Source organism: Lagenorhynchus albirostris, chromosome 6 (genome assembly GCF_949774975.1).
Source record: "Lagenorhynchus albirostris chromosome 6, mLagAlb1.1, whole genome shotgun sequence".
NCBI lineage: Eukaryota > Metazoa > Chordata > Mammalia > Artiodactyla > Delphinidae > Lagenorhynchus > Lagenorhynchus albirostris.
Window position 1 is genome coordinate 57,599,058 of NC_083100.1, and position 69,002 is coordinate 57,668,059.

The window sequence follows — 69,002 nt, forward strand, 5'->3', positions numbered from 1 at the left end:
CATTTTCTGTATACATGTGTCAACACATTCTCTGTCCTCCCACCCCTGACCTCAAAATTGTCAGGGCCAATAAGTTATCTTAGGATGATGTCTTAGACACATCCAGTTTTACCCAGTGTTGTGCTGGTCCATTTTTCTCTTAGAAACGACACATTGAACAGTCTGATCACCCTCCTTCACATGTGCTCCTAAACAGTAGAACAGGAACAACAGCACCTCAGCTCTACTTTAACATTAGCTGTAATATTATAGTTTTTCATTCATTGCTTCCCTCCAAACTATTTGATAATATGATAATATAATAGATGATAAATCATAATTAATGTAAATTAACCTCATATAATTAATGCAGATTTGCTGTCACAGTTAAATGCATAATTAGAATTTCTCTACTGAAAGCAAATCGCTTTGTAAGAGCTTTTGAAATATATTTTGAAATCTACTTTGACAGAAGGGTAGATTTTTTAACTTTACAAATATTAGTGCAGGACTTCCCTGGTGGAACAGTGGTTAAGAATCCACCTGCCAATGCAGGGGAAACGGGTTCGAGCCCTGGTCCTAGAGGATCCCACATGCCTCGGAACAACTAAGCCCATGTGCCACAACTACTGAGCCCACATGCCACAACTACTGAAGCCCGAGCAACTAGAGCCCATGCTCCGCAACAAGAGAAGACACCGCAATGAGAAGCCGGTGCACCGCAACAAAGAATAGCCCCCGCTCGCCACAACTAGAGAAAGCCTGCGCGCAGCAACGAAGACCCAATGCAGCCAAGAATAAATAAATAAATTTTAAATTTACAAATATTAGTGGATCCTTTAATTATGGGAAATTACCAAAGATTTTATATATTGAGTATATAATTAATAGATACACTTAAGATATTCTATTTTTTTCAAGTTTAATGCCTTAAGGGGAAAGGAGATAAATGATTGAGCTGTGAGTTAGTAGGGAAACAAAAAAAGAATGAAGTCTCCTGATTCATCTTTCTCCCTCTACTCTAATAGAACTGCTAGCCATGGAGTGCTGGGCTGGGAGAGTCTGGTTTGATTTTAAGTCCCTCATTTACAACATGTAAGCCTGAGCAAGGCACACACCTACCCCAAGTTTCATCATCAGTAAAGCAGCCTACTTCATAGCTTTCCTGTAAGGATCAAAGAAATATCTGTAGGCCAGAATTATAAGAAGGTATTATCATCATAATTACTGTATGCAACATATCCCCCCAATTTCTTAGCTACTGGACAGTCTCTCAAGATACAGAAACTTAAATCTAGAAAACGATAGCCACCATTTATTAAATATTATGCATGATGTATTGTGCTAAGTGCTTCACGTGTGCCATTTTATTTATTCCTTACAAGAACACTACTATTATCCGCATTTTACAGTTGAGGAAACCAAGATTCAGAAAGGATAGTGACTCATCCACAGTCACACAGCTGATAATCGGTGGGGCTGGGACTGCACTGGTATCTATCTCTCTGGCTCCAGAGTTGATGCTGTAAACCACCGAGGGAGACTCCCTCCTACTAACATTGGTAAAATGTTACCAGCCCCACTCATCACATGCAAACTCTCTATTCATTATTAGGAACAAAATACCCAGGGAATTCTAAACCTAGAGATAATACAATCTATTCAGGGCATAGTCAATCCCCTTGCTGTGCTGTCACCCCCAGCAATAAGCATGGTGGGCTGGAAGGAGTTACTATCCCACCAGCTAGACTCTAAGCTTCAGGAGGGTGGGACCTCACACTCTTGTTCACCACAGAATCCCCCAGCAGATGGCAATGCTTATTTGGTAAATATTTCATGTCTTTGCTGAATTCCTGAAAAACATGTGCCATTGAAGAAAAATGCTTGCCTGGCTAGTCTTCACGTCACTAATAGAGGAAGTAAAATTTGGAAGATGAGACAGAACAGCATTTGCCGGGTCGCCTGCTGCCCCAGGTGCCTTAGAATGCAGGCATTCCCGCAGCTCCTTCGTCCTGGCAGCCTGCGTTTTACATGTGAAGACACTGTGGGAGAGAAATCAATGAAGGGCCTCTTTCTCTGGGAGGCGAGGATCTGAGCAAGAGAGGTAGGAATCAGAGAAACCATTTCTCTTCCTGGTCCTAAGCGACCAGCACAGTAACAGACCCCGGGCCATGGGGCGCACTGGGGGAAAATGTTCATTGCAGAACCCAGATACCAAAGTGAGGAAGAAGTAGAGCACGACCAGCGGCCGCGTCTGGCTTTTTGGCAGGTTTTCCACATTGTGGAACTGGTTCTTTCTACATCATTTGACTAGTTACCTGTGAACCAAGTTTTACCGACTTTGTGCACTGCTTGGAACTTGGATAAATGTACCACTGTTCTGTCTCTTTTCCAGCTGGTGTGACCCTTTTCAGAGAAATCAATATTAAAAAACTTTCAGCTCTAAGGGTTAAAAAAAAAGAAAACAGAAATTCTCTCTTCTGGACCACAGGCAGCTAAGTACCCTGATCACGTACACATGTAATGATATTGAAACTGGAGCGAGAACTTAGCCTTCTCCTAGAGTAAGAACTCTCCTCCTGCAAATGAGTACAAGGTTCACAGGGTGAATCCAGTGGCTGGACAGTTTGGTAGGCCCTTCGGAAATTTAATCTACAAGGAGGCTCCCTTAAAACGCTCACCTTTAGCAGAGCTTTTTTGCATATCAGAAAAGTGAGATACATTTCATGCCTTTTCCTCCACGCATTTTTACGCTACACCATTCAGCAAAAGCTTTTACAATGATATTAAACATTAACTCTGTATGGGTTAATCCCAAGACACAGCAGCAACCTTAAGGTTAATAGTCCTTTTAATTAAAGGATAAGTCAGTTATTGAACACAGAAGCTAATCACAAAAGGATTACCATCGAAAATGAACATAGTCTGTGCAATTAGCCTGATAATTAAGACTTAAGTACTGGACAGAGATCAAAGTGCTTGTAATATGCAATAAAGTTAGTCAAGTTGTAAGGATTTTCAAAATGTTAGCTTGTGCTTTATTGCACCTTCCATTTATCGTGTACCCATGATAGCAGCAAACACATTTCCCCAATGGATGTCGGCATGGATAACTGCAACAGCTGTTACTACATAAGCCTGGTGTTTCTCACAATATGATTACTCTGTCAACGACGGCTGTAAAAGGTGGCATCTGCATTCATCAAACAGAGTTATCAATAAATGTAAAACCATACAACAATTAGAGATCTCAAAGGAAGGACAAATCCAACTAGAGAAAAAAATGTCAACCACTTTCTTTAATTACTAAGATTGTTAATCAATAAAATGCCTTCATAACTTTTAATTAAAATTTTATTTGAACTGGATGTTTGGAGAATCTGATTCTTTGTTTTCATTACATGTAACAGTTGCACTACAAAAAATCCTGGTGGCATCTGTGAGCAGCCATCCCCTGAGGGACAGTTTATATCTGTAATTGCATACTGTCACCTACAGAGGGTGTTAAGAATCCTTGTTAAAAATAAAGGAAATAGTTACGAGACAGCTCACAGTAGCCATTATTATGGAGCAAATTACTAGGTAGAGCAATCCAGAAGCTGTCAAGAAATGTTAGCAAAAAGGAGTGTGAGGAAATCAACCACTCAGCAATTCATCATGGACCAAAACTAGATCTAAAATAAAACTGAGGCAAAACAAGGATTGGTTTTATGAAGTCAAAGCATTGCCTTTGTTTATAGAAATGAATAAAGGTAAAGAGGCTACTGATGGAGGATAAAAAGATGAACTGATAAAAGGAAAAACAATTGCTCTAATCACACTGATGCTCTGGCAAGATGTAATCAGGGCAGCAAGTTAAAAATTCCAAAGCTCTGTGCTCTATACATTATCTTTCCTTTATCTTTAATTTACATTCATAACGGTCTACGTAATTTATGTATCACCAGCCCCCAGAAGTTGACTGGTGAATTCCCATACCGTCATCTCAGTCTCCTCAAGCTAAATACAGGCATCACTGTTACATTTTTAAAGGGTCTCTTTTTGATTTATAGAAAAAGAAATTTGATCTTGAATTTTTTTCTCATCCGAGTTTCCACTAGGATTTCATTTGACTCAGTTCCAGCCTGCATAAATAAATGAGGTTGACTCTTATTTGATTGCTGAAATAATGAGCAACCTCTCCTTTCACAGTTTTCAGTACTACTGATAGGATGTAGAATTCAGTGCTCAGAGGTTCACTCTTAGGGCTTTCCTTGCCTTAACCTCATCTTGGTTTCCTGGATATCCCAAATAAATAAGAGTGATTATGAACTACAGCCAACCAATCTGCCCAGTGTCCTAGTGAGGGCCGCCATCTCTCCAACTCATGACTCATAGCAGATAGAATGTATCCTCCATGTTTTCCTTCGCTTAAGAAAAGTTCAAGTGCAATCATGGGAGCATTGCTTGGAAGATTGGCCAAGGAAGACTGTTTCTCACCAACAGGTCCCAGCCCAACTTTGGTTCTAGTCACTGAGAACCAAAGATTACACTCATGGGACTTCCCTGGTGGCACAGTGGTTAAGAATCCGCCTGCCAATGCAGGGGACAGGAAGATCCCAGATGCCGCGGAGCAACTAAGCCCATGTGCCACAACTACTGAAGCTTGCTTGCCTAGAGCCCGTGCTCTGCAACAAGAGAAGCCACCGCAATGAGAAGCCCGCGCACCACAACGAAGAGTAGCCTCACTCACCACAACTAGAGAAAGCCCGTGTGCAGCAACAAAGACTCAATGCAGCCAAAAAAAAAAAAAAAAAAAATTACACTCATGAGATCAGGGTATACCTTGGAGAAAGGAGGGAAAAATAATACCTCTTACTTAAATAATGCTTACCAGATACCAGGCACAATTCCAGATATTAGCGCATTTAATCCTCACCAAAAACCCTAGGAAGTAAATTACTATTACCATACCAAGAGATTAGATGACTTGCCCAGGTTACACAGCATTAAGTGGTAAAACTGGCACTATGAACCCTGGCTGGCTGGCTTCAGAGTTTATGCTTTTAATCTCTATCCTATACTGCTTCTAAGAAAATAGAACTTACTGGGCACCTACTTTGTGTCAAGCCTGTGCTAAATGTTTTATTTCTGTTTGCATAGCTCTACAAAGTGGGGTTTACAAATGGGGAAACTTGAGGCTCAAAAAGGAGAAATGAACCTCCCCAAAGTCACACAGTAAGTAGTAATGACCAGAGTCAAACCTAGTCCTATCACACCCGAAAAACCCTTATTACTTCAGAGTAAGAAATGACCATTGGATTTTAGTTCTGCTAGTATTCAATGATGTATGAGAAAGGACAAAAATGAAAAAGGCAAGAGAGGAAGAGACTACAGTTCTGTGCTACATTTGTTCTCTGCCAGCAGGGTGAGGAGTAAATTGGCTCTAAGACAGAGAAGATCAGGCAAAGTTTGGGAATTTTCCAAAACAGTAAGAGTGGTTATTAAATAGGATTCAAGTGTGGTAGAGGGTGGGTTTTCTAAGTGGGGGAAAATATACCTAAGAATGAGAACTTTTGTTTCTAAAGAAATCTGAGATCTAGGAGGGCAGAAGGCAGATAAATGACATAAAATTTTACATTGAGATGTTCCCAAGAGCCTGAAGGATTGCCTTCAACTGAGACAGAAGGTTGTGTTTTCACCCTTTTCCCCAAGGATAGATATTAGAGTTGTGACGTTCGTGGGGAAATTTTACCAGATTAGTAACACAAGTTAAAATAAACACCAAGGAAGAAACATGGATTTTCAGATAAACAGTTAAGCAGTCCAGGATGGGGGTGGGTAGAGGGGGCTGATAAATGGGAAAAATCAGGGTCTAGTTCATCTCTGTGAAACCAGAATCCCTTGCATAATAGGAAGCTCTGATAAACGTGTCTGCACTGAATGACGGACCTCTTCCCTCTCTACTTAGCTACTACCTGGATTAGGAAACAGTGACTCCAACCTCTCCTGAAACACAGGCTCCATAGTTACTGTCAACGGTAACAATGACAGCACTTGCCCATCTTTTTTACCTTTAGCATTTAGTTTTTTCCATTTTTCATTCCTGTTATTCTTACAAGTCGTCAGGTTTTTTCCCCTCATATAGTCAGCAGCTCAGGACAGGCAACAGTTCCATCTAAGTTCATCAAAATGTAAATTTCAAATATACAGTAGAACCCTGTTTTCTTCCCCAGTGCTCAGTATGGCCCAGCATGTCACAGACAGCAGCCCAAAACATCAACAGAAATGGTGCACGTTGGTGAAAAATGCTTTGGCATACTTAGTATTTTGTTCATACCTATAAACAAAGCAGGGAGATACCCAACACAAGTAATTTTAACCACATAATCTCATCCATTGCATATAAATAGAGGTCATTTTTGAACATTAAAGACTAGTTTCAAATCTTAAATGATATGTAAAAAGCATTGCAGGCCCCCGAGTGTTATTTAATTTCTACATTTTCAGGTGATGGAAAATGAACATGATTGAAATATGAAAGTCTTATTTTTTAAAACTTTCATTTTTCAAAGGTTAATTGACAAGCAGTTTGAGCAGAGGGAATGAGCTGCAAGTAAGTTTCCAATTACCAGAACTGGGACATGGGAGAATGTATGAAATATATAAGTCTTGAAATGCTAACAGAACTTCCGTTTACTAGGTTGAGGAATGAGCAACATAGATTTGAAGACATTATGGCTCCCTTTATATAGCTATAACTATCTATATAAAGATAAAATAAAATAAATATCTTGATTTTGATCTCAAGGAAAAATTACTTAAAATTTTTCCACAGGAAGCATCAATGACTAATAAAAATGAGACTTTTTTTCTGTTAATGAAAACACGTGGGTACTGTTGTATGACTGTGTGAATCTCTGTATATTCATATATAGACACAGATATGTAAATTCACTGCCAAATAGATTAGCAAAATGCTAGTAGTATGGCAATCTTGGGGAGAGTCTATCTTGTTGCAATTTTTAAATTTCTCAATCCATCAGTTAAATGTAGATTCAGGGCACAGACTCATATTTCCTTGTCAAATAAATTATGTCTTACATCAAAGACCACACAGATTCCTACTTAACAAAACAGGAGAATGTCTGAATAGACCATAAATGTGAAATATGAAAGAGAACAAAATGAGACAGCCAATAAAATAAAAGATTTGTTAGTCAGCTAAAAACTATCTACAAAATGGTCCTACTGACAATCAGAACTGGCGATTAAAGAAATGTTCCTTTAAACAGATGCTAATTTTTTTCCATGAGAAATGAGCTCTAGTGATAATGCAAAATAGTAAAATTGCTATGCATAAAAAGTTTTTAATTAGACAACAAAGACTGAGATGGTGCATGTATCTATTCTGCTTAACTATCAAAATGTTACATACATAGAATAGAATGAAAGAAAAGAACAAGAAGTGTTTTCAGTCTTTAAGAAATAAACCAGGTACTAAATTATGATATAGTTGTAAATCCATGGGTCAATAATATTTGTTTTATTAACTTGATATTCTTCCCTTTCCAAGTAATTTATAGCAATTAGTTCTTGTTTATAGATACGTTTTCTTCTCTGGTTTTTCCCAAAGATAGTATTAAAAGCGCCGTCCCCATCTAGAAGCCACTACCAGAGACGTTATTTGGTTTAATGATTTTGGTAAATTAAATTGTTTGAAGTCCTTAGATTGGAACTGTCTTGAAATGTAATAGAATATAACAAATTATAAGATAAAGAAATTACTTACAACTTTTCTTTAAAACAGCTTCACTATAATATTGAGTTTCTTAGAGAAGTCTGACCTCCAGAGGATTTCAGAGGATTTAGCTTAACAGTTAAATGAGATGATACAGGTAAAGTGCTTGGCACAGTATCTAGCACATGGTAAGCACTCTTAGGAGCTCTATATAATTAGATGGACTCAATTAATACTCCAGAGAATTAAGAGCCTTTTGTTTTGCAGGACTCCATCATGTAGTATTAGTTTGCTAGGGCTGCCATAACAAAATACCACAGACTAGGCGACTTAAAGAAGAGGAATTCATTCTCTCACAGTTCTGGAGGCTTGGAAGTCAAAGACTAAGATGTCATCAGAGCTGGTTTCTCCTGAGGCCTCTTTCCTTGGCTTGAAGATGGCCACCTTCCCCCTGTGTCCTCACGTGGTCTTTCCTCTGTGCACTAGCATCCCTGGTGTCTCTTTGTGCGTCCAAACTTTCTCTTCTTACAAGGACACCAGCCAGATTGGATTAGGACTCATCCTAAAGACCTCATTTAAACTTCATCACCACTTTAAAGGTCCTATCTCCAAATACAGTCACATTCTGAGGCACTGGGGGTTAAGGCTTCAGCATATGAATTTGGAGAGGAAGTAATTCAGCCCATAACAATGTAATAAGATCATAAGGTAGCCACCTCCCAATCCTGGGCGAGGACGTTGGGAACCAAAGTGCACAGAAAAGTGGGATTTAGGGCAAGCGTAGAGGAGAAGGGCTGATGTGGTAGAGTTCCAGCAACCTCTCTTATGCTTTTTTCGTCTCCTGGACATGCTCACCTTCTCTTCTGCTGCAGCATCTTTGCATTTCTTCTATATCAGCATCAAAGCATCTTCACCCCAAGTCAGGTACTGATTTGCTTAAATAAATACTATATGAAAGTGAACAAAAAGCTTAGCACTCTGAAGAGGTGCTCTGTATCCCCACAGAGGACCTGTTGATACCGAAAGAAGCTCCAGTTAATTGACTGGGGGAGGGAGAGGAGTGAGTAGGGAAGACTCCCTGCCTTCCTTAAACTGCCTGCTCAGGATGCTTTCATCCTGCTTCCTGACTTTTTTTTTTTTTTTTTTTTGCAAGTGGCTCTGTGCTTCTATGGAGTGAAGGAAAACCAAGTCGTGGGGTGGGGAGGGAAGGGATTATTCCAAATAAGGAGGGGGCCAGTGGAGTTGGGGTGGGGAAGTGAAATAGGGAAGGGGAGGGCAGGGAGTACCGTATATTTAAAGGGACCTGAAGAAACTTGAACAACAGATACTTGTCTCAGTGTAAGCAAAGTGTTATTTTACCCTTGTCGTTTCATCCGTGTGATAACTGCAATTTATGAAACTATATTAATGTGCTAATCAGGAAAAAGTCCTCTTTCCTTAACAGAATGTCGTTGATAAGAAAGAACGTCCTGTCATGAAATCATTTCACTAGAATATGGAACTAGCTACGGTATGAACTTTAAGGGGAGGGAGGAGATAAATATCTCTTCCCTCTTTCCCTTCCCTCCAAGTTACAGGAAGGAGGGGGTGTGAATCTGAGAGTGTCTGCAGTTTAAGCCCTGGCATAATGTCTAGTACAGTGCTCTACTCTGTGTTCAATAAACAGATGTTGTCAATTGACAACCCCATTGTAGAGTAACATTTGTTTCTTCAGCCAAATTCACTGTATCTGCATAGTTCCATTGTTCTTTGGGGCTCTCTCCTCCTTAAAATGATCGATTGCCAAGTAATAAAAATGCTTTCACCTTTATCTCCACCTATCTCACCAACTTTACCTCTTCTTTTATTGCCAGGCTCCGTGTCACGTGATCCATCCCCCCATCTCTCATTGGCTTCCTGGTCTCAGCAGCTCAGAGCCCTTCTGGTTTTAAAATATCAGCAAACCTTGCATTATAATCATTGAGGCTTGCTGATTAGAGGAGATGTGGATTGTGTTTAATTGTTCAGAAATAATAGCATCCTGACTGGCATGAGTCAGGAAAGTCTCCCCTGAGCAAAGGTGACCCAGCTGGGAAAAATTAAGAGGCAAATTTAGCAATAAAATCAGGAGGACTAGCAGGGGGGTTATCAGCTTCTTTGCCTAACCCTGAGATTAATCTCCAAAAACAGAGTCCTAAGATTGAAAGGGGTCATTTATTCTTTAAAAATACCTAGAAAATTAATGGTTTTGGCAAATAACATTTTTATCAAAAAAGGAGGAGATGCATGGTTTCTCTTGTCTCTCCATGTACCATCTATTATCATGGTGCTTTCTGTGACCCACGTTTCCCTCTATCTGCAAATCAGAACCTGAAAACACGCAGCACCTGGAGGAAAAGGCACTCAAAGAATAACAAGTAATGTTTGTCTTCTCTGCATAATTGCAAAGTAGTATGGATGTTCCCCATGATAGAACCAGAAAGATATTATACATAAAATTCATTGAAGAACTTTGCAGCTCAGGATCACGTTTAATCAACGAGATGTGACCTGTACGAATTCCATTTCCAAATGGGTGCCCAGGAAGTTTAGGACTGTTAAATTAGAAATCTGAGTCCATGATTTTGTAATTTTCCCCTGCATTTTATAACCGTTACAATTTATGTATCATTTATGTTTAAGGTTAGTTAATATTAACTTTGTTCTTCTGACTTTTTGGCTAAATTATAACTCAGTAGAGTTACTAGCAGACATTGTGAGTCATAGCACAGTTACCATCACTATCGTTTTTGAACCATAAAGTTTTAAATCGAGTCCACTTGGACCTGTCCCCGCACCCCCAAAAATAGTCACAAGTCCCTACAAGGTGGTGGAGTAGAAAGAGCCCTAGAAGAAAACCCAAGAGATCAGGATTCTAGAGCCTGACTGCTCTTTGGATATTGTTACTTCACGAGTATGAGCGCAGGGACACCATGGGTTATAGATGATCTCCTTGTAGAATGCAGCAGCACATGAATAAAACAAAGTAAACAAGTTACGGAAATTTCTTTAGCAATGTGCCGCTTAATTTACTTCAACAAAATAAGGTTTGAACTTTTTCCTTTTTACAAATATTTTACTAAGAAATATGAAATGTGAGGCTTTTATTTCCAGCAATTTATCTGAGGACTTTCCAGCATTACTTACAAAGAAAACTCACAAATACCCATTCTGTATGGCATTAGTTTCAACTTTGCATATCTTGCCTTTTTTTTTCAATGGAACGAAATCATATGATGGAATCCTTCATTTTGCAAAGCCCAAATCAATTCTTTATTTATAACAAGCCAACTCAAAAACATACTCAAGGCTTTTATTCCACCATGAAAGAAGCAGCCAACTGGCTAACATTACACTGTCATTGCAATTTTTTCCAACGAAGTGTTTAAGTGAGCTAAGCTACTATACATGTGACTTTATTTTGAGAGCTTCAGTGAACACATAGTTTTCACCTTGAAGTGAACTACATTTGAAGGGACCAGTCGTTTTGGAGTCCTGGGTTTCAGAGCTGGGACTGCTGAAGGAGGCGTGGCTCCTTCCTCCTCCATCAGCTCGGTGCTCGCCCCTCTGTCAAAGCACACAGCGCGCTGAAGCCCAGCCGTCTTTGTTCTACGATTAGGGGAGCTCCTTGAGGAGAGGAATATCTTATTTCTTTTGTTATCCTGATATCTAACTTGTCTTTTCAAACGTGATCAATAAATTGTAAGTGAATAAATAACTCCTGACCCAATCCCCTCTTGTCACAGACGATAAAAAAGAAACCAATAAAAGAACAATGATATGTGTTAGGTCGCACAGTTGATTTGAATTGGGACGGGACAAAAACTCAGATCTTTTGATTTTCATGCTGTGGAAATCTCAGCCGGCAAGTCGAACGCAGGTACCAAAGTATAGAAAATGGACTGAATGTAGTTTGCGGCTTGTGATGACTGACTTCTATACCTTTTTATGAAGATGTTGCCCTAAGTCTTATGAAAGTAATGATTATTATTGTCCTAGTCCATAGAGATGTCTAGCATGAAAGTCCAGTGCTTCAGAGCACAGTAGATTCAAATTCCAGGTCAGACACGAGCTATGTGAACTTGCTAAATTCCTTAGCCTAATCCTCGGATCCTCCTTTGTGATGTGGACAGAATAGTAGCTCTCTCTTAGAAGTTATAAGGACCAGACAAAATAATACATGTAGAGCACAGAGCCCAGGGCCTGCTGCATCGTTATCAACATGGCAACAATTCACTTTGTAGGGATTTGTTAAGCCATCACTTGAATGGATGAGAAAAACAGATCCCACCAAAATATATATTTAAAATATGTACATGTATAAATGTATACCTTTAAACATATCATTTAATATGCACATACTTTTATATTTTAAATACTTACATATGTACAGTATATATATATATATATATATATATATATACACACACACACATACACAGAGGGGAAAATTCTGGAAAATGTACAAAATATTAAGATGATTGTGTCTGAGTATTGGAATATTTTTTATCTGTATTTGCATACACTTACTACAATAAGCACGAGTAATAAGTGTGTAAAATAAATTTAATATATTTTTAAACAGAAATATTGGCTTTTATCAATCTGGTTTAAAATCTCATTTACTGGGGATAAATTCTAAAATCACTTTCCAATGTGAGCAACAGCTAAAGCCAAAGTTATTGGAATTTTCCCAAAAAATATTGCTGGGGTTTTTAATTTTTGATTAATTTTTGCAGTTATTTATTTTACTTAACATATACCATGTGCCAGGTCCTGTTCCAAGTGCTTTATAAATATCAACTCAATTAAGAAAGAGCAATAACATCTTACCTGAGGAGAGAAATAGCTAAGTGTAGAGGTAAAAAAAATAGCTGGAATACAAATTTTTTTAAAAGATGGTCTAACTTCTGTCTTTTAAGATCAGAGTAATGAAAAATACAGGAAAAATACAAAATTCCTATAACTTGCTTTACTCATATATACATAATAGCCACCAAAATGATCTAGCTTAAGTATATTCTGCTAAGAAATTAGTAATTATTTTCTAAATAATTTGGACATGGTTTTATAAGACATAATTTTACAAGGAAATCATCAAAAACTACATAAACCATGTAACAGCTCCCTAATGTATATTATTTTCTCTCTAACCAAATCTACCAATTGCTGTTCTCTAAGTAAAATTCAAGTACGAAATTACAAACGTGATAATAAGATGAAGAACTAGTTCTCATTATCTCCCCATCATCCTTTTCTCTGCGCACACAAGGTCCCCAGGAAGCCAGCAGGCAGGACTCAGTAACTGTGGAGGTCACAGAGGGGGCACAGCAGTGGGTAAGACTCGAGCTGGTAGTCAATATGATATACCTCTAGAATCAGTATAATCACCCTGAATAACGCGGGAACATCATGGTAATATATGGTGGGCTATCATTTATCCTTGCTGTTCCTTATGTAGCTCTGATGACCATAACTCAACAACAGATTTGTCACAGAAGCATCAAAAGGGGCAGGGGGCCCGGGGCCCGGGGCGGGAATCAGCTTGCATACGTCTGTTCTGGGAACATGAGATTTTTTCTAATATAAATCCAAATATATTCATAACCATATTTGTTTCCCGTGTTGAAATGGCTACTCTTAAATAGCGGTGCTCCAAAGGCACCAAACTTGCCGACTCTGGACATCTGAATGCGGAGCAATAGAAAGGAGGCTGAAGCCCCCTAGGAACAGGAAGAATCATCATTCGTCTTCCTTAGCTGGGTGCCACCGAAAAGCCACAGCGAAAGTCAGCGGCCAAAGCCCAACCTGGAGAGGGTAATTGTTTCCCAACCTGCCCTAATGTTCATTTAGCGCCAGAAGATGTGCCTGTGTTCAAAGCTTTAAGCTATAAGTATTTTGATTAATGAAACGGCAGAGCCAGCCTTAGTCTTCCCAATGCTCACTTTCTCTGTGTGCGTGTGTGTGTGTGTGTGTGTGTGTGTAGGAGCGAATGGCTGCACTGGTGATTATTTTCACATTGAGAAAGAAGAGAGCAGAGAATTATCAAGCCATCTCTTTCTAGGGGTAAGACAAAGGAGCTTTTGCAACTCCATAGAAAAAAGCAGAAATTCTTAGAAAGTTTTTCTTAAATTTCTTTGAAAATCTGTATACATGCCAGAAAATATGCCATAGTTCAAAGACCCCTGAGTCTGCAGAGGGGTAAGGGCTCTGAAAACAGAATAATAATGGAATAGAAAATAGGAGCTCGTGTTTAGAATTCACCACACCAAACCCCCAACCTTCTAACCCATTACTGACAAGGAAACAAAGATCCAGAAAACGATCCCAAGTCTGACAGTGAGTTTCAGGCACAGCCAGGATTAGAAACCTACTGCATTTCCATGGTAGTCCGTGCTGTTCCAGGACCCAGCCTGCAGACTCTCAGCCCAGTGTTCCTTCTGCTACAAAGGGCTGTGTCATAGTAGGGAATGGGGAGCCACTGAAGGTTTTTGAGCAAAGGAATGACATGATTGTCTCTGTTCGGGGGAAGATTGATCTGGCAGTCCCTTATGTAAACTGGGTTAAAAGATCAGTATTAGCACAACATAGCATTAATGCAGGGCCATTGGAACAGGAGCTAAGGGAGTAGAATGGAAGGGGCAAGAAGCAAGAGATATTCCAGACCTGCTTGTCTGCTGCACAAGAGCAGGGCCAGTTGTATCCCCAGTTCCTAATACAGCCCTGGTGCATGAAAGGGACATAGCAGCTACTGTTAAATGAAGAGATGAATTAAAAAAGTAGAAGCAGTCAAAAATTACCTCGAGTTTGTGGGCTACATGACTGAGAGAATGTTGCAGAAATTGGAACAGAAATTGGTGGCTGAGCAGTGGGGAGAAAGTGGAATGTTGGGGATCATCCAGGGTGGACCTAGAAAGGGCTTTCTAGAACCACTGACACAGAAGTTATCGATGAAGCCCTAGAATTAACGAGAATGTCATCGAATTACAAAAATGGAAGGAGGGCTGGAGACATTCTTGCGGTTAATCTGTGAAGCTATAGTGTGCGCCTGAGTCTGGTGTTTTAGACTCATGGTTCTCCACAGATGGCTGACCGATAGAACCATTGAGACGGTGTTTCGCAGAAACAAGAAGCAGCGCTTCAGACCCAAACTCAGTGTCAGTGTGAGATTTTCGAACAGGAAGACTCAAGCATATGCTTGCAATAGGAGTGAGAAAATTTCAACTTGAACTTGGAACTTGTCCAGAATTTTACAATGAGGAAAGCTTAATAAAAAAAAAAGAACACAGTTTTCATTTTAGAATGTGTAAATTTTGAGTTTCATGTAGAGGAGGTATTTTAATTTTGAAATACGTACAAAGATGGGGGTGGGGCAGGGATCATAATCTTTGCAGTGATTGAGCCAGATGGCAGACAAGCCCTGACATCCCCCTACCCACCCCACACACCTCCAGAAGTGGCAGTGCGTATATATGCATCCTTTCTGTAGGAGCCCTGGGGGGCAGTCACCTACATACCTGCTGTTGGCCACAGCAACCTCCTCAGTGTAGCTTTTCTGCTCCTTCCATCCACCTGGCCCATCAAATATAGGCCAGACCTTTGAAATGGGCCTTTCATGTTCTGTGGTTACTACTTCTTAAGGTTATATACTCCTAGAACCATAAAAATCAAAATTCATCCACTCTTAGATCTGAGCATGACCTTGGAGGTGAACTAGTTAAATCTCCTTGAGGGAACTGGGAACCAAGTCTGACCTCCCCTCCAAAGATAGAATGGCCAGCTTGTTGGCCAAAGCTGGCCTTCCAGGATCTGAGGCTGAAAGTGGGACTGAGTGTGGATCCTGCTGTAGAGCGTTCAATCAGGAGGACAGCGTAGGGCAAGGAGCTCGAGAACCAGTTCCTCACAGTTGTCAGACACAAGTACAAACAGGTTTCAAGTAGGAAGTGAGACCTGGAGAAGCATGATAAGGTGACTGGACAATCTCTGGCGTGTGTGTGTGTGGGAGGGTGCTTACAGACCCTTGAGGGTGAAGTCTCCCCCCCCCCCGCCGCAGTAACCTGGTTCTGCTGTGAGCTAGGGGCACCCACTTCCCCTGGAGAGAGATTTCTCCAGCACTCTTAGGATACTAGAGTTAACTCCCATCACTAGTGGACATAAGGGTTTTGGAATAAAGGGGAAAAATACAAAAAGATCACAAGTATTAGCTAAACATGATGGAACTATGCGCTTATTATAAAGAATTGTAATATTAATTTGCCGAAAAGGAAAATTGAATCCATCAACTTGTGTTGGATATGTATAAAGGTATCTAGCTAGCTTTCAATTATTTTTTCTATTTGCTTACTGACTTCTCTACCCACGTGCATTTCAAAAAATTCTGTATTCCTTTGTTCATTGTTTACTCAGCAAATTGGCATTGTTTGCCTAATATGTGTTAGACCCTGGATATACAATAGTTCAGTTTTCAAAAAATGATTTTAGTCTACTACTAATATGAATCCAGCTCATTTCATCATTTATTCTTTCTTTTCCTAAGAACAACTCTACTTTCATAGGAGAAGAGTCATTTCACTTAAGCTGAAGTATCTCTTTCTGGGAAGAGTATCACTGACATTTCATGTACATTCATCCTCAGAGTAAGCAGGAATTTATAATCTGTCCCTTAGGAATCATCAAAAATAATTTGAAAATCACCCTAGCTTATCTTCGCTTCTGACAGGAGTTTGTTTGTAATATCTTTATTTTCCCTGTTCAGTTTGCCTTGGGTTTCAACATTATTCAGTCCTTACGCTCGACGTCTTCCCAGCCTCCGTTCCATACCACCTTCTTTCAACACTTAACCGAACCGTGGATGGTGATGTTACGTTGACTTATTCTCAATGTGATCTTCAATAGGGTCAGCAGGCAGTATTTTCTGCAAAAGGCATTTTCTCCTAACTGAAAGGAGAAGAAAGCTAACTCTAGTTTCCTGTGGGCCAAGTCCCTTGTGAATTCCGAGAGGGAGAAAAAGGTTAATTGTTAACAGGTCTGTGCATGTGTCGCTTACAACTCACCACTGGATCCCTTCAGTCTCACACCCTTTCAGCAGTAGCGTTTAGCACAATGAGACCAGACTGAGTTTTTTATTGCTTTCTTCAGTAAGATACAGGGTGAGCTTAAAGAAGGCGATCTTTAAGATTTATCTCTGGGTTCTGGCGTAAGAGTTCAATAATTCCTTTAATCTGTGTTGTCATCTCCCTTGGCCTTTTGCTTTACTTTAGTCTTTTAACATCTCACCTTACTTTAATAGCAATTATCAGAATCCATATACTAATTCAACCTAACAAGAACTCTAGTAGTATGAACCTAGTCTAAGAAAGGCACTGAACCTGGCATGCACATTAGACTTCATAATGATACCATATTTCACAGGCAAATGATCTGTCTTCAATAACTACAATTTAGCTGTAATTTATCTTTAGAAGATCTCTGACAATAAATCAAAAGAGTTAATTGGATTAATTTTCCTTAAGAGAGAATTAGAGTCTTATAACATCCCTTAGTACTAGTTGAAGCAGTGGGCATAAACTTGCAAATGTACCGTAGAAATAATTTAAATTTAGTGAACAGGATCAGCAGAAGTAAAAGCCAGGCTTTAAATGGAATTCATGTATTCTAAATTTCTTCTAGAATCTTTAAAACTATATATTCATCTAGCCATCAGTCTATCTCTTATCTATCTCTATATATCTGCAGATATATTTTTAAATACACTTAGTTCTTAGAATTGTCATTGATTTTCTATTTCAAGAGGCACTACACACAGACTGTATTTCTAGGATGTTTTGGGTTAGAGCAACAGCATAGCATTTCTTGAAATTTCACAAAATCTCTACCTAGCATAACTCTAGATAAACAGCAAAAGAGATGTGAACATTTCAATACTGGTATCTTCACCATCCTGGAAATAAATCAACAGAATCATTTGTCTTCATTTCATAGGTTTATCCTGTGAAATGGGATAGGACCTCCATACATCATGTGGTTCGTCCTATATCTGAAATCATAACCATCTTTAGAATCATATACTTGGTATAATTTTCAATTCAAAAGTTTGTTAGAAATCCATTCGTCCATTTTTTCTGAACCATCTTCCAAAGAATATTCACATACTTCAACATACTAATAGGTGTTTGGGGAAAAAGCTTCTGTGTGGAAATAGATGGAAATGTCCCCTCCGAAGGCTCACAGTGGACATTAGCATATTAAAAGCTCAGCAGACCTGCAGTAAAAAAAATAAAAACAAAAAACTGCAGGTTGGGGAGGGTGGGGACTTTTATATTTTATTCTCTAAATATATTTTTACTTTTTCCTATTTTATACAAAAATATATGGTGTGCTATCTGAGAAAGAAAGGAAGAAATAGATGGCAAAGAAAGTGGAGAAAAAGAAGAGAGATAGGGAGAGATTTGATCAGTCCCAGTGAGGAATGGAACTTTAAGGATTAAGAGACGTGTCTGAAGAGCATTTTTGTAAAATTTTGTAACGTGTGGTACTGTATATCTCTAATGTGACAAGAGTCACATTACTTGTCAGGGCAAGAGAAGGAAGAAAGGGAAAAAGGAGGGAAGAAAGGAAAGAGGGCAGGAGAAAAAGAAGGGAAAGAGGGGCACAGAGAGGAGGAAGGAGAGAGAGATGGAGAAACCTTGTGTTTACAAAACCTATTTGACTGTAGAACACTTGATTCAAAGAGTTATCTACAAAGGCTAGCGGAGTGCTGGTAAATGTTTAACAACCAGCTCTTGGGAAAAGGTGGGGCCCTGATTTGGACATTTACCAACTGCCATGGTGTGAACACTTCCTCCACGGCCAATGTCAAACACAACGTGCACTGCCTCACAAGCTTCTGGCTCCAGCACACCCCTGCCAGTGAGCCTCGAAACAGGGTTTTGGAAGCACTGAGCTGGCAAAACTTCTCCTTCCTCCATTCTCCCTCCTGGACATAAACATTTTCAAGAGGAGCAAACTAGGCCTAGAGAGGTTATTTGACTGTCGAAATTATACGGCTACTCATCTTTAGTGGTATCTAAGCTCTAATTTCTAAATTCGATGATGATTTCATACTATCTAATGTAAAAATCTAGCTATGTGAAAGGAAGTATAGTATCATAGAGCCCAGTGATAAGGAAGACCCTTCCCTTAGAAATACGAATAATATCTTTTAGCCGCTCATCTCCTCTGCCTGCAGATGGCATAATTTGGATACTACGTGTCTATTACCCATACCTTTTAAGAGTAATAATAAATGTGGGTTCATTCATTCATAAATACTTTTAAATCCTTAGTCAAAAGCAGCTGTATGACAATTTAAAATGTTCTGAAGTCATTCAAGTCTCATTCAAATTGTGAAATCTCTCAGATCTTGGTCTTGAACTGAGGTCAGAGGAAGGACGCTATTTTAGAAACAAAGGAAAGTTAACTGTAACCTTTCAGTGCTTTTGTTGTTCAGCTTTTCCTCTCAAACCATAATTCATCTTATATTTTTTACTTGCCTCATCATATTTTCAAAAGACAAAGGTTTGTTGAGATACAGGCTTTTAAAACATAGAATTGTTTTGATACATATTTACACACATATATATAAATAAACTTGATTTTGTCTGTGCTTCCTTTGGGTTCAAAGATGAGAATATACATTTGCTTGTACTGAGAGTCATTATCCTTTGTGGCAGAGACATCCCTGTGAGCCCTTCTATAAAAGGATTTGTTATGTAAATCCCAGATTCTTCCCTGACTGGCCTCCACTGATCTTAGACAAGTCCCTTAATCTCTTATAACTTTGATTTCCTTATTCATGAAAAGAATGGGATAATAGTAATCTATACTTTATGGGGTAGTTGGTTTCAACTGCACAGATTTTAAGAACTGGTTATTAAGTTTGTGAATTTCACTCTAACTTTTGGCCATTTTACAACATTCTGACTCTTTTCGACAAAAGCTTGGTGAGAAAAAGAAAACTAGAGCTAAAATTTGTTTTCTTTAAATTGTCTGCAGATTGAAATCAGGCTCTGGCTGAACCACATTTTACACCTCAAGGAATGATATGTTTAACATTTTTCTGTGGTCCCTTTTCCATAATGATGCATTTCTGATTTTTCAGAGACTCTAATGAAATTCTGCAAACTTTCAGAGGTTTTTAACTTGAATTTTCCTTTCGCTCCAAGTTTCTCCATAGTTGCAAAGTGATTGGTCCTTTGACAATGCATCATTCAGGAAGACAATTTCCTGAGAGTTACCTAGCTTTGCTGGAAAATTCTGAACAAAATAGGTAACTGTAGGTACAATGAGCCCTCCTAGGATTGATATTCTGTGATCATAGTCATTGCTCCATTCATGTGTACTCAAGTAAGTTTATTAAGCAGCTTGTGAGTGCATATATTTTAGAAGAGAGAATTTTGGTGAAAATTCTGTAAATGATGTTACATTAAGAAGAAGAAAAACTGTAATTAGTATTTAAATAGGAGTTTATGGTTTACCCAGTATTTCCCCATGTTGTCTCATTAAATCCTCACAACAACCTCCCTAAGGTATATCATCCCCATTTTATGGATAAGGAAGTTGAGGTTTCAAGAAGTTGCCTTATTCAGGTCAGTGGAAGCCTATCAGGGAAGTTTGGGACTCAAATGCTGTGAGGACTAAATGGGGTTAAATACAAAAAGCAGTTAGTACATAGGAAGCACTCAGTAAATTCTAGCTTTAAAAAAATAGATTTGTGTGGCTATATGGTCCCCTTTGTTGACTAAAGGAATTAATCAGACTTAAAACTCTGCTCATGCAGCAGAGGTAACAAATTAAACATATATGAAAATTCCACAGTCACTACCATCTCTGACACCAAAAACACTATTGTCAAACAGTGTTAGAGTATTGGAAAGTATATGTATTAATATGTATAAAATTCATGATAGTTGAATTTAAACATTAATCCCTAAGACTCCAGTCCAAAAATTCTATGACTCTATAATAATTTGGTACTAGATATTTGATAGAATGAGTTTACCAAAGACAATTACTCAGATTAGTTATCTCGGTTTTTTTCCTTTTAATCTCAACATAAACCTAGTCTAAAATTAAAATTTCTACGTTAACTCCAGGCACACACAGAATGTCCACATAAGGCCCATCTCTTGGGGCTTAACCGTTCACTCCTGTCTGCAGAAACCTAAAGGCCACCCCAGGCCACCAACTTAATTATAACCAGGATGCGCACCAGAGGTGAAAAACCTCCTAGAGCAGTTTTTCAATCATCATCTCTCCAACTGACCTGGACTAGTGACACGAAAACCAGCAATTAAAAGCCTCAAGTTTAGAAATACATTCAGTTTCCCAAGTCCCCAAATGGCAAAGGTTAAGTGAATTATGTGGAGATAATTCGCCAACATCCCAAGGGAGGGTCCTGCTGACTTCAGATTGCTGGCTGTTTCAGTCTCATTTTTCCTTCCCAACTGATATGCTTCTTGCAGTAGTGCTGCCAATGTAAATATCAGAAAAATGAGAAAAGTTGCAGACAGGGAAAATAAAAACCCTACAATATGTTTTCTAGGAGGGGCCATGTGATTAGCACACTGTGTTTCAGTTAACACTGAAGGCTTTTTCCTCTAGCTGTTTTCAAGAATAATAGTGAGTAAATTTACACTCGCCTCCATTAAAAATATTTAAGATCTTTATGGTGTTGCTTTGCTACTTAAATTGGAGAGCGTCGCCAGGCATCTTACTGTGTGAGACCATAACGGGAGCCGCAACTCTCCTTCAGGCTGAATTAGAAGCACCCATTACACCTCGAGTTGTGTGGTAACACCTCCACAGTGTTTCCAATTAACTTTGTAAGTTTTTAATCAGTGACAAATGCATCTTTGTAAATTCAATTTACCTTTTATTGCAGCGCTATAAACCGTCTTGCTGCATTCCGGTACTTTGTGAACATTTTACTTGCTACTGACATAAGACAGCTGTTGGACCTACAACAAAGGCTAAGCTTTATGAGTTACCTGAATTAGGATGTAGGTAAAGTAATTAAACCCCAAAGAGAAAGAAGGAGGAAACAGATAGCCCTCCACAATCCACACACACCAATACGAAGGCAGGAACTCCTGAAGCAACTGTGAAGCTGAAACATTCAAGATTAAATTGCCAGAAACTCCCTTCTTTGATTGTGAGTTGAAACTCACGTTATGTTGAAAGAGGTAGATAAGTGAAAAGGTCAGGCACATTTTATTAATAAATCCATACTGATATTTGTTTTTCTTTTTAATCAGATTCAAATGCATCCTGTTAAAGGGCCACGGGTGATTAGGTCATAAATCTGAACAACCTTGAAGATGATGAAGGAAATGCTTCTCTGTAAAGCGATCATCATGCTGCCTGTTTCATCATTTACACATTTTTACAGGTGCAGGGAAAATGTTTAATTTCAAATTGCTTGCAAGACTCAGAATAAAATATTACTTTATAGGATCTTCAGATAATAAAGTAAATGAGCTAATAGCACACCTGAAAATACAGGTTTTTTTGTTTGTTTCCATCTTTGCTCCTAAAATAATAAAACGGCAAAAAATTAGGGGAAGGATTAGTGTGTTTGACCTCAGCTATACTGACTTAAGGATTCTAGCTTAGGTTTTCTTTTGTGTGAATATTACTAATGACACATTCACTCACTGCCCCTTGATGAAATTATGTCATAGTGAGTAATATGGTCATGAGACATATCTTTTGTTTCATATTTAATCAAAAGTCTGCATTTTTATAAAGGCAGGAAATTTATGGATGACATTTACCATTTTTTTCCTTAAATACTGAAGAATTCTTTTGTCTTATTTTTAGATTCATCACTCAACCATGAGACATTTACATCTGTGGCTTTCTATTATCCCATTGAAAATATTGTAAATGTTGTAATTTGTCAGGAGTTTTTGGACCCTGGCATTATTCTAATTTATTTATTCATTCATTCATTCATCAATTCACTTATTCATCAAGTATGTAAGCTCTGCCTAGGATAAGCAGTGACTGAAGATGTGGCCCCTCTCCTGAAGATCAAGGATTATAAATGAGCCTTTTGGCTTCCGCTTCTGGCCCATGTGAGATACAGGCTGGTGAGATGAGCTCGAGTCGGGCTGCGGAGAGCAGCCTTCTGGCTTTAAACCAACGGGAAGAACTAGAGGATTTGCCAAGAGAGTACCCCTTGAGCACCAGTGAAGATGAGGGGGACAGTGATGGAGAAAGAAAGCATCAAAAGCTTCTGGAAGCAATCAGTTCACTTGATGGAAAGAATAGGCGGAAATTGGCTGAGAGATCTGAGGCTAGTCCGAAGGTGTCAGAGTTCAGTGTCAGTTCTGAAGGATCAGGAGAAAAGTTGGTCCTTTCAGATCTGCTTGAGCCTGTTAAAACTTCATCCTCATTGGCTGCTGTGAAAAAGCAGCTGAATAGAGTCAAATCGAAGAAGACTGTGGAGTTACCCCTTCACAGAGAAGAGATTGAGCGGATCCACAGAGAAGTGGCATTCGATAAAACCCACAAGTCCTTTCCAAATGGGATCCCGTCGTGCAGAAGAACTGGCAAGCAGAGCAGCTGGTTTTTCCCCTGAGCAAGCAGCAGTCCATCTTTCCTCCCATCGAACATGTGGTCAGTGGCTGGAAGGCAAGAACTCCCCTGGAGCAGGAGATTTTTAATCTCCTCCATAAGAACAAGCAGCCAGTGACAGACCCTTTACTGACTCCCATGGAAAAGGCCTCTCTCAAAGCCATGAGCCTGAAAGAGGTGAAGATGCGCCGAGCAGAGCTTCAAAGGGCCCGGGCCCTGCAGTCCTACTATGAGGCCAGGGCTCAAAGAGAGAAGAAAATCAAAAGCAAAAAGTATCACAAACTTCTGAAGAAAGGAAAGGCCAAGCAAGCCCTAAAAGAGTTCGAGAAGCTGCAGAAGGTCAATCCTGCTGCAGCACTGGAAGAACTGGAAAAACTCGAAAAGGCCAGAATGATGGAGCGAATGAGCCTTAAGCACCAGAACAGTGGGAAATGGGCAAAGTCAAAGGCAGTTATGGCCAAATATGACCTGGAGGCTTGCCAGGCTATGCAGGAACAATTGGCCAGGAACAAAGAGCTGATGCAGAAGATCCAGGTGGCCTCCGAGAGTGCGGAAGAGGAGGGAGGTGCGGAGGAAGAGGGTGAACCCTTTGTCCCTGACGTGGTGAATGAGGTGCAGGTGAAGGCAGACAGACCGAACCCCTGGATGTTCAGGAATCACTCAGGTGACACAAAAGAGGCTGAGGTCCAGGGGGACCCTGAAGAACTTGCAGAGCCTGCAGCTCAGGAGGCTCCTGAAAGTGAGGAAGAAGGACCAGTGGTAGCGGAAGAAATTCCGTTGAAAGAATTTGAGGAAAGGTGATCACTTAGACAAAAGTCTGGGCTCAACCAGATCGCCAAGCCGGTGGGCAGTCAAGAAGCAAAAGATCTTAGCAGCCAGGAGGTGCTGTCTGAATTGAGGGCACTGACTCAGAAACTCAACAGGGAGAGCCATCAGTCCAGGAAGCAAGAACTGAGTTCAACGAGGACAGTTCTGGCGGTCCAGAGAGAGGAACCTGCCGGGGAGGAAGAGGAGCCTCTGTTGCTGCAGAGGCCAGAGAGAGCACGAACTCTGGAGGAACTGGGCAAAGAAGGATGTTTTCAAAACAAGGAGCTTCCCAGAGCTGTGGAAGAAGGGCAGCAGTTGGAGAGGAACCCAAGTAATCATCTTGGTGTCCCCAAGGAGAAGAAAAGGAAGGAGCAAATGATTGATCTCCAGAACCTCCTGACCACAAAATCTCCTTCCATGAAGTCCTTGGCAGTTCCCACGACAGTAGAGGAGTTGGAAGATGAAGAGAGAGATCAAAAGCAGATGATAAAGGAAGCTTTTGCTGGGAATGATGTCATCAGAGACTTCTTGAAAGAGAAGAGGGAAGCTGTGGAGGCGAGTAAGCCGAAGGATGTGGACCTGACTCTGCCTGGCTGGGGCGAGTGGGGTGGTGTGGGCCTGAAGCCCAGTGCAAAGAAGAGACGCCGGTTTCTCATTAAAGCCCCTGAGGGTCCTCCAAGGAAAGACAAGAATTTGCCAAATGTGATTCTCAATGAGAAGCGGAACATCCATGCAGTGGCTCATCAGGTGCGGATGCTTCCATATCCATTCACACACCATCAGCAATTTGAAAGGACCATTCAGACCCCTATAGGATCTACATGGAACCCCCAGAGGTCCTTCCAAAAGCTGACTATGCCCAAGGTTGTCACCAAGCCAGGCCATATCATTAAGCCTATAAAAGCAGAGGATGTGGGCTACTGGTCTTCCTCAAGGTCGGACCTCTCTGTCGTACAGAGAAATCCAAAATGACTTCTCCATACGTCACAAAAAACAGCTGAAGAAAAACTCTAGATTGAGTTGCTGGAGCAGTGACACCTTGGTGCCCATAACTGGGCGCCCTGACTGCTCCTCCATTGGCCCGGTTTTACTCCGAGCTGCAGGATCAGTTCCAAAACTGGCTTAGCACACCGCGGGTGTAGTTAAGCCACATGTTAGAAATAAAGGCGTTTTTTTAATCTAAAAAAAAAAAAAAAGGATTATAAATGAAAGAAAATTTTCAGACCTATATATATTTATGTGTTGTTTATTTCAGATGTTGATTTAGACTTTATATGTTTTTAAAAATCAGCCACAACCTAAAACTTTTCATTGAATCCATACATTATTACCATTTCTAAACTGTAGGCTCGTCTTTCTTTGACCTTTTCTGAAGGGCATACTCTTTGAATACTGTGTTTATTCTTCTGTATGTATCATAGACACTTTTGATAGCATATGACTTCTTTCTAATACATCTACAAACTAGGCAGAACACAGTTTTGATTTCATTACCCTATTTTTCCCCATTCTTTATTACAGGTATTAAAGAAAGAATAAAATTCTTGACAGGTTACTGTATAGCTACTTTAGAATGTAGGAACTAGACATGAAAAGGGCCCTTTCAACTTGCTATCAACTGATCATTAGTTTCTCACCATTTCTTCTGGGTGCTCAGAAAAATATGGCCAGGTGTAGGAGAGGAGTTTTAGCAGACAGTATTGAGTTTATGTTCTATATCCCACAATATGATTTTCACCCAGTTGCAGGAGCACTCCAGTGATAGTCCCGGGACATGGAGGACAAGAAGATTTATGCCCTAGCACAGCACAGTCCTTAGATAGGGAGACCATCAAGGGGGTTACTAAGCGTGGTTCCCCACCCTCAGTTCTCAGCCCAACCCTAACAAAACCAACCCAGGGATGTTCCCAAAGAGGTGGAGAGACAGGTGGCCTCCCAGAACTCAGGCTTTCATGATCATCTCCCAGGATGTCATCTGACACCCCAACGCGACACCAGAACATGCCTTAAAGTTGGGACAAATCAAAGATGAGATTCAAAGGCTTTGCAGAGGTGCCCTGGTGCAGTGAGCAAACTAAAAAGCTGCTGCTTACTGATAGCTTGAAATACACAAGCAGGCATGGCGCTGTCACAACAGCCCTACATGGTTGATAAGGAAGCAGAGGCGCAGTGATTTACCTGGAGGTAACAAAATTCTGGAGCTGGAATTCATACCCGTGTTGGCCATGAATTCCACAGTTATGGACAGTATTGCAGACAGTATAACAGCCCATACTCTTAACCACTATACTAACCTGCCCATCAGATGCCAAAATGTCACACTATCTCTGAAGCCTAAATCCTTATTCTTTAAAATAACATTTTAAATCTATGATATCTCTTGAGTAACAAAGTTTACACCCCAGAAACCCATCCTTATGTGAAAACTAAATAATTGTTGCTATAGTTCAATGCCATTTCTTTTTACTTTATGCTGCCAAGCTGTGTTCGATAGACACTATTACCGCTGTAGTAAGTATGCATTAGAATTAAAGACACTCTGTAAAACAGCAACGAGTCTGCCCTGTTTCGTTGCAAAACATGCCTCTATTTTAGAAAAGTAGATTAATTTTCCCCCCACTGGATTGTTTCCGTTTAAACCATCTTACAACCAAAGCTACCTTACCGTAATTTATGTTTAGCTTTTTTAATAAAAGCCTTCTAATAATGTCTCTTGCATATGAAGGACTTTATAGTATTGTATGTGATATGCAAATTGTTTCCACCAAAACAAAACTAAAAGCAGGTTTGTACATATTCTGTATTATTTAATGATGTAAAACTCTAGCTCTTGAAGTAATTAATTAGGGATCATTAGGAATTATCGTTTTGGATCATGGTCAGGGAACATTTTAAAAATCAATGAACATTGAAGGCTTCACTCTCTCCACACCCCAAAAAACAAAAATGATTAAGAACAAATTCCTCGGGTATTGTCAGCACCCTCGGAACACTCACGTCTGGTATCTTCTGCAACAGCTCAATCAATAGGGAAGAGTAATGTAATAATTGCTGCAACATTTTCTGTAATTCCTCATTGTGATAGCAACAGCGTTTCAGTGATATTCAGAGAGACTATTTATGGTGCTTAAGGTAAGAAGGTTCTGCCATGTGCAGAATAACAAGTAGATCAGCGTGGATATTTAACCGTTAATGTGGAAAACTCAGTGAAAGTAAAGAAGCAGTTGAGCACTTATCGTAAACTTAAGTTATCAAATTCTCTCTGTGCCAGACAATAGTCACAGGACATTGAGCCACAGGGCATTTGAACAGGCAGAATAGTATTTGATGACCATTAATTAATAGAGGACCAGTTGAATAAAATGTGGTATATCCACACAACAGAAGATTATGCAATTGTTAAATAAATTGTTAAAAGATGAGGAAGCTTGCTGTGTACTGATATGAAAACTTCTCCAAGATATTTTATTGAGTGGACAAAGCAAACTGCAGGATATTTTGTATATACTAGTCTACTTTTTACATATAATCGGAAGAAAATTAAGCACATACATTTGTATTTACTTCTATATCAATAAGGAAACTCTGAAAGCTATATCTAAAACTAATAACGTTTTTACCTGGGCGTATTTGTGGTAAGGTGGGGGTACTGGGGTGGATGGAAGACATTAATGAATGCAAGCTATTTATATAATTATCTTTATATAAATATCATTATATATTTTATATATATAAATTATTTATATACATGTAATGAACATGTGAATGTATTACTTATTCAATAAATTTAAAGTTGCTTAAGTGATGTATGTACCGTCAACAGGAAACTAGTTAAGTAAATATGGCAGATTCATAGAGTGGAATATTATGTGGCCATAAAACAGAATAAGGAAAGTCTTTATGTGTTGATAGAGAAAGATCTCTCAGATGTGTTACTGTGTTTAAAAGGATATTCACGTGCAGAATAATGTCCTTCACATGCTACCATTTTTTTGGAAGGAGGAGGAATATAAACTTGTACTTGCTTGTGGATGATTAATTAGCTCTAAAGGGACATACACAGAATGAATATCTGTGGTTGGTTCTGTTGAGGGAAACAACTTTGTGGTGTAGCTTGAGGGTAGAAGGGAGACTTTTCACTGAATAGCCTGTTACGCTTTTTTTAAAAAAAACCATTTGACTGTTATTATCTTTTTATAAATATAAAATTCAAGCATTTAATTTTTAAAACAGTATTTAATTATAATTACTGCTTTTTCCTAAAGAAAGAAAAGAATGAATCAATAAATTGATCTCAAAAGTACAGAAAAGAAGAAAACCAAGCTCTAATTTATCAAACTAATTTATCAAATTATTAATCCAACTACTATCAAACTACTAATATTTCTCCTAATTTTCTTCTATACTAGTTTGACTGTAGTGTACTACTTTGATTCAAACTTAGCTTAATAAACTTAACTGGATTCATATTTTCTAGACATGTAAATACATGTCATATTTGTCTCTCATCCACCCCACCTCCCACTCCAGGAAGGGAAGACTAAACGGACTGAGATTGCATAAGTTAAATTTTACCTGGTTCATTATCACTTTCAAATAATTTATGCATTTTAAGCAGCTGCTTTTCTTCTCCTATGTGTCAATCATGCAAATTAGCAAGACCTCAAAGAAACTAGCCCATAATAAATCAGTTGTTAAGCTAAGTCTTTCACAGGGTTATCTTTCCCTGTGCAGATGTTAACAGCTGTAGAGCACCCACACTTCCACATTGGAAAGTAGTGGAATGATCATGAGTTTATAGTTAAACACATGTAAGGTTTAATCTTGCCCTGCCATTTATAATCTACATGTCCTTGGACAAATCATTTAATGCCTTTATGCCTCGGTTTTCCTTATCTGTAGAATTGGAATGCAAATGCCTATGCACAGGGCTGTCATTTATATAAGGTAGGAGACTAAAGTGTTTAGTAGAACTTTTGTTACTGGGATGACCAATTGTCCCAGTTTCCCTGAGACTTTTTCCTTCAGCCCTGAAAGTCCCACATCCTGGGAAACTCCTTAGTCCCAGGCAGATCAGGACAGCTAGTCACCCTATTTGCTACAAAAGGAATATTCAGTGTGAATTAAAATTTTGGGTGCCCAAACCTGGGAGGGCAGTAGTGTCCACAGTAGATTATTTTTATTCCTTCTTGAGAGGCTTCAGTGAGGACACAAAAAGTCAGTTCTGAAAGTTTTAGGCAATTAAAGTACAAGATTGGAAAAAAAAGAAATTAAGATTTCACTACTTGTGAAGGCAATATGTGGTTCTATGATAATAGAAATACTGTAGGACATTTGATGAGCGCTTATATATGTGTATGTGTATATGTATATATGTGTGTGTGAATGCATATGCCAGACACTGTTCTAAGCACTTCACATCCTTTATATCATTTAATGCTTACAATCCTATAAGGAAGGTACTGTTACTCTCATTTTACAGATGAAGACACTGAGGCACAGAGATGTTGAGAAATTTGCCCATAGTCACCAAAGAGGAGATGATCAAGGTGCGATTCAAAAACAGTAGAATGGTTCTGGAGCCCATTCTCTATTAAACATGCCTCTAAAGGACCCTCAATATTGAGAACTTCATCGTTCATTTCTATTGTAAATGCTATAAACAGAAGTTCATCAGAGAACATTGAGGTAGGAACTCCACAAGGAGTTCTCAACTGAGCAGGAGAGAGATGCAGCTGCTGCCTCTGGGAACCTTAGGAAACTCTGAAGAAGAAGGTGGAGCAGCCTCAGCTATTCATCATGGACACACTGACACTTTTGAGTATTGGAGGGTGACAAGGGGGAGTCAGACTCCTAGTTATTCCCTTTTTCCCCTGCTTCCCTCAACTTCTACGAGACCTTGGCGGTTAGCTGAAGCAGTTCACAGAAAAATCCACCCACGTCTTTGACCATGGCAACACTATGAAGGTTAAAGGGAGAAGTGTGTCCATTACAAAATGAAGACCCACCTTCCCAAAACCTACTTCTTTGTTACCTCCTGCCACTAAGCATGGACTCTGCTGAATCTCCTGTCCCCAGTATGGAATGGACTGGGAAGAGCACTGGCCTGGAGAGATTTTTAAACAACCTGTCCAAAAGCACTACCTCTTAGCCATTCTGTGCCTCAGTTTCCTTGTCTGTAAAATGGCTCTTATAACATTATTCCTGTCTACATCACTCACATTATTGTGAGGATCATGAAATCTTGGTCTGTACAGCAAATATTTGTGGAATGCCTAATACGTACAAGGTTATAAATGAGAGAAGACAACAATAACAACAAAAAGAAAGTACAAGATAGGCAGGGAAAGGTGAGTAGTGATTTGACTTGGGAGCCAGGTGGCCTGCATTTTAGTTCTGGTTTTGTTGGAGACCAACTATGTGTCTGGCCTCAATGCCACTGGGCCTTGGGTTCATCATCTATAAGTGAGAAATTTAGATCAGCTTTCTTAGCTCTAAAATTCTATTTTAGGGATAGTCAGAAATCCCCAACTGCTGTGAAAAATCTCTGCACACCACTAAGAGGAGATGAAAAAGCTCAGCACCCCTTGTCTTTTCAGTCCCTCCAACGCTGTGAGCATGTATCGAGCACTATCTACTGTGTGGAAAACTTTCTGCTGAGTAGGAACAAGGTGAATGAGACCCAGCCCGTGCCCTCCATTCACATAGGACTGAGTGAGAATTATTTTTGCCTGCCAAAACCTGAGAAATCTCTGGCAGGAAGTGGGTTACCAGCTGGGGCTGAAGGTTGGGTAAATCTTTAATGGGCAGTAGATGACCAGGCACTGAGGGCAGAGGCAGCAGCCTGAACAGGGCAGGGGAGTGCTAGTTGTCTAGAATCCTGCTGCAGACTGCAAAGAGAGGTCACAGGGCTTGGTGAGAGCAGATAATAAATATTACAGAGAGCTCTTTTACCAGGGTCACAGCTACCCAGACTGCTAAGTGGGAACGAAATACCACCCAGACTGCTAAGTGGGAAAGAAAATGGAGGCCGTGGGTAATACGGGGGAGCAGAGAGAGGAGAACCTGAAGTGGAAGCCTAAATGCAAGGCCCAGGAAAGGCTTCTTTAGAAAAGGCGGGGGCGGGATTTGAACAGGTTTGTGAATATATGACAAATTAGCAACCGAAAGAGAGCAACATAGAAAAGTTCACTTTGGGAAGGAGCAAGGAATTTTATTCTTTCCAGACTTCAGCTACGGGAAGAAAAGAAAACTTCAAGAAAATGAAAATAGTTGATAAAGGGTGGGGAGAGGTGGAATTGGAGGAAGGTGGTCAAAATTCCAGTCATAAGATAAATAAGTGCTAGGGATGTAATGTACAACATGCTGACTACAGTTAACACTGTTGTAATCATATATAGGAAAGTTAAGAGAGTAGATCCTGACAATTCTCATCACAAGGAAAAAAACATTTGTTTTTCTAAATCTGTATGAGACGATGGATGTCGACTAAACTTACTGTAATAATCATTTCACGATATATAAGTCAAATCATTATGCTGTACACCTTAACCTTATACAGTGCTATATGTCAATTACATCTCAATAAAAGTAAAAAATAAGTGCATTTAATAATAATACTACCAAAAAAAGGAAAATAGTTGGTGGAATTTGTGTTACATGGTCTCAATCAACAGAGTAAAGTAACAGTCAACAACACTGCACCAGCCCTTAGTTGACTCCATTTTCACCTCAGTTTGGTGAACTGTTCTTCATGTTTCTATAACAAGGACAGTGGTACTTAATTAGTGGGATAATTAATGTTTTGGTTAACTGAAGGCTTATTGAAGATTTCAAACAGAAATTCTACCTTTGTTCCAACTTCTGTTTTTAAATTTTGTAAAAGTCTTATTATTCTACTCTCCTTTCTTGGAAATTAAAATGTAAAAATGGGCTTAAAGTTAGGATTTATTGGGTTTTTTAATAAAATATTCTCAATTTTAAAATTGATGATTATAGAAAATATGGAAAATAAGAAAAGTGTGAGGAGGAAAAATTTTCACATAGCCCACAGCCCAAACATTACTAATATTTTGGGGCTAGTATTTCCCTCTAGTTTTTTTTTTCTAGGCATTTTTAACTGTTATGGTCTGATGCAAATAATATATATTGGGTTTTTTTCCATTTAATCATAGAAAACAGGAATTTTCTCATTATTACAAACTCTGTCAAGAGTTTGCCTACATTCTTCATTTTAATATCTGAATTCTATGATGAAACTATGCCATTAATTATTTAGTCACTCCTCTATTTGGACATTTGGGTTGTTTTTAATTTTTCACCATGACATATAATGCAGCAGTATGCAAATTGGAAAGGAGTTTTCTAATTTATTTAGGATAATTTTCTTAACTTTGATTCACATACCATACAATTCATCCATTCAGAAGTGTTTTGAATTAAGTTTTAATTCTGTGATTAAGGATCTGGCTGTTACTAATGGTCAGTTGTTTCACTGGGAACAATGATGTCCCAAAGTAAAAGCCGAGGACAGTGTTGTCCAATGGAAATATAATGCAAGTTATATAGGTAATTTTAAATCTTCTAGTAACCACATTTTAAAAAAGTAACAAGAAACAGGTGAAATTCATTTTAATAATACAATTTTATTGAACTTATATCTAAAATATTTTCAGCCTTTTTTTTTTTGGCTGCAAAAAGCTTTACTGTTCCCATTTGGCCCAAGGCTTGGGAGAGGGCCCCAGGGTGCTTACAAAGCTGCCTAGTGGCTGCAGAGACGGGCTTCAAGCAGAAGCTGTGACGCCAGAGGGGCTCCTCAGACGCCGCTGTGGGACAGGCTGGGACCTGGGACCCTTTACTGGAGTGCTTGCACCTGGACAAATGTCTCCTCCAGCAACAGAATACAAAGAAACTATAAGGGACTAAAAATAACTGCCTGCTTGCACAGTTGGGGCAAATTATGAACAAAGATACAAAAAGGCCAAAACCCAACTGACACTTCAGAGGTGTGGGGAGCAAAAGCAAGATACTAGGCATGATCCCTGCTCACAGCACCACCAAAGGGATGGGCAGACCACCTAAGCCGCCCCTCCAGCCCCACCCGCCGATCTACCCCTACCGTCACCCCATTTAAGGGACCAGTGCAACGCACCCTCACCATTCCCAGGAACGAGCGAGGACACCTGTTACTTGCTTTTTTGCTCCCTCATGCTGCAGCATGAGTCCCAATAAAGCCTTGCCTAAATTCCCCCTCTGGCCTCTTATCAATTTCTATTGATTAAAGAGTCCAAGAACCCAGGTTGGTAACAGCTGGGCTCCAGAAGGCCCTAGCCATGCTTGAGGGTGAGTGTTTGTAAGAGAACTCGCCCAGCCCAGCCTGGGGACCAGCCAGCTTGCAGAGGTGAGTCACGTGGTCCTCATCTTCTCGGTGAGTTTCAGCTGCTCAGCCAGGTCGCGGCTCTCCGGAAAGTCACAGAGCGGGGCGTCTGGCGGGCAGCTTCCACAGAGTCCTGGGTTTCACCCCACTCATCTTGGGGTGGCTTCTGCACGTCCAGGAAGGGGGCCGGCCCGCTGGCTTTGCATTTTCAAGAGACGGCTGGGCACCCTCGCGCTTCTCCTCGGCATCCTCGCGCTTCTCCTCGGCCAATTCGTGGAAAAAGTGGCCCACGCTCTCCAGAGCCACGTCGTCTCGGTGGAAATAGGAGCCCAGAGAGAGGTAGGTGGTGAAGGCCTGCAGATGCAGGTTGCCCGGGCCGTGGACGGTGACCTCCACCTCGGTGGAATAATTGTGACGAAGCTGGGAGCTCATGGTTGATTGGTAATAAGGCGCTAAGCTCAAAAAATGGTGTTGGCTGGTCCCGGTGGCCGAGGATAGGTCAGTGGTTGGTTCTGAAGGCTGTGACTGGAAAAAGGTTGGAGCTTGGTCGGAGGCTGGAGCAAAGGGCGTCCCTGGGCCTGTTCTGTCCAGATACTGTTGAAGCAAGAGACAGATAGGCGGACCACCAAGCTCACTGCCTCAGACTTTAATCAATATAAAAAATTATTACTGAGATACTGTCTTTTTTATCCATGTTCAGTTTCCACAAATCTAGTATGTATTTTAAACTTTAGCAAGTCTCAATTTGAACTAGTCATATCTCAAATACTTGACAGCCTCATGTGGCTAGTGGCTACTATGTTGGACAGTGCTTGCAGGTCTAGGAGTTTGGCTGACCAAATCTTTGGAAGGTAGCAGAAAGTTGCTTTAAATATATCTTCTGATTTATTTCCCCTTATCTTCCTTTTTTAAATTAAAAAAAAATGAAGCAGGAACAAAATTTAGGTAACTGAAAAATCCTCCTAGAGAATGGTTAACTAAGTACTTACTGCTTTCACATACTACTTCATATTGAATATTTCTACCTCATGAGTAACAATTTATAATGTGTGAAAAAAGATGGTTTTAAAATATCTACTCTGTTATTCCAGTTGGAGGCTGGAGCTATTTCTGTTTATAGAATCTATGTGATTGTGCTGAATGCTAAACATCAGTGCTAACATTTTCCCCAAGTGGTAAATACTTTCCTTTATGGGGTCTTTAATGATGAAATAAACAGGAAAGAAAAAAAATGTAAATGGATTTCACTATTCTATGCAGGTGAAAACCATGTTTTTCAATGTATTCTTTTCACAATAAGTATTTGATCTGAGGGCCTCTATAATCCCAGGACACACAATCGTTCTCTGTTGTATGACAACTTCCTGCCATGAATAATTATTTTCCAAAAGCTATCAGGTCAGAGATGAAGCAGAGAGTGGGGGAAAGAGTCCATGGTGACCTCAGGCAGATTTTGTTACTAGTAGGAATCAGTCGGCTAGTTATTACCACCTGGCGCTGCTAATGAGTCTAGTTGGGAAAACAAAGCTGCTGAGCGTTCCACAGCAGGCTGTGCTGTGGTCCAGGTCTGGGGAGTCCTTTGGGGTCTGGTGAGCATGTGAAGATACATTTTAAGGTGTTTTGATTATTACAGAAATCGAACTCTTAGTTCTTCAGTTTTAAAAGAAACTTGTTGGGAATTCCCTGGAGGTCTAGTGGTTAGGACTCGGTGCTTTCACTGCAGAGGGCAGGGGTTCTATCCCTGGTTGGGGAACTAAGATCCTACAAGCCACACAGTGCAACCAAAAAAAAAAAATGTTGCTGAGAAAACATTATCAGTTATTGATTCATTTATGCTTCTGTAACCTAAGTATTTTACTGTATTCACAATATAATTTTAAAAACTTAAATATATCTGATACATTAAAACCCATTTCTTTGTAGTGTTCTCAGAGGAAGTATACTAGCTCTTCCAAGAAAGTATTTCCACTACTAATTCAAATTGCCTCTGACAATCTAAATAGACAATATAGTGCAGTTATCCAGAGCAGGAAGGCTATTGTCAGAGAGTCCTAGATTCATATCTGACCTCCACCAGTTACCAGCCCTGTGACCTGAAGAACATTATTTTTCTGTGCATAAGATCTTTTCTAAAAATAGGAATAGTGAGAGTTATTTGAAGGCTCAAGTGAGATAATGCGTATGTGGTTCTTAGCCAAATGCCCATCACTGCTGTCATTGTCGTAGGGATTTTGTGGGGAAAAGGGGTTATTATTATCACATACATCTCACGTATTCCAGGGTATCACAGGGTAGAGAATAGCAAATAAAAAAGCCAGGGGAATAGCAAATAATCAAGCATCAGTTATGTGACCCAACTGCTGTGCTACATGAGAGGAAAGCATGGCTATCCCGTAAGTTGTGAGAATGAGGGGAAGAAAGACTGGAGTGATGTGAAGAGGAAGTAGTAGGAAATATTAAAGTAACTTATTTACCAAAAAGATGCTTTACTAAAACACTTCACATGTTGTTAATTAATGAATTCAATATATATTTGTTGAACGGTAACCATATGCAAAACACTGTGCTTGGTATTGGGGTTACAAAGATTTAGATAAGTTCCCTGCCTTCAATAATTTCAAAGCCCAGCAGTGTGTTGCCTTTATTATTGTACTGCAGTATGTACCACCTTGCCTTGTAGTCCTTGACTTGTTCGTCAGTGTTGGCCTCTTGATTGCTGTCTTATTCACATTTGTACCTGTGCACTCAGTACCGTGCCTGGCTCATAATGGGTACTCAGTAAGTGTTTGCTAATGTGAATTCCTTAGCATGAAAAAGGGATTCAATCGCTATTGAATTTCCAACTGTAATAGATAAGCTCCTTGAAGGCAAAGACCCATGCTTGTAAATGTCTTGATGCAAAAAAACTTCTTGATATTAGGTTAGCAGTTATGCCAAAATTAAAATACCATTATTAAAATGAGTTTGTGTAATATTAAAATGCAGTTACTGCAGTTTCAATTTTCAGCAGGTTCGTTTAGTCACAGGTGCATAAAATATACAATTGCATTGCACTCTTATCTAATTAAGGGCAATAAAACAATGCAAATATGCTCTCTGATAAATAGGTTATACTTGAAGTTTGGAAAAACTTATTTTTCAGTGAGATGCTGTAAATAAGCTTTTTGCTGAATCATAAATGCTGGGACTTCATCATTTGTTTTCCCTTCAGATTACTTTGGTCTATTTCCTATTTTTAAAAGTAATAAAATTTAAGTAATAAATATGTTTAAATGAGGAAAAACTGATTATATCATATGTGTGTTTTCCAATTCTCATGTGGACGTTATGTAGTCAATGAGAGCAATTCATAATACTGTTGCAGTGTATTTGATAAAATTATGTTTTGAGAGTGCATCCTTTCTGATGTCCTGTGAAGTTGCGCATTGTGATATCATTACTGAACTTTGATAGATTGTGGAAGTTTGTAACTGATGCCTTGATAGGATGAGCAGAGACAGGCTATAGATATTCCTAGTCTATTAAAGCTCATTATAATCAGTAGTCAAATCAAATTGTTATCTACAGCCTAATCCAAGAATGATGACTTTCCATTAATCTGTGATGGATTTTATTTCTTTATTATGAGCTAAATGTGTAAACACAGAAGAATTAACAAAGCCATCTTGGCACAATCTAATTCTCAGGGCTCCCTCTGCTGGTAGTGAAAGACAACAAATTTACAGAGAGTTTAAGAATAAGGGTATTATCATTATTACAATTTTGCCATTTATATTAAAGCTAAATTTAATGTTGGACCCTTATGCAATGAAACCAAATGTTTTGGTTTACAACTAGCTTAATTTTCCCACTAAAGATTAAGTGATATTTTTGTGGTTGAATTAGTCTTTTCATCATAAAAAATTGAACTATTTTGTATCTAAAATAAATATTCACCAGAGTTATAAAATATAATTTATAACATAACTTACACAAATGATTACCAGCAACTTACATAAACAACATCAGAACACTTAACAGAGACATAGTGAAGATTTAGTAGCTACCCGAACTACTTCATCCTCCCCTATATGATTTCTATAAAACGTAAATACGTACCCCACGTACCAGCTGATAAAACAGTTACGTTCTGGGCCATAATATCTCAACATAATACATAAAAATACAGTTTAAATGGAAAAATATATTTAACTTGCAAGTCTCTGAGACCAAGCAGTTGTATATATAGTGCCCTTTTTACTTTGAAAAGTACATTCACATTTATCATCACATTTTATCCTAACATCCCTGAGATGGAGCAGTTTCTATCATCCCCATTTAACAAGCAGAGTAACCAAGGTCAGAGAGGTTAAACAGTTGACCCCAAATTACACACTAGTTAGTGGAAAAGAGCCTTGGGCTCTTTCAATAAGGCCTCAAGGCCTCTCTCTCTTGAGGACTACTTAATTAAAAGCATCAAGAAAATTATGTAAATTATCTCATTTTTTATTAACCGTGTTGTCTTGAATTGCCTGCCCGTATTTATGCTTCACAGTATCCTATTCAGACTGTCTCTTAATAAACCCATATCTGAGGGCTGTAGACAATTTTCAACTAAGCTTACTGGCGGTGAATTAGAAGAGAACTGGCGAGGAGAGATCATTTCAGCGTTATCCACTGTGTTGGTGATAAAGGGTGAGCTGTGTTCTCCTGGCTCTGAGTTCCCAGATCATTTGGGAAGTGGTGAGAGTTCTGCCATTTTATGGGATCATAATCTGGGTTCTAATTGGGTCAACCTCAAGATAAAGCGAATATTCAAGTTCCCAGGAGTCACCCAGGCCTATAAGCAGAGGATTTTTTGAGACCAAATCACAAACTTAGCTTTTTTTCCATGCATAAGTGAACAACGTTTCAGCAAAATTTAATGACAGAGTTGAGACCAAAGATTATGGTCTAACTAACAATCCTCAATGAAATAGGTTTGATGGTTTCAGTTCAGTGCATATCATGAAAGCATTCAGGCACAATTGATAGGATGTTCATGAGGAGGTAATATACAGATCCACAGATTAAATTACTTTTCACCCCAAGAGATATTTATAGGGGTGATCTATCAAGGTTACAGGGAAGAGCGGTGACATGACAGTAAGAATGCTCAAACTAAGCTTCTATGCTGGAACATAAAGACACCTGCAATTGTGTCCTTGTTAACTACTGCAATGTGTCCTTGTAAACTACCACAATTGACAACTTTTCATTAAAAAGTGTTTTGGGGGCTTCCCTGGTGGCGCAGTGGTTGAGAGTCCACCTGCCAATGCAGGGGACACAGGTTCGTGCCCTGGTCCGGGAAGATCCCACATGCCGCAGAGCAGCTAGGCCCGTGAGCCATGGCCACTGAGCCTGTGTGTCCAGAACCTGTGCTCCGCAACGGGAGAGGCCACAACAGTGAGAGGCCCGTGTACCAAAAAAAAAAAAAAAAAAGTGTTTTGGTGTAGGAATCAGTTCTAAAGATTTATACTTGTTTTTCAAGTTGAATAAAAATGCAAAAATATATCTATTTTATTATAGAAACTACCTACCACTTAAGATATATGGAATTACTTTTTCTATAGCAAAAAAAAGGTCAATTTATTTTATTATAGAACAGATGCTACTTATATCTTAAAATAAGGAGTAAAGTCCAGAAATGTAAAATTAATATGTTTTCACAGCCATAAGTCCATTCAATTGCAAAACATTATTTTTCTGAATAGAAACTTTAGGAAACATTTTGCCTTCAGAAAGGCAACTACATTTCAGTGTTAGATGGTACAGATAGATGAAACTGTCATCTTCTACCCCACAAACTTTACTCCAATAACTCTTATTGTGATGAAATGTGGTCCACCTGACCTTAGAATTCACACACACATTGTATTATTTCCTTGACCCTGTCAACAATTGAGAAAATAGACCTAACTATGCTTTCAAAAGTATAGTAACACTTAAACTATACGTCATGTATCTGATCACTTCATTCTTCAGAATACAACACCCAAGGAACTAGAAGAAAACCGAAAAGACATCTAAGACATAAAAATAAATCAGGCCAAAGTTCATCCCCTTTCTTCCTGAGAAAATTCCTTGACCCCCTCATTTAGAGTCTATTTACTCTTTTATATATATTCCAATAAGCTTGGTTACCCTGGAAGAAAAGTATTTCTAGAGGTGGGCAAACTGACATTAAGAACAGCATTATGCATATGCACATATATATACCAGATACAAATCAAATTACCACTCAGGTCCGGACAAAGGGAGAATTGTGAAATGCACGCCCACAAATCCATCTCTAGTCTAGTCATAATATCAGAGAGCAAGATTGAAATGTATATTTTATAATCTCTAATGAATGATGAGCTGAAGAATCTATATTGCCTGCTAACTCAAATGAGGAGTATTTACTCTACCACTTGGCTGAGACTAGGCTGTCACAAACCCAGAAAGAGACCCCTGAGAAGATTTACACTAGGGAGGGAAGGACAGGCCTCTTGCTCCATGCCTGAGTGGAAGCCCAAACCAGGGCTAGCCAGGGAGGGGAGCAGCCAGAGTTGGCAGCCCATATAATAGGTATTCACGTCTCTAGGTAGGGCCACTTCTACAGGGTCTCAACGGTAGGTTCTTCTGCCCTACTTGTATTTCAGCACAGAAAAGCTGTGTCCCCTACCGTTCCTGGGCAGCATCCAACGGGGGTGGGAGTGAAGGAAGATTTCTTTCTTCTGGTTTTGAGGTATTCTGACAAGAGCAAGAAATGGAGACTCGGGGTCACCTACTTGGTGACCAGTTGTTCTCCCAAAGCGATAAATCATGGTTAAAACAGAAAGTCATGTCAAGTACATTTTGCCAATGAACCTTTCAATACTGAATTGAAGCCCCATTTTTCCCTGCATAAATATAACCTTGATTTGAGGAAGTCATAGGTCCTGTATTTCTTTGGTTCTCTCCCGAATTGTTGAGCCCAACAAAAATCGAGATATTCTACAAAGACTATAAAATTTGTAATTTTGAGTGGATATCTTGAGTCTCTTTAAGTGAACATTTGAAAGTAGTGATTATCTCAAAGCCATCATTTGAAACTCGGTTTTTAACCTTCTTAAATATGAGAATCCCTTGTTGAAAGTCCTTTAACTTTTAGTATCTGCTGATTAGGAAGCTACATAATGATGACAGGCTACTGCCAGGTTAATGATTAATTTAATTTTAAATTAACTTACACTTACTCAATCACAACATATACATATATTTGGAAAGTAGCAATGCCTATATGTGGGAGACACAAATTCAGAATCCATTCACACACCTTTTACAGTAACTCCAAGGGCTCCTAGAAACTAAGATCCATAGGCTGGAAACTATTTCTTTAGAAAAACTAAACTTATGAAAATAAGTAACTGAAGGAACATCTGACCATTTTGAATGTGGGCATATTTTAATTTGGCAGGAATCTTAAAACAGATCAAATTGAGCACACTCCCCTTTTTCTAGATCAAGTGCATTTTGAATATGAATAGGATAAACTGAAAAAATGAATATTTGTCACTGAGACAAAAGAGACTTTATATTTTAATACAGGAAGGGATGGCAGTAAAAACCAATCGTTGTGTGAAAAAAGAGTTTAGGGTTTTTGGGGTTTTTTTTTCCTTTTTCTCTTTTAATCCAGAGGGGGAAGGGAAAAGGCAGAAACATGTAGTGGCCAAGCGCTCATTTTTCAGAGCCAGATAAACCAGAGTGTGAAACCAGGCCTCACCCGTAACCAACTGTGGAATCTTGAGTCTCTTCACACCTATTTTTCATGTGTAAAATGGGAATAGTACCTACATTAGAGAATGTGATAAGAGTTGAATGAAGTAAATGTCAAGTGCTTGGTCCATAGTAAGAGCTCTAACAGTGGTGGCCATTGGTATTACAGTGAATTTTGCATGGAAATGGATGTTCTAGTGAGGTGTAGCTTTAGAAATCTAATATTTTTTAGTACACCCAGAAAGGACAAATTGCAGACAGATCTAAAAGCTAGATCTCCAAAATGCAAAGAGAGGGCACTCAGGTAGGTATCATCACTCTACTAAGTCAACACTAGGAGATGAGAAAGCGAGAGAAGGAATTTTTATCACTGTTTATTCTGTGCTTGGGCTCTTTGCTGAGGCCACAAGTACTAAATGGTCTCTGTACTCTTGGTATTATGGGTACCACTTGCAGAAGAATTAAAACCATTTCCTTGCTAAAAACAAAAAAGCCCTGTAGATTTAACAGAATATCTGAGACAAGGGTGGATTATGACAGAGACATAGCTTTCAGACATTCTTATTGTCTGAGTGAAATTTATAATCGTCACTTGTGAGAGGAAGCCAGGTTTCCATGTTTAGATAGGCATTGTGTATCCCACTGCTAGGTTTAGACATTGCTTATTGTCACAAAGGATCTTAGGTGGGCTCATATGCTGACACTGCATTTTTTCCTTAATAAAACATTAATTCCATGCCACCACCCCTTCAGAAGAACAGGTGTAAAAAACTACAGATCACAAATATGCTGTGGCTTTAAGTTGGAAAACCGAACTTCCACTTCTCGTATGACTCTGAATATTATGCATTTCTTTTACCCTGACAATAAATAAAGATCGATTTCTTTGCATTTGGTGGTAAGGGGGCAAGGACTCTCAACTTAGATACTCTTTTTTCTTGAAACTTATTAAAGTACTCAGGAGCCAAACATTTAGCTTCAGTTGAAATAAGGATTGTAACACCAAGAAAGTGTCTTTGGCCCTTCAGGGATTTTCTTGAAGTCTGCGAAAACTCATCCTGATAGCACCTGAAGGACGAGGAGGGGATAGTTCAATTACAGCCGGAAAGTGCTGCAAAGAACTGCACATAATTCGCACAGTGCTCATTACCTCTGGCTTTCTGCCTTAGCAACCGCCATGTACTACGTCAAGTGTGTAAATGTTCTATGCAGAACTCTTTTTTGTCACAGCCTGTGGGCCCCTGGGGCACAGACGGAGCTAAGAGAAGATTAGCATAAGACATTCAGGACCCAGTTCCCTAAAACTCTTCCAAATATTGAGGTGTTAATCATGAAACCTATGATGAATAAAAATATCTAGATGTACTAAGCAACAATTAGTTGGCTAAATCGTACAACAATTTCGTGAAGGATATAAACACCGTTACCATCTTAATCTGGGTTTCTTTGATGGGTTGCTTTCCCATATAAGGTTTAAGAATTCTTTCAGTATCGCCCATGAAATTAGGCCCACATGTCCTAATCCATGTAATCTGTTCCTGAAGTCATATAAGGTCCGGGCATCAGAATTCTATCACCCAGAATCCTATCAAGTTCTCAGTTTCCTGTTCGGTCCCTATTCATAAACCCATTCATCCATTCCACAAGTATTTCTTTTTATGCTAGGCACTAAGTATACATAGGTTTGTACTCCCTGCCCTTGGGTAGGTTACAGTCCGTGGGAGAGACCAACGATACACAAATAGATACACAGCTACATGCTGTGAAGGAAGCAAGTAGGGAGCGGTGATGGTCAAACAGAGAGGGCCTCTCTGGGATGACACTTAAGCCATAATCTGTAAGAAGTGCCCAGAGCTCTCCAGGGAGGAGGAACAGTGTTCCAGGATTCCTGGGTGTTCCCAGAAACACAGAAGGCCCGTGTGGCTGAGGCAGAGCAAGGGAGGGGCAGCGTGGGAGCAATCGCCTTGGAGAGGGGTTGGGGCCAGATCACGTACGGCTTATTAATTTGGGTTTTCTGAAGTGTGATGAGAAGCCTTTGAAAGGTGTTAAGCAAGGGAGTGACGTGTTTAAAAGCCCTTTCTCTAACTGTGTGTGTAAGGAGGCATTTGCAATCCGCCATGCGATTGTGGTGGTTCTCTTCATTTTGACTTCCAGAGAAGGTATAACTGCAGATGGAAGGTAAACTCCAAGGCAAGTCGGCATTGTGCTGCTAACCAAACTTTGTATAACATTTATAAGCTATGTCTAATTACTTTATTTCCCTGAGCACTGGTTTTTCTGGAGAAACTTGCCAACCTTGAAGAGTTAGATTGAGGATTCAGAGACATAATTCATGAATGTGAAGTCTCTAATACCATGCCTGGCACAGAGCAGGTACTCAGTAAGTTATATTGTTATTTCCATAAAGTAGTACCTTCTTATGACACATAAAATATCCATTTACTAAAATCATCAATATCTTCATTTCTAAACTTAAGACATAGAAATTACCTCATTTAAATGGTTTTCTATCTCCTTTCTTTTCCTTTTACATCTTGGAGTAGAAGCTGATTTTGAAAATGAATAGTCTACTAAATGTATGAACACCCTCAGTTCCTTAAGAATGCAAAGTATGTTCGAAGCCATCCTAGTAGTGGCTTTCTTTTAATTTCTGGTTAACATGTAGGACATATTTTATATTCCCATCTCTGTTTATATACAAATGGAGAAAAAGTATTTCAAAGACGAATTCATATCCTATTTAAAATTCTGCTTCCTATTTTAAGCAATTGTTCACTAAATCTGAATTATATTTTGAGTCAGTATTTGTCATTTAATAACAGTGCATTTGAATTTGATGTCATGGAGTCAAGTTCAATTAATTTAACTCACTAATATTTATAATTAAGATATTGGTGTGTCCTTGTCAGCAAACGATTATCCTTTACAATAAAGAAATATAAACAGTATTCTAACATTCTCCATATTCTTTCTTAGTGCTTTAATCTGTGTTCAGTTTTTAGCTATATGAACAGAAAGATACTTGGCCTGATTTCAGGAAAAAAAAGTAAAATTCTGAATTTGGGAATGTTGGATCAGGAATAGCTTGAGGAGTATCTGGAAAGCACTCCAAAAGGATTTGTGGCCCAGTCATAAGACAGAGAGTCAGAGAAGCCTGTAGCCACACAGGGCCCTAACCTGACGACATCCAATCTTTAGATTTTCTCTGCATCTTTTCCCCCTCAACTGAGCCACACGCAAAGAGAAAGGCCAGTTTGTGGTTGGGCAGATGTTTGAATCTAGTGCCAATTATAGGGTCTTCTATAAAGGAATATGTTATTAGGTTGATAGAATGTAAGTCAGATCAAAAGAGGCTCCCACAAATATCTCCAGAAAAAAATTGGATTAAATTATTGTTGGTGAATAGCAGGTTCTAGTTCTATTCCCCAGCACTATTATCCCTTTTTAATGAAGAGGCTTTTGCTTCTAATGTTGACTCATGAATCAGGTGAATCACAGAATTCCCATTAACATCGAATGCAGGTGAAATACGGAATCAACAAGCACTGCAGAGAATAACCGCAGCTTGGCTCAATCTTTCTTGGAAAACGACTTCAGAAAATGAAGCAGAGATATTAATGATGCATTTCCTCTGGCTGCAGCCCTGCAAGGGAACGGGGACTTTGTCTTTCCCCTTCTCCCTCCCTGACAGATAGAAGTTGGGTCTTCCAAGCTCCAAAATACAAGCTGTAAGCACCTCCAAGATGTGAACAGTGAGAGGTGATGGGACTCTGAACCACAAGAAGGAGCTAGAAGCATAAGAAGTAGTGATGGGGAAATGGAGGCAAGAGGGGTTTATAAAGAGGGAAATGCGGAGAGGTTCCCACATTAACTCTTTTTTTTTTTTTTTTTTTTGCGGTACGCGGGCCTCTCATTGTTGTGGCCTCTCCCGTTGCGGCGCACAGGCTCCGGACGCGCAGGCTCAGCGCCCATGGCTCATGGGCCCAGCCGCTCCGCGGCATGTGGGATCTTCCCGGACCGGGGCACGAACCCGTGTCCCCTGCGTCGGCAGGCGGACTCTCAACCACTGCGCCACCAGGGAAGTTCCCCACATTAACTCTTAAAAGCTCTTACCCCAGCCCCTGGGAAAGCTGGCGAATGATGGCAAATGACCTAGTTATGTCCCAGGTAGAGGCAAGAGTAAGATGAGGGCAGAAGTAAGCTTGATCACAGAGAGAGGGGAAGGGAAGGGGAAAAGAGTAAGATGAGGGCAGAAGTAAGCTTGATCACAGAGAGAGGGGAAGGGAAGGGGAAAAGAGTAAATGCTTAAGGCCAACCACCCAGTGAGGTGTGTCCCCAGGTCCACATGACAGTAATTAATGCAACGTAAACTAAAGTAAGAAAAACTGGTGGCTTATCATATTTTTTATGTTGGTTTTAGATGAGATGTTCACTGCTCAGTTTCTATGCTTCTCAGAGGTTGGCAGCAACATGGATTGATTCTCACTGCTAAATGTGATTTTCTAGACTCTGGTACCCTCATGAAGAAAATAAGGAAAAGCTTATGTTTCTACCAGATTTATGTAAATTATCTTTGAGGATTTTTAAGGGATTTTTTTTTTTTTTTTTTTACAAATTTAAGATGCAAACTATATCTCAGAGTTCCAATAGTGAAGGTTGGGAATTATCCAATGCTCTTTTCCTGTCTTGACCATATGTCTCAGCCCCCGGTACAGATCTGGCATGTGGATAGCTCTCAAAAAATACCTGCTGAGAAGATGATGATAATTCTTGCAATTAGCACCTCTAGACTTCACAAGTATAATAATCTTACTATGACTATAATGGGTACCAACACATTCAGAGAAGAAGAAACTGAAAGATTAAATTGGCCATACCCATGATCGCAGGACTACTAATCCAGATCATGAAAGAAAACAGATCACAGAAAATATTTTGTTGAGAGAAAGATTTTTTTAAGTTTTTAATAAACTTTATTTTTTAGAGCAGTTTTATGCTCACAGCAAAATTGAACAGATTCATTGCTAATTCATTACTGGTAGGAATTCAAAATGGCGCAGCCACTTTGGAAGACAGTTTGGCAGATTCATACAAAACTAAACATAGTCTTACCATTCAATCCAGCAATTTCACTCCTCAGTATTTACCCAAATGAACTGAAAACTTATATCCATACAGATACCTACACACAGATGTTTATAGCAGCTTTATTCATAATTGCCCAAACATGGAAGCAACCAACATGTCCTTCTGTAGGTGAATGGATAAACAAACTGTGGTACAGCCAGACAATGGAATATTATTCAGCAGTAAAAAGAAATGCGCTATCAAGCCATGAAAAGACATGGAGAAAACTTAAACGTGTATCACTAAGTGAAAGAAGCCAATCTGAAAAGGCTACATTCTGTATGATTCCAACTATATGACATTCTGGGAAAGGAAAAACTACGAAGACAGTAGAAAAGATGAGTGGTTGCCACGGTTAGGTGGGGAGGGATGAATAGGCAGAACACAGATTTTCAGGGCAGTGGAACTACTCTGTATGGTACTGTAATGGTGGATACATGTCGTTATATATTTGTCCAAACCCATGGAATGTACAACAGGAAGAGTAAGCCCTAAGGTACACTATAGTCTTTGCGTCATAGTGATGTGTCAGTGTAGGTTCATCAGTTGTAACAAGTGTCCCTCTGGTGGGGGACGTTTATAATGGGGGAGGCTGTGCAGGGGTTATGTGGGAAATCTGCTAACTTTTGCTGAGGGCTTTTTATAAGTAGCTTGCTCACAGTGTCTTACTATTTGATAATTGCTGACTGCTGAGTTCTTGCTATGTGCCAGGTACAGTCATACACCCGGTCACATTTAATCCTGAACACAACTCTGTAAAGTAGGTACTATTCTTATCATCCCCACTTCATAGAGGAGGAAATGAAGCTTGGAGAGGTTGAGTAACTTGCCAAAGTTCACAGTGTCACAATGGATAGAGCCACACTTGTCATTAGGCCAGGCTTTCTCAGTCCACAGACGCTAACTGAAGTCAGTGCTTTGTCACAGGGACATTGTAACATGAGGCACAACTCATAACTGTGATGGGATAGGAAAGACTGGACCGAAATTTCGCACCAAGCTATTTATAAATAAGTTGTAAAGATCACATAGATTGCCACCATGTGAGTGATCCAGGGAGGATCTTTGCACGATCCACTTAGCATCCGCGGCCTTAGCACCAGGAAACACGCAGACGCACGTGTTTGTGTGTGTGTGTGTGTTGAGGTAAGGTTTGCGATGGTTTGTCTGTCAAAGAAAAGCAAAGCAGTTAAAAGTCTTCTGGTGGCAAAGTTGAAATAGATTCTAATGATTTATGCTCTGACCGAGAAAAAATGTTCTGCGCCTTCATTATGCCTAGAATAAAGTAAAAGATGACTTTCTCACTTTCTAGTGATTTATAGGCCGTACCCCACACTGTGCCCTCACAGGGCATGTACAGAGGGAAGACTGAAATCATTAATAATGTAAAGGACCTCCACATCTGGTTGATCCTCCCAGGTGAGTGAAGCCGAAGCCTGATTTAACAGATGGAGATTACACTCTTTCCTGATGGTAAAATCGCCAGATGTTTAGAGATTCTGGAAGTACAAAGGCAGAAGGAAGTGCGCTAATGATGAGGTTTCTAGCATACCTTTGAATTTTCTTACTTTTCACACCACACTTTCTTGCACATCGGGTATATGTGCGTGTCATGCTATTATTCAAATTTTAATTAAAATAGAATTTTACTCCAGAATATTTTATGCTAAAAATAAGGAACAAGGGAAATATTCTTACATACCATCACTAGACAATACCAAGCATTATTCACAGCTTGGAAAACTCAGTTGTTTTATTTCCCATTGATTTTTTCTTTTTTTTTTTTTTTTTTTTTTTTTTTGCAGAAGCTCTTGAAGGGGCTTGGGCCCTTGTGGCAATGGCTTGTCTGTTCCTCCCTGGCTTTACCTCCCTGGCTGTGCAGGGGGACCATAGCAGATTTGCTTAGGTTGTGTCCATTATTTTTAAGCCTCTGATCCCAAAGGGAAGTTGAGCCCACCCTCACTCAAGAAGGGGAAATCATGGAGGCCATAATCATAGGGAACTGAGATGAAGACCTTGGTGCCAGTAGCGCTGCAGAGGGAGATTATTCCACTGTGAGGAAGAACATAACAGCAATAGCTGTGCAGAGAGTGAGACCTGAGTTCGAGTCCCGGCACCCACATTTCCCAGTCATATGGCCTTATCCTTGGACCAGTTCTTAACCTCCCTCCGTCTTGGTTCTCAGTTTTCTCCTCTGTACAATGGGGATTATAATGCGTACCTCATAGGATTGTATTGATGATCAAAGAAGATAAGGAATGGAAATGGTCTTTGCACACTACCTGGTATAGAGTCAAGTCCTTAAATAAGAAATCAAAGAGAGAGAGAGAGAAGCTGTGCGTCATGAATTTCCAGGTACACTGCCTCTGGGAACACATCCTTCCTTCCTTTTGCATCCGAGTATTTCCGAATTGATGCCTAGGGATGGACTAGCTTCAGCTTGTTTATTCCAAACCTGTCTTGATCATTCCAGTAATCAGAATTCTGGGTCCTATGCGTGGTGTAGTTTATATGGACAACAATATTGTATTATAATCATCAAACTTGCTAGGAGACTAGATCTTAATTATTCTTACCCAATTATTCCCACAGAAAAGAAATTATGCCACGGCAGAAGGGGCTAACCATCACTACAGTAGCAATCATTATTACAATATATGTATGTATCAAATCAATGTGTTGTACACTTTAAATTGACACAGTGTTATATGTTAAATATATTCCATTAATAAATGAATTAATAAAGAAAAGCTCAGGGCCCTGGACTTTCCACAGATGGAGCTCCTTATTTCAGAACTGAGAGCAGGCTAAGGGGCCCACCCAGCACCACTCACTGGTCATGGTTCCTCTTTCAGATGCTCAGAAGTTTGGCCTTCTGAGTCCATCTGAATACAAACTACAAAAATAGAAAACAAGACAAAACAAGGAGCTTTCTCTAAGAATCTTTTCTGTGTGTTTTCAACGGGATGAAGCTGCCCTAGGGTTAAGTACTGTGCTATCAACTGACCAAAGACCTGAAAGAGTAAGGCCCAGCTTCCCTTTTTCAAATTCTCTCTCAAACTACCTGCTGGATGATTGTTTCATTAGTGGGCAAACAGCAATTCCCAAAAATGATGGGGTCTTTTAGTGTTCACAAGCATATAGTTCCTAATGTTTCTTCCCAGCAGCATGTACAAACCGTTTCCTACTATGAAATAGTAGACTAATCTGAATATTAACTATCTTCCGATTTCAACACACCTCTCCTATAAACATTCCCTTCCTGGGCAGGGAGGAAGCCCAAATGATGTGGTCCTGTGTAGTTCTTTAACTTTCTGTTTTAAGATTTGTGCAGAACATCTGATTATTTCCAGGTGTTTCAGATTTTCTCGTGGCCTCCTTGTTATTTCTCCCCTCTTTGAGCTCCTCTGGCAATGAACGTAACCATGAGGTCCAAAGCCATAAAGGATGTGTTCACCACTTCCCTCTTATGTCTGTCTCTTTATTTAACCACAAGTTCAGTGTCTTTATCCATGTTAATTCCCTGAGGTATTCACACAGCGTTTGTGTTGACTGCCTTAATTTTGACCTTCTCTAATCATTCCCTGCCAGATGGTAGTTAAAGTTTAATGGCCCCCGTAAAAATAGTTCCCTTTCTTCTTTCATCAGTCATGTGTGTTTACTTAGCTAACTGCTGGATGTTCAGAATGAACGCAAAGTGACCACCAACAAAATGAAATCAGCAAACACGTTGGCTTAATACTTTTCATGGTAGCAAAAGATGTTGCCTGCCATTATCCACTCAGCCATTAGCCTTACCTTTTGTTGTCTTTCCTTTTCTGTTTTGTTAGTTTTCTTTCCTTTTTACCTCCCTTCTCAGGTTGTTGGATGGAAAGCCAGAAGACCATGGGGCCTGGCAATCATCTGTCAGCAACAATTAAAGTGTGTGGATAGGTCCGGCTGCAGTAGCGTTAAGTGCTAGAGAGATGGCATTTGGCAGAGCCGGAGAGCTTTCCTTGCCACACCCATGCGTGGTGGGTAAGCACCCTTCCTTGCGTTCAGATAAAGAAGCTGAGATGACTCTCAGTGGGCCGCACAAGAGGCTGGTGTAGAAACTTGGCATTCTTGAGAAGCAAAATAAAGAAGCAGATAGATAGAACAAATTCATCTCGAGATAAATGATATGCCCTTTGTATCTTTTGTGCATCCAGCTATCATTCCTGAGCCAGCTGGTTCAGAAAAGGCAACTAAATAAGGATGATACAATAAGCCGTGTTACAGATGAGGTAACTGAGCTGAGTCATATTACACGGCTCTTGCCAGGACACTCACATCTCTAGAAGTATCCTGTCACTTAGATTTACATTCAACATATTAAAATATGTAGGAGCTATTTTAAAAATAAATAAAACTAACCAAACAAAAGATTATTAGCATTTTTAGAGCAAGCATTCTGGGTGACTTTATATACACACACCACTTAAAGCCTATAAAATATAGGACTCTAGGGCAGGGGTCTGCAAACTACAGCCTGAAGGCCAAATTCAGCATACTGCCTGGTTTTGTAAATAATGTTTTATTGGAACATAGTCCCACTCATTCCTTTGCATATTGTTTATGACTGCTTTCACACTGCAATGGCATTGTTGAGTAGTTTTAACGGAGACTATATGACCTGCAAAGCCTAAAATATTTACTATCTGGCCTTTTACGGAAAATGTTTGCCAAGCCCTGCTCTAGACCTTTGCATTATGGCATTGCATGTTATTTCTACTTAAATAATTAATTTCTTTTTATGATTTAGGAATGCTATTTGGTATTGTTGCTGAACATGGCTTAAAATGACGTGGCTTTTAAATAACATTTCAAATGCAGAAGGTTTCTAAAATCATCTACCAAAATGTCTATCTCAATCGTACTAACCACCTTGAAGAGTTAGGAAACTATAAGTGTTCCACAACTTCTTGGTAATTTGGGAAGCATCCGATGACCACTATGCATTCTATAGCTGGTAGTATTTTAGAATGTGGGCAAAAGATATCCCAACTAACTATTAATCAAGGAAAAAGTCAATGTTAATATTTGGCCAGCTTTGTAATTTGAGGCAAGAACCATAATCTCTCTGGACTTCTGCTGTTTTATCCGTGAATTGATGCTGTGTGTTAAATCATCTCTAGCATCCCTTTAACACTTCTGTTCTATTGTTCATATTCTCCCCAAAGTGTAAGTGACCTCCTCCTCCCCCAGCCCCCTCCAAACCTAAGCTTCTAGGCTCTCATGGGAATCTAGTTAGTCCCAGTTTTTAAACATCCCCTGCAGGAGGATTTTAATTCTAAGCAACTTTAACCTGAATCTCAGGGGAGTGAAGGAGAAGTGATACTCTGAAATGAAGAGGATTAAGTTACTCTCATGCCAAATATCTTAACTTAGTATAAAAATGGGAAACTTGGGGACTTCCCTAGTGATCCAGTGGTTAAGACTCTGTGCTTCCACTGCAGGGAGCACGGGTTCGATCCCCGGTAGGGGAACTAAGATCCCACACAGCGTGCGGCCAAAAAAAAAAAAGGGAAACTTGTACCCTTGTGGACCTGAGGAAGTGTATCCAGACATAGGACAAATAAGGCATCAACTTTCCACAAAGATTTTGAATGGAGACTTAAGAAATTTAACTGATGACTTAGATTCTTTTTATGTTAAAAGAAGTAAAGCCATGTGGTAGAGTAGCATGCAAAAATCAGCAAGAATTTTCAAAGCAAAATACAACCCTTCAAAGATATTTTGCTCATGAGGCAGGAGCTTTAGATTTTACACCCAGAACCCTTCTCTCACCTTGTCCCCTCACACAGAGAGCTTGGTCACTGGGGAACTGCAAAGGAGAAGTTGGAGAGGCATCGTCTTATGGAAAGTAAATGCTCATCTTCCAGGGTGAAGAAGAGCACTCATGCCTTTGAGTCACTGTACCAGAATTTATCATCAGACTTATTACTGTGTCTCAAAACTTCTAACTAGCTCCAGGAAGTTTATTCCAACAATAATGTGTGTAAGTGAACATTCAGAGTGGCCCATAATTATAAATTCCCAGGAGCGTGTGTATCTTTTCCTGATGTTTCAATAAATTACTGTGGGCAGAATTCAAGCATCATACATCAACCAAATTATCTCTAAGCTCCCTTCCAAGCAAGGGAGGCAGTGGTAGGAGGTGAGGAATGAAGTAGGAATGAACCAGCAGGCTCTGCCACTAATTCACAGTGTAAACTTAGCCAAGTACAATAACTTTGGGCTGTGGTTTCTTTCTCTTTTTTTAATTGACGTATAGTTGATTTACAATGTTGTGTTAGTTTCTGGTGTACAACAAAGTGATTCAAATATACTATATATATATTTTTTCATTAGCAAATTCTCCTCCATTATAGGTTATTACAAGGTACGGAACAAGATCTTATTACAAGATACTGTTCCCTGTGCTATACAGTAAGTCCTTGTTGTTTATCTACTTTATATGTAGTAGTGTGTATCTGTTAAGCCCAAACTCCTAATTTATCCCTCCCCCTCCTTTCCCCTTTGGTAACCATAAGTTTGTTTTCTATGTCTGTAAGTCTGTTTCTGTTTTATAAATAAATTCATTTGTATCATCTTTAGATTCCACATAAAACTGATATCATGATATTTATCTTTCTCTGTCTGACTTACTTTGTTTAGTATGATAATCTCTAGGTCCATCCATGTTGCTGCAAATGGCATTATTTCATTCCTTTTTATGTGGGCCGTGGTTTCTTAATCTGGGAATGAGAGGTTGGAACTAGAGGTAGGCCCACATGGGCCAGATATGAAATTCTTAGTAAATTATAACTGCTGTGAAAATGTTGTTTGTATAATCTTCAATTCACTATCCTCTATCTGGCAGTTACAAAAACTCACAGTATTTTCTTTATTTCCTAAATACGAGTGAAAATTACTATTATTTTATACTTACTCCTAATCCCTTAATTAATAAATATAGTAATAAACACCATGAACAATGCAGGTACCAGAAAAATAATTTGGAACATAAGAAGTGAAAAAAAAGATGATTACAGATCTAAAGGAGCTGCCATAATGAAACTCAACAAAAAGGCTTAAGAAATAAGGAAGTTGATTTCTCTCTCAGGTAACAGTCACAGGTGGGTGCACGGCTCTGTTTGGAGACTGTGGCTGATGACAACTCTCCCTCTGCCACATGTGGCTGCCAAGACCATATTGGTTGTTGCCATTCCAGCCACCAGGAAGTCCAGAGCCAGGAATCTGTGAGAGGCAAGTTGCTCACCTCACTTCTGCCCACCTTCCATTGGCAAGAGTTTAGTCCCACACCCAGTGGCTGCAAGGGGGACTGGGAAATGGGAAGTCTCACCCTAGCCACAGCTCCATTATTATGGAGGAAGAGGAGGACAGAGAATCCCTTAGGATCATTGGAATGAAAGGAGGCTGAAGAGGCAGGCTAGCCAGTTACTCAATGTATAAAAGGTATATATTTATAGAATTTTAAAATATTTTAATATTTCATATTTGATATATGAAATACCTAGATATGGATAAAAATTCTAACAATAAAACAAATTAGTGATACTTACCCAAGCTTTAACAGCTCTTAGAATGTGTATCGTGGAAGACCTCCAAGTCTCTCTCCTCTCTTACCAGGGGGAACACACTCCTGAATTTAGCGTGAGGTCTTCCCTTCTGTGTTTTTTTAAATTTTGCTACATTTTTAAATCAGTAAAGAATATTTCTGTGTTTCTTTAAGTTTACATAGAGTGGTATCACACTGTATCTAAGATGATACAGCTTGCTTTTTCCCTCCAAATTGTGTTCTCTAGATTTATCCATGTTGATAGTATAAACTCAATTCCTTCATTCTGACTGCTTTACGGTATTGTTTGCGTGACTACAACTTGTTTCTGAATTTCTATTAATGCAAATACTGCTGTAATGTGTATCTTTGTGCACAAAGGCAAGCATTATGCTAGAGTTTTGCTGTTCAATAAAGAGCCACTAGCCACTGTGTAGTCATATGGATACTTAAATTTAAATTAATTAGAATTAATCACATACAATTTAATTTTAATTCCACAGTCACACTAGCCACATTTCAAGTGCTGAGTAGCCACACATGGCTAGTGGCTAGCATGTTGGAGGGCACAGTCATCATCGTAGAAATTTCTACTGGACAATGTTGCTCTAAAATATATATGCAGTGGTGGAGTTGCTGAGTTGTAGGGTATATACATAGCCTCAGTTTTAATAGACATTGCCAAATTGCTTTCCACATCAGTCAAGAGTCTTAGTTATAAGCAACAGAAAGCCATTATGGGTCATTTAAACAAGAAAAATAATTTTTAAAAGAATGTCAGATAGCTTACAGAATCTCAGGAAGGGCTTGAGAACCAACCTGAAGATAAACTACCTAACATCACACCATGGAATTGATCTAATAAGGACAATGCTGCTCTGCTTAAAGGCACAGGTGCTGCCCCTTTTATTTCCAAATGACACCTGCTCGATGCTTGTGCTATTTCTAGGACTGTACTCATTGCCGACTCCAGAAATTGTACAGAGGTGCTGTCTCTGCTGCCACCTTCACGACAGGGGTTCTGCTTGGTCCCTACTTTTTTTTTGGGGGGGTAAAAAAGCTTTATTGAAATATAATTCACATACTATATAATTCACCCTTTTTTTTTTTTTTTTCTTGTGGTACACGGGCCTCTCACTGTTGTGGCCTCTTCCGTTGTGGAACACAGGCTCCGGACGCGCAGGCTCAGCGGCCATGGCTCACGGGCCCAGCCGCTCCGCGGCATGTGGGATCTTCCCGGACCAGGGCACGAACCCGTGTCCCCTGCATCGGCAGGCGGACTCTCAACCACTGCGGCACCAGGGAAGCCCACACCCATTTTTTTTTTTTAACATTCTTATTGGAGTATAATTGCTTTACAATGGTGTGTTAGTTTCTGCTTTATAACAAAGTGAATCAGTTATTCATACACATATATCCCCATATCTCTTCCCTCTTGCGTCTCCCTCCCTCCCACCCTCCCTATCCCACCCCTCTAGGTGGTCACAAAGCACCAAGCTGATCTCCCTGTGCTATGCGGCTGCTTCCCACTAGCTATCTATTTTACATTTGATAGTGTATATATGTCCATGCCACTCTCTCACTTTGTCACAGCTTACCCTTCCCCCTCCCCGTATCCTCAAGTCCATTCTCTAGTAGGTCTGCGTCTTTATTCCCGTCTTGCCCCTAGGTTCTTCATGACCATTTTTTTTTTGGTTTTTAGATTCCATATATATGTGTTAGCATACGGTATTTGTTTTTCTCTTTCTGACTTACTTCACTCTGTATGACAGACTCTAGGTCCATCCACCTCACTACAAATAACTCAATTTCGTTTCTTTTTATGGCTGAGTAATATTCCATTGTATATATGTGCCACATCTTCTTTATCCATTCATCTGTTGTGCCACATCTTCTTTATCCATTCATCTGTTGATGTTAACACTTAGGTTGCTTCCATGTCCTGGCTATTGTAAATAGAGCTGCAATGAACATTGTGGTACATGACTTTTTTTTTTTTTTAAAGAAGATGTTGGGGGTAGGAGTTTATTAATTAATTTATTTATTTTTGCTGTGTTGAGTCTTCGTTTCTGTGTGAGGGCTTTCTCTAGTTGTGGCAGGCGGGGGCCACTCTTCATCGCAGTGCGCGGGCCTCTCACTATTGCAGCCTCTCTTGTTGCGGAGCACAGGCTCCAGACGCGCAGGCTCAGTAGTTGTGGCTCACGGGCCTAGTTGCTCCGTGGCATGTAGGATCCTCCCAGAACAGGGCTCAAACCCGTGTCCCCTGCATTAGCAGGCAGATTCTCAACCACTGTGCCACCAGGGAAGCCCACATGACTCTTTGAATAATGATTTTCTCAGGGTATATGCCCAGGAGTGGGATTGCTGGGTCATATGGTAGTTCTGTTTGTAGTTTTTTAAGGAACCTCCAAACTGTTCTCCATAGTGGCTGTATCAATTTACATTCCCACCAACAGTACAAGAGGGTTCCCTTTTCTCCACACCCTCTCCAGCATTTATTGTTTGTAGATTTTTTGATGATGGCCATTCTGTTGGTCCCTACTTTTTAACGTCATTTTCAGATTCAAAGTTTGGAGCTGATGTATCTGTTTGGCAGACTGGGTCAGACACTTGCATCCCATCTTTACAGAAGGTGAAGAAGGCAAGTGTCTTGTAATTTTTCATTTCTGGGAGATGTGCAGATTTTCAGACTTACTATTACCTAGTTGGTCTCCAAAGTGGATATAAAAATTTTAATTCCTACAAAGGCAAGGGACAGTTCCCATTTCTCCACAAAGTTTCCGGCATGTGGTATCATCTAGCATTTTAATGTTTGCCAAACTAATAGTTGTGCAAAGATATCTCAATGTGATTTTAATTTTCATTCCTTTGATTAGTGGTAAAGCTGAGCATCTCTTAATGTGTTTCAGAATCATTAGAGTTTGTTCTGTAAACTGCCTATTCATATCCTTTGCCCAATTTTTAAGTTGGAATTTTGGCCTTTTTCTTATTGATATTAATAACTTCTTTTCATATATTTGTTTTTTTAAGTTCTAGGCATTAAATATCTCTTCCCAGGTGGTAGATTGTCTTTTCAGTTAAAAACAAAGTCTTATTATGGAAATCTTCAAGCATATTACAAAGTAGAATGATATAATGCATCCCAGTGTACCCATCACTGAGCTCATCAGTTTTGTTTCAGCTACATCACCACCCTGCACTCCCCACAGGTTATTTAGAGGAAAATTCTCAGATATCATATTACTTCCTGCATAGAATCTCTGAAGGAAAGAACTCTTTATAAAACCAGATCCATAATGCCCTCATCAACCTAATAATATGTAAAAAATATTGTCCTAGTATCAAAATTCTCCGGTGAGTGTTCACATTTCCCCAATTGCTTTATAAATGTTTCCAGTTTGTTTGGGTCAATTTCCAAATAACCAATTACAATCAATATCCAATAGTCAATATTCCATAAGTGTTACAATTGGTTGATATGCCTCAAGTACATTTTAATCTGTAGTTTACTCCTCCTTTCCATACTTCTCTCTTTCTCTTTCTCTCTCTCCCTCTCTCTTCCTCTTTCTCTCTCTCTCTCTCTCTCTCTCTCTCTCTCTCTCTCTCTCTCTCTCTCTCTCTCTCTCTCTCTCTTCTCTTTCTCTTTCTCTTTCCCCCTCTCTCCCTCTTTCTTCTCACCCCCACCTTTTGGAAATGTTTTTGTTGTTGTTGAAGAAGTCAGGTTTTGGTCATATAGGCTTCCTAAGGTTGGATTTTTGCTGTTTGAATGTCTGTGGTACAGTGTAACATATTCCTCTGTCCCTTATATTTTCTATAAATTGGTAGTGATAGTGAGACACTTGAATGGACTCAACTGTTTTGTGGCAAGATTACTTCACTGTTGGTGTAGTCTAATTCCATCAAGAAGTACATAACATCTAGCTGTCTCTCTTTTTGAGATGCTAACAGCCATTGGTGATCATTGCCCAGGTCCATTAATTCAAAACGGAATGGAAAATAGTGATATTCTAATGATACCAGTCCATCTTCTTTTGTTAGTTGAAATACTTCTATTGAAAAACAAAACACAGAACAGAAAAACTTCCCCTTATGAACTGTTGATATCTTGAGGTACAGTTCAAATGGAAAAGGCAATATAAATGCTATTTTCCCTGTAACAGTTTTCAATATAAGTTAGTTCCCTAGAATCTTACAAAGGGGAAGAGGTTGTGGACTCCAAATATTGTTTTCCACTGAACAGACCAAAGATCCTTGGGGAAATAGCTGTCTCCTGATTGGAACAGGAAATGTACAGGATGAGTCTACATATCACAACTGAAAGTGAGGAAGCTATAGAGTTAGAGTTGCATCAACAGTTCTCAGGAGCCGACCTGAAAGGTTTCCACTGACCAAAGATAGGGTAATATGAGCATTCAGAAGAATAATCATTAAATGTTTAAAACACAACTTATATGTAAAAATTCACATCACAATGACACCAGACAAAACACTCTTTTTATATTTCTAATGGCATTCTTTTTTGACCAGATTTTTTTTAACCTGAATCTAGTCAGAATCATTTGCATTTTTCTAATTATGACTTCCAGACTCCTGCCTGTTTAACTCCACCACTAGAGATGAATGAGACTTCTCTTTCTAGATCCTATTTGAAATATCCCAGCCAAAGTCTCTGATTAGCCATGCTGAAGTATTATTCCCACTCTTCAAGCCAATCACAGTGGCCAAAGAGATGAAGAAATTATGATTGGTCAAGTTTTGGCAGGTGGAGTAAGGTAGGGGAAAGGCTGTTACCATAAGGGAAAGTAGAGAACAAAAAATAATAACAAAGAGGAAGAGGCAGAGGAGAAGAAGAGGAGGTCTGTTCTGAACGCACAGTTTACCTATAGCTCCATCCTTAAATAATGTGTTTAACTCACAGCCAAGAATCTTATTCAAACGTTCCTAACCAAAAACACTTGACCCTGAGTGATGATAGACTAGGCTCTGGTTCACAAGTCAACATACAGGTGCCCATCTTTAAATGAGTCTGGCCAGCTATCTCGTAACACAAACCTATTATAACTCTTGTGTTCCAGTGGGGACTATTCCTGTTGGGTGGTACAAGATACAAAAAGGTTACACAATTGCATGATTTTGTCTGACTTGATCGTGACATTTATGTGATTGCTTCTTGACAATGACCAGGGCCAGAGTCCCTCCAATAAATTAATTTCCCTTTATACCATCCTTAATCATTCTCTTCAGAGGCTCATGTACTTCAGAATTTACTTGTATTAATTCACCTCCATAAATTTTTTTTCTTTAGCTTCACATTCATTGTGCTTCTTAAAGTCAATTTTCTCATCAGAATTTCTGCAGTTGCCAAAGTACAGAGATGAATGTCAGAATGTCAAGGCTTTTTTAATGAATTCTGACAAGACAGAAAAGGTCAAAGCAGATTTCTTCAACATGTTCAAATGTGGTCCTGATTATAAAGGTTTTTATGAGTATTTAGGCTATTCCTTAAAATGACTGCAGTGTTCTGCTATACTTGATGGGTTAAATTTTGCCTGGAATGGTCTTCTGTCTGTGGCCCCCACCTTCTGCCCTGATCACCTCCCCATCCTTCCGCTGTTGGATGAGATATTCTCTTGCAAGAAGTCTTTCCAGGACCCCCAAGTTATAGCCAATTGCCACTTCTAATACCCTCTTCATGCTCAGAGTTTACCTCTATTATAGCACTGTAGTGTAATTACACTAGATTGTAATTACCTGTTAATTTGTACATCTCTGCGCCTCTTCACTGTAAGACCAGCTTCCTGGGGGCAAAGACTGAACCTAGACTCAGGCACCCCAGAGACTAGCACAGCTCCTACAAAAAGTATCTGCTATGCATTTGTAAGATGAAGGGACATTCTTCAAAACAATTGCCCTGTACTCTGTAAAAGTGTCAAGGTCATTGAAAGACTGAGAAACTGTCCCAGATTGGAAGAGATTGAAAAGGCATGACTCTGATCCTGTATTGGATCCTGGACCAGAAAAGGAACATTAATGGGACAATTGGCAAAATTTGAATAAGGCCAGTAGGTTAGTGAATAGTATTTGATAAATATTGATTTCCTGGTTTTGATCACTGTACTGTGGTTTTGTAAGATAACATTTGAGAAGCTGCGTGAAGGGTATATGAAAGTTCTTTGACGTGTGCAATCTTTTTTGTAAGCCTGAAATTATTTCAAAATGGAGAGTTTTTAAAATTTTTAATAGGAAAAAACAAGCATATGTTGACTCAGGGATAAAATGGAAGGCAGGAAGGGAGGGAGGGAGGGAAGGAAAGAGTAGGAGAAAAGAAAGAATGAAAGCTTAAAAGCTAGCTGGCTTTTGGAAGTATAGCTAGGATGATAAAAGGATACATTTGAGAGCTTTTATAACCATAGGCACCTCAAACACCAAATTATTACCAAATTCTTAGCAGTTTAATTAGGAAATGCTGTTCACGACCACAACCTTATGTAATCCTTTCTTTGCTGTTTACTCTTGAGCTTGGTTCCATATGCTTTCAGATTATTCAGTTAGATTTAGCAAGCAGTCCCTGAGTGCCTGCTATGTGCCGGGCACAGTGACGAGCACTGAGGGTAGATGCAAACGTGGTAAGATACGTTCCTCGTCCTCACGATCCACAGGCGAAACCAAAGCAAAAGGCAGACGAAGAATGGCGATACAGGGAGAAACGTGCAACTCTTCCCCAAATACCAAATCGAGGCAAGACTTTGAGGGCATCATGCTAAGTAAAATAAGTCAGATAAATACAGTATGAGCTCACTTATATGTGGAATTTAAAAAAAAAAACTTATAGATACTACAGAGAATAGATTGGTGGTTGCCAGAGTACCAGAGGCAGGGGTGGGGGGTGGCGAAATCCGTGAATGGGGTCAAAAGGTACAAACTTCCAGTTATAAGATCAGTAAGTCCTGGGGATGCAATGTACAGCGTGGTAACTATAGCTAATAATACTGTACTGTTTATTTGAAAGTTACTAAGAAAGTAGATCTAAAAAGTTCTCATTTTCTCATCAATGTGTGGTGACAGATGTAACTAGACGTATTGTGAGCACTTCACAACATATACAAATATCAAAACATTATGTTATACACCTGAAACTAATATAATATTATATGTCAATTATATCTCAGTTAAAAAAAGAGGCAGCCCGGAAAAGTGCTTACTTTCCTGGGAGGACTGAGGCTTCCCAGAAGAGGGGATGTGCAAACTGGGTTTTGGGAATAAATCAGGATTTACCGGTAGCAAAACTGGGGAGAACATTCCAGGCACACTATGTATAAGATCTCAGAGGTGGGAAACAGCAAAGGGAGTTCAGCACAGCTAAAATAAAAAGCATTCACAGAAGAATGGATTCCTTTTTCGCAGCTTTATTGGGATATAATTCACATCTCATAAAATTCACCCATTTAAAGGGTACACTTCAGTGGTTTTTAGTATAGTCACAAAGTTGTACAACCATCATCACTGTCTAATTTTAGGATATTTCATCAGCCCCCAAATGAAATACCATGTCCATTAGCAGTCACTCCCCATGCCCCACCCCCAGCGCTAAGCAACCACTAATCTATTTTCTGCCTCCACAGATTTGCCTATTCTGGACATTTCACATTAAGGAATCCTCCAGTATACGGTCTTTTGTGATTCTTTCATTTAGCATAATGTGTTCAAGGTTCATCCATTTTGTAGCATGGGTCAGTACTTTATTCCTTTTCATTGCCAAATAATATTCCAGTGTGTGGATACGTCTCATTTTGTTTATGGACATCTGGGTTGTTCCCACTTTTTGGCGTTATTAAGAATGCCTCTATAAGCACTAGTATTTTTATCTGGGCATAAGTTCTCATTTCTCTTGGATATATATTTAGAAGTTGAATTGCTGGGTTTCATGGTAACTCTGTTTACCTTTTGAGGAATTGTCCAACTGTCTTCCAAAGTGGCTGCACCATTTTACATTCCCACCAGCAATATATGAGGGTTCCAATTTCTCCACAATTCCACACTTCTTACTGTCTATCTTTTTTATCATAACCATCCTAGTGGGAGTGAAGTGGTGTATTCGCTTATCAGGGCTGCTATAACAAATTAGCACAAACTGGGTTCAGTAAGTCTCCTATGTATGGATGAGTTCCGTTCCGAGAGCACATTCGTTAGTCCATTATTCGTTAAGTCCAACAAAGTTAGCTTAGGTGCCCAACAAACACAGTCGGCTGTAATAGGTTCATAATACTTTTCATACAAATAATACATAAAAAACAAACACAAAAAATAAAACATTTTCAATCTTACAGTACAGTACCTTGAAAAGTGCAGTAGTACAGTACAATAGCTGGCATACAGGGGCTGGCATCGAGTGAACAGGCAAGAAGACCTACTGACTGGAGGAGGGAGAGGAGGTGGGAGATGGTAGAGCTGAAGGATCGTCAACCATAGGAGACGGAGGGCAAGCTGCAATTTCACTCATGCTTGACATTCATGACACAGGTTCTGATTCCCTGCTGGAACCAGATGCACGTTCGCATCTTTGAAAGTTCCCAATGTGAAGGTTCATATGTAGGGCACTTACTATAATTTAAAACAGGAGAAATTTATTCTTTCACAGTTCTGAGGTTGTGATAAGGAAAAGAATGAACAAACCAAGATTATATTCAGGAAGGAGTATCACTAAAGATGAGAATAATTAGCTAGAAGGAGGAAGTCTAAAATGACTCTTGGGATTCTCAGGGCAGTGAAACTGCTCTGTATGATACTGTAATGGTGGATACATGCCCTTATACATTTGTCCAAACCCATGGAATGTACACCACCAAGAATGAGCCCTGATGTAAACTATGGACTTTAGATGATAATGCAATGTAGTGTCAATGTAACAAATTTCTACTTTGGTGCAGGGTGCTGATAGTGAAGGAGGCTATGAGTGTGGAGCGGGGGAGAAGGGGAATGGGTAATATTGGAACTCATAATTTTGCTATGAACACAAAACTGCTCCAAAAAATAAAGTTTATTTAAAATGAAAAAACTGTTTAAATAATAATAATAAAATGACTCGTATTTGAGACTGGAGTGACTAGATACATGCTGTGACCCAATTTGGGCCAATCAGGGTCTTGCCTTCTGGAATTTGAACCTTGAAAAAGCAGTGAGCAAAGCAGTGAGGGCTGACCTACACTTCCGCCGTGCCTCAAAGAAACTGGCCTCCTACTTAGAACCCAGAGCTGCCCCAGTTTTTCATCCAGAGCGAGCCTGGGCCAGGATTAGGGTGAGGGGGTGAAGTAAGCGAGGCACTGACCTGGAGCACAAAATTTAAGAGGTGCTCCAAAAAACTCAGTAGTCAATATAAATAATAATTTAATGCAATATTTTTAAAAATCAAAATTCATGCAAATTTCCATGATGAACAAAATACCAAAATCTTAAAGATAGGATCAGTGTTACTGATTTTTTTCTTTTGCCTCAGGCTTCAATATGGCTTGAAATGACACTACAGGGTCCTGGTGGTTCACATTTTCCTTTTTTTCCATAAGCCAATCCCTATCTCTCCAGTAATTCCTCCTTTCTGTAAGTTAACCAGAAAATGTCTCCTTTACTCACAACCCAAAACCCAGCTGAGATGGACTCTGACATTATAAGTAAATGTGACTGCCTGCTAATTCCTTGGCTACACGGATTCCAACTTACAATTCCAATTGATTGGCCTTCTATTGGACAGAGCCTATGTCATCCTAATGCAAAGCTAAATCTCACTTGACCTAAAGACTATTTGAAATCAGGGATAAAAAGCCACCAACTGAGAAAGACTCTCAATAATTATGTTGAGTGAAAGAATTCAGACAAAAATGAGTACACACTGTTTGGTTCCATTTATATAAAACTCCAGAAAATACAAACTAATCAGTAGTGACAGAAAGGCAGATCAGTGGTTGCTTGAGGGGAGGGGGTGAGGGTGGGCAGGGAGGGATTACAAAGGACATCAAGGGAACTTTGGAGCATGATGGATGTGTTCACTGTCTTGAAGGTGGTGTTGCATTCAGGTGTATACATATGTCAAAACCTACCAGAGTATACACTTTAAATATCTGCAGTTTATTGTACGTCAATTATACCTCAGTAAAGATGTTTTCAAAAAGCCACCAATTGGCCTTTAGACTTTGCAACTTTACTATAAAATAATTTTTACCTTTTGAAATTTTAAAAGTTTTGCTTGAATACTACATAAAATGTTTTAAATTGATGTTTCAGATGTTTGATATATTTGGCTTTTTCCATTTCTTCCTTTCTCTATACAGAAGTGGATTTATTCAGATAATTAGAAATTGTTCCAAGAGAATGTTTCCCTAAGGTTGCAATGGAATAGTAATTTAGTCTCTGAAGTGCATAACATCCCAACTGAGAGTGTGTGAAAAGTATACCGAATGTGCTGACTTCCTATTCAAAACCTCCTGTGTGCAGATGATTCTCAACTTTTGAACAGATTATCTGCCCAAGATTTTTGCTCATTTCTAAGCTGTGTACTTCTCTCTTGGATCATACTTTCTCAAAGGAAAGATGTTGTACAAGCTAGATGCATCCGTAGGCACATTCCCCAAATCCTATTTGAGTTTAGCCACAAATCCAACCTTGAAAGTACAAAGGAATAAAAAATTTTTCTTGAAAAATAATTACTAGTGAAGAAGATAACATTTAATTATAAGGCTTTTTTTCCTTAATTTAACTTCAAAACTTGCCCTTGAAAGGAAGTACTTGTATACAGAAGTTGGAGGGATGGTCAATGGAGACTTCAGTGGAAATTCTGAAGGAAACGTCTAGACCCTTCCAAGGGCTTTAGAGACTAATAGGGGCCTATCATTTCTAAATCCAATTTCCTCATTAAATTAGGTAGGAACAGTTGATAAAAATGATTTTCCATAGTCACAATTCATTATTCTGCCTTGCTTTAGGTCTCATGGCCAGAGGTTCCTTTCCCTGGAATTTGGGGTACATAATGCTTCAGATCCTGACTGCTCTTTCTAGCCCACTTAATCAAATATAACATCCAAACCATAGGGCTTCCCTGGTGCCGCAGTGGTTGAGAGTCCGCCTGCCGATGCAGGGGACACGGGTTCGTGCCCCGGTCCGGGAAGATCCCCCATGCCGCGGAGCGGCTGGGCCCATGAGCCATGGCCGCTGAGCCTGCGCGTCCGGAACCTGTGCTCCGCAACGGGAGAGGCCACAACAGTGAGAGGCCCGCGTACCGCAAAAAAAAAAAAAAAAAAAAAGTCCAAACCATGGTAAAGAAAGAGGGCTGTCTCTTCTCATTTTTCCTTGCCCCTTCATTCTCCCAGCCCTAGTTTCCCTTGTATAATCCCAGCATAATCTGTATGATTTCTTAAAAGATTTTGCAGAAATCAGTGGGTTTCTTTCTTATAAATCAATGAATTTCTTTTTTCATTGTTTCACTTTGTATTTATTTTAAAGTGGTCAAGGAATTCTTAATCTGAAAACCAATGTTTTAATCTAAAAATGTTCAAAGATCTCTTCAAAGCCCAGGTTTGATCGTGGGACAAATGAAATAATAAATACACTTTGATTTATAATCAATGTAATCGATTTATAATGTAATTGGAATTCTGCAGCAGAAACTCCCCCACTCCCAGTTTAACTTTTTAATAAGACACTTCCATACTTTAAAAGTCAAATCAGACTTCAGAAAACTGGTGATAAAAGGGAAAAAAGCCTAGCTCAGAAACAGAGTGAAAACCTTTATTTAAAAACAAAGAAAAAAGATAAAGAGAAATACATTTTAAAATTAAGATAAAGAAAATTTTAAATAAAGCAAAAAAAAAAAAACCAGTGATGACATTTACAAACAAATACATGCAGTTCATCCAAATCTTGCTGTTTTCAAGCATTACATATGTAAAGTACTTAGGAATGGCTTCCAGCTCACCGAAGGGAGAGTGCTTCTCTACATGCCAAATTACAATACTAAGGCAGATTGAGGGAGAAATATAATCAACCATTTGTTGATTATTTTTTTAATCATGTCCTCAAGCACCTACAGATGTAAGGAAGCATGAGGCCCCAGACTGGAGCTGTTTGCAAACAGCAGGATTGCCTGGCCCAAGAAACGGCGCTCGCTGTGTGCTGAAAACCATCCCTACACAACCGTGTTTGGTTAGCACCTATGCCCTGCTGAAATTGGCATAGCACATTCTCTGTGGGCATGCTGCCAGCCTAACAGATGGGCATGAATGTAGCCCTGCCAAAGAACCAGTGTGTGCAGTGAGCTCACAACTGTGGTTAGATTCCTTTCCAAGGATGTTGCATCTACTTAAGCTGCCCAGCAAAAAAATTTATGACTTAACGTGTCTTCAGATGGCATTAATGAATATGTAAATAATTCTCCAAATCAGTGGTTCTCAACATGTGGTTCCCTGGACCAGCAGCATTGGCACCATTTGGAAGATGGCTAGATCTACTAATTCTCAGGCCCCACCCCAGACCTACTGAATCAGATACTCTGGGGGTGAGAACCAGCGAGCTGTGGTTTAACAAGCTCTCTAGGTGATCCTAGTGCAGCTCAAGTTTGAAAACCACTGCTCTAAACAATGTTCTCAAATGTTCAGATGACTTGAGAAATTTTTTAAAAGACTGATGCCTATGTCTCAGGCCCAGAGATTCTGATTTAATTGGTATAGGGTACAGCCTGTGCCACAAGAGTTTTAAAAATCTCCTCACTTGATTCTAAGGGACAGCAAGTTTGAGAAGCCCTGTTCTAACTACCTGGGATATGTGGAGCAGGCTTTGAGGAGAAATACTTCAGACCTTCTCAAATGCAGATAAGTCTTTATTGGAAGAACATTTGTATAGATCTTTGCATAAATAATTCTTTGGTTGATTGCTTTCAGTTCTTGGATAAGATAGAGTTTATGTAATCTGGATTTTTGCAAATTCCTGTGTGCTCTGTGAGTCACTTAACTTCAACATCACCCTCTCGTGCAGCACCGTATTGAAGTTTACTTCCAGTTTCAGTGTGCTTTTTTTTAACATTTTAACCATTTTTTAAAATTGAAGTATAGTTAAATTACAATGTTGTGTTAGTTTCAGGTGTAGAGCAAAGTGATTCAGTTATACATATATTCAGTTATATATATTTTCAGATTCTTTTCCACTATAGGTTATTACAAGATGTTGCATATGGTTCTCTGTGCTTCCAGTAGGCCCTTGTTGTTTATCTGTTTTACATGTAGTAGTGTGTATATGTTAATCCCAAACTCCTAATTTATCTCTCCCCCGACCTGTGTGTTCTTTTAATCTCAATGAACTCAACACCTTCTAATGTAATATCCCAAAACTCTATTCTACTGGTATCTCACTCCCCTGTGTCTCTTAAATACTGAAACCTTGCCTTCTTCCAAGCCAGGAAAAAATCTAATTTCAGAAAATTAAAACTTCAGATGGTCTAAATTGAGATAATAAAAAGAGGGGAAAAAGCCCCTTTAAGCCGCAAACTTACCCAGCACATTTAGTATTGAAGTATTCAACAAAGAAGGCAAGAGCAAGAAAACTTGAAATACCCATTAATTTGCTGTGCTTTCACTACCAGTGTCACATCAAGGCACCCGTAGGCATGATAATATTTGCACATTCCACTGGAGTGAATGGGAGAGGTTACTGCCAACTAGCCAGTCTGAGGGCAAGAGATCAGGATCTCACACAGACCAACTTCACTGCTGGGAAGCTCTGAATCAATGAAAACTCAGATTCAAGGATGAAATCAATATAATTCTTTGGAAAATGAGACTTATCCAACAAATATTTGGTTTCCCTTCCATTTTTCAGCAACTAATCTGTTGTAAGATGATAGTGATGGCCCTTTGCACCACTCGGGACTCTGTTGAAGTCCATTTAACACTGAAAAGAAACAATGTTAAGGAGAGAAGTTAAGTGATGGGACTTTTTTTCCTGTGGTGGAATCTCAATTTGGGCAAGTAACTTAATTGTGCTTTACCTCAATTTCCCTACCTATAAAATGGAGGAACGATAGCATCTATCTCATAGGGTTGTTATGAAAATTAAGTGAGCTCATTAATGTATGGAAGCACATAGTAAGTCGTGATTAAGTGGTCACTATTCTTATTAACAATAGTTACATCTAACGATGCTGTTGTGTGGACCTATTCTTAACGCTGGGCCTCATTTCCCTTGTCTCGGTCTCCCCTGGCCCCAACAGATGGACCTACTGAATGAGTGGCCATTCAGCGATCCTAACGGATGAACAGAACAGGGCACAGCAACAAACAGGGAATTGGTGAGGCATGCTCTGCCCTCGGACAACGAGGTTCCACTCTGCGTTCAGCACGAAGTCTGGCACCCTAGGAAGGTGTGCAGACAGGGTGGTTTTCAAGTAGAGTGGCACAACAAGCTTGGGGGATTGGAAATATTTGGAAACATTTCTGGCTGTGCGCAGCTGAGGAACGCTACTGGCATTTAGCCAGTGTTGCTCAATGTCCTGAAATTAATGGAAAGCAAATGGCAACAGCAACCGCATAGAGAACGAATCAGAACAGGACCAGCCCCCAGTGTGATGACTGGGGCATAAGACAAGTCACCAGTACAGGGACTTGAGAACAAGAACTGAGAATGAGCAGCAACATATAAACTGAGGCCCATGGCAAGGAGGTATACCCTCGAGGTGGGCACCTGAGGAAGGAAGGGGGCTATCTTAGTCTGTTCGGGCTGCTATAATAAAGCACCACCAGATGGGTAGCTTATAAACAAAAGAAATTTATTTCTCACAGTTCTGGAGACTGGAATTCCAAGATCTAGGCACCAGCATGGTCACGTTTTCTGGTGAGAAGCCTCTTCCTGGTTCATAGCCAGAGCCTTCTTACTGTGCCCTCACATGACAGAAGGGGCTAGGGAGCCCTGTGGAATCTCCCTGTAAGAGCACCAGTCCCCTTCATGAGGGCTCCATCTTCATGATCTAGTCACCTCTCAAA

General features: G+C 39.5%; 1 protein-coding gene and 1 pseudogene across 1 annotated transcript; one reads left to right on the forward strand and one right to left on the reverse strand.

Annotated features, from left to right (window-relative positions):
- Window positions 1–22,820: 22,820 nt before the first annotated feature.
- LOC132521767 (U3 small nucleolar RNA-associated protein 14 homolog A-like) lies at window positions 22,821–25,267 on the forward strand. Its single transcript, XM_060151424.1, is given in 2 exon segments — window positions 22,821–23,265; window positions 23,268–25,267. Coding segments are annotated over 2 exon segments (2,301 nt in total). The 5' UTR covers window positions 22,821–22,853; the 3' UTR covers window positions 25,157–25,267.
- Window positions 25,268–33,419: 8,152 nt separating this feature from the next.
- LOC132521529 (ferritin light chain-like) lies at window positions 33,420–33,950 on the reverse strand (annotated as a pseudogene).
- Between the last annotated feature and the right edge of the window lie 35,052 nt (window positions 33,951–69,002).